The sequence below is a fragment of the Myzus persicae genome, unplaced genomic scaffold, assembly GCF_001856785.1.
Source record: "Myzus persicae strain clone G006 unplaced genomic scaffold, MPER_G0061.0, whole genome shotgun sequence".
NCBI classification, from domain to species: Eukaryota; Metazoa; Arthropoda; class Insecta; order Hemiptera; family Aphididae; genus Myzus; species Myzus persicae.
Genome location: NW_019104070.1, coordinates 1 through 60,761, shown reverse-complemented (window position 1 = coordinate 60,761; position 60,761 = coordinate 1). Strand labels below are relative to the sequence as shown.

The following is a 60,761-nucleotide window of genomic DNA, read 5'->3' as shown; positions in this document are numbered from 1 at the left end:
TTTCGTTCGGTGGTGAAACATTATTGGTTTTTCAATACAGATTTTTTTATTATTTGTAAACACTTTTTAGTGCTTTGAAAGTTTTATAAAGTATGTCTATTGATCCAAAATTTGACACAAATGGTACTTAATGGAATAAGAGTTAAACTTTTTTTTTAAGTGAAATTTGTCTACAAGGTTGTTAATTTTTTTAATTCAACACACCATGGTCTAAAAAAGATGGATGAAGGTATACAAATATTGTATAAAGTTTTTAGAAAATTGAATTTGAATTCCCAAATTTTCAGATTGATCATAAGATTCAAAACTATGTGATTTTTTTTTTTAAAAAAGCAGTTTATAACGTTGTAAATTTGTTTAAAAAGAGATAATTTAGATACTTTGATTATCCCAATTTAAAATGGTTATTATTTTCAACGTTTATACAGGTTTATTTTTTATCTATATAATTATTTTTATTTATAACTTATAAAACAATATTGTATACCTATTATCTACCATGATAACACTTTGTAATAAAACTGTAGAAATATAATATATATTCATGATAAAATAATTATGAAGTTAAATAACCTACTAATTATTAATTTCGATAACCTTCGGTGGTGAATATTATGCTGTACTTTAAAAAACGTATTTGTAAATCTGAAAATTTTAAAATTATGTCAAACTTATATTACCTATAAAAAAGGTACCTGTCAATGGTCGGAAAAACGGATTACAGCCGATACATCATATAAAGCGATACAGATGAATAATTTGTTCCCGTGTAAGGAGAATTTCAAATTACTCATTTTGACACGGATTATACCTAAACCTAATCTTAAAATGACAGCTCGGGTGCATTTTGATATCACAGCGTATAAAAAGGTTTATGACCCATAAACAGGATAACTCATAATATTTATGTAGCTGTAGACTTTATTGGACAAAATTCGCTTTCCAAAAATGCTCTAAAACAAATATAGTACAATTAATGAAAAAACTCAAGCAGTAATAAAAAAATAGTTTAAAAAATGAGGAAAACAAATACGATACAACGGTATAAATTGTATAATATTTACAACATTGTTAAATCACAATTTAAATTCAGCAATTTATCGTATACAGTTTACACGAGTTTTAAATAATAATACAATTCGAACAGTTTTATTAAAACAAACGCATTGTTATTTTCTAACAAATTGCAAATGAATGTTTTAAAAACAATAATAGAAATTGATTAAAATTTAATTTAATTTAGTGATAGCAGAATAACACAGTCTGTGGACGGCATCAAATAAATAAATTGAGATATTGACACATACTAATGTTTACCAATGTTCAGTAATAAATCATGTATTTAAGATAGCAAAAATGCATTTCAATCAAATTAATTGATTCACAAGCATACATTGAATACAATTTATTTATTTTTTTGTTTTTACTATATTTTAGGTTAATTTGTATATAGTACACACTATTTTATACTGAGCTTGTGTTTTTGTACGCCAAACTTGAGGTGAGTTTTGTCGTGAAATTCACATTTGTTTCAATCAAATTAATTTAAGTTTTCACTAAGAATTAAAATGCATTACCTCTGCTACGAAAACACTGAGTGAGATTTGGGTGCCTACTTGCAGAGGTTTTACACCTTGACACACTGTAATGCTTATATAATCTTCCACACTACCAAACTACCTTATAATTCAAATTCAACATTAAACAACAAATGTTCAAATGAAATTCGTAAAATTGGACTGAAATAGTAAATAGTACTTAATTTAATATTATCGAATAAAATGCCCCCGTAAATGTTAACTTATTACTTCATATTTTTATTTTTTATTTTACTATCTTCGACTACTAAATCATAATATGCAGTATATATTATGCGATAAAACATCGCGATATATTTGTTTATATTTATGTGTATATATATATTATATATATATACAAAAAAATCACCTAGGATGCTCATCCCCATTTATTTCTTCTATACAGAATTTGTAATTAATACAAATTTTTATTTTTGAGGTATGTTCATGGTCTATATTGAGAAGCAACATTTTTTGAAGTAAATTATTGAGCAGATTTTTTTATAAATGTTGATCCACCTAAATCAAAATTCAATCGAGTACCTATAGTTTCTAAATTATTAAAATGTATATTCACTATTCATACTAGGAAAATTCCCTTTAAAATGGTTTTATAAGAGTATAAAATAAATTTAATATTTAATAAAGTTGGTACATATTAGATACAGACAATGTTTACAATTTATAAAATCTTAATAGATTAGTATGAATCACTATAATTTTCAAATCTATTATCGTGGACTATTATTTTTAGTACAGAAGCTTAACTAGGTAGTTCAAAATATGATCCTTCAGTACCGCCTAACTATTCTTCATGATTCGAAAACACAGTATTTGAACTAATCAATTTTTAAGGGAAAATTAGGTGCACGCTAGATGAATTAGATGAATATCTCGGTATAAGGTTTTAATGTATTATAACAGAGATATAATTCACATAGATTGAATAATAATATTATTCTTAATTTTTACCCCATCAAGTATTTAAATTTCCTTGAGAATATTTTCCATCTTCAAGAAATTGATGATTGTATTACGGTTGGTCTTTTTAAGCCCCCAATCCCGATGCACTATCAGAAAAGAGCTTACTGATTTTGTTGTGCAATTTCTTACTTCATATATAAATAACATAATGTATAAATTAATATACATTGTAATATAGGTATACTAAATTCATATAGAAGGTTCATAAATCGTAATTTACTGTTAAATATGATATAAATAATATTATATATAATATGCTATCAAATCATGATTATGTTTTCTTTTATTTATGTGCAAATAATGAGTACAATGATTTATTATAATTTCAAAAAACCTAAAATAGCAACTATGTATTACCTGCGTTTTAATGCTTTTCTGACATATTATTAAACCTCTAACAATTGTTAGAATAATACTATTTTTGTTTCTATTATTTTTTATTTAAGAAAAACTTCGTTATCATTATCAAAATGTAATTTTGTTGTAACAAATAATAATGTTCAAGAATTTAGTTTAAAAATATTTAACAAAATGATTACACAGTAATCATAATATCCTCGTATGTTTGGTGTTTGATGTAATAAGTTTAATACGTGGAAATTTCGTTGCCCATTGGTGAAGTACAATTTTTGGTTACATTAAAACTCTAAGGAGAGTGTTTTTGAACAAACCTTACGAAATATTCTTATCTACTAAAAATGTACACAGTTTTTTGATAAAATATAATATGTTGGTTTTTCGAGTTGAATTTTTCCGTAATCATACTTTTTGAAGGTATAATATTTGTGAAAGACCATATTACAGTTATTTGTCATGTAAAAAATATTTGAAATATTACAGAACTTAATGAAGATTAGTTATCTTTGGTTTTCTTCCTGATTGTTTACAAACTAAAATGACAAAATACAATTTTCTTAAAAATAAATGGTTCTTATTTATCTGTATAAAAAATAAAATATTTGATCAGATAGATAGTATTCTAAAATATAGTTGCTTGAAACAATAATATAATGTAGTAAAAATATGGTATTATTAGGTTTCAAATATTGATCTTGTTCATCACCTATACAGTCAAAACATGGCGTATATTATATCGTGATATATTTATTTTATGCAGTTGTATATTACACTATATCATCGAATAATATTAATCATATTATAAATGTTACACAGTATTTAATCATAACATTTTTCTCTGTCAATTTCACACGCAAGAAACTTTATGTCGAGGGTGTGTGTTAAAAGCTTTTTGCTTTGAAAACGGATAACTAATTCGGCGTGTAATCGCATACAGAAGCATATCGTATATTAGCATTAGACAAGCTTGTATAAATTAACCCAAAAGTTTAAATTTATCTTGTTTGTTTGTGATGTAATATTTTATTACAAAACATTGTCGACAAAGTTTGCATTAAATTTGAAAAAATGTTCATTAATACTTTCAAGGATGAAATACATCATTCCCACTGGCGTATGAAATGTTAGATTTAAAGAAACCGAAATACCAAATTCTAAGTTATAGCCTTAGCATCCTCCTTACATTATAATATGTTATCATTATTTTTAATGAGCAATGTTAAGTTATTACTTATACATTTTTAATTCAGTACGAAGGACATCTCGATTGCAAACTTTTGATACATATTTTAAACATGCCATATTAAGTATTATTGACTGTTGGTCTTATGAAATAGCTGAAAAATAAACACACATCCGTTATGTACCTAAATTGCCTATTTATGGCGCCGTCCTAAAAAAATATTGTTATTGAAAAATGTACGTTGTATTATTATAAACAATTGGAAAATGAATCCAATGGTCCACACAAATTTCGCATTGAGTTTATTAAAAGAATTTGCTATAGAATTTAGTTATGTAGGTTATAGGTTCCCCTGCAAATTATTGTTGATCAACTACCCAACTCATCTACAATTTACATAATAATAACTAATTTGTTACTAACTCTATGTAAATTCGATTTTCATAATTTATATGAAAATTTCGTTAAAAATATTTCGCTTTGAAATATTAAATTAAGATAAATTTTCATTCAAAAAATCCTAACACTTAAAACGGTAAAAGAAGTAAATAAAAATATTTTTTTTTCAAACACGAGTATGGACACTTAAATAAATCCCCTTTGTATATTATATATAATATTATGTTTAAATTGCTAAATTAAAAATTATAATATTTACTAAGCTATTAATATTTAAAGAACAATAGTTTCATTAAACTTTTTACTTTTCAAAATAATACCACATTTAATACTTTTTAAAACTATTACATTTACATTTCACATACATTAAAATTATATAAAATACAATGATTTTATGATTTGTTTTTTATCTGCTTTACGTAAATTTATTTGACTAAAGTTGATTAATATTCAAAATAATTCAAACAGCATTATTTATAATTGTATAATGTTAAATTATAACCTCTGGAATACCGAATACTATTGATTCCTAAATTATAAATGAATAAAAAATTAGAATATATATTATAATAATTAATAGGTACTTAGTGCATAATATATTTTTACACATATTGGGTTTTTCAAAATAGCTCAGTAAACAATTATTTACTTTTTATATGATTAAATATCAAAATCAGAAACAGAAACATTAGTTTGACTTATCCAGTTTTTTTTATTTTTAGTTAATAAAATGAATCTCATTTTTGTATTAGGGAAAGATAAACACTAAAATTTAAAAATGTGTACAGGATAATGCTATAATGTATACTCATTAAAACTGTGTAGTAAATCGAAAAAATAATCATAACAAGTTGTTTGGTGGGTAGTAGGTTAGCATTGAAACTATTTATTTACATTTTCTAGATAGCCCTTTATATACAAGTTAGTACACTCATGAATTACGATAATTGGAAATTTCTTGTAGTTCGCCGTTTTATTACAGTTTTGTTCAGTATTTACCGCTTCAATTTCTCACTAACATAACGTTTCGACCAATAAAAGTACAATATTATATACCATGGTTGAAGAAATAAAATATTGTTGATTATGGTAGTTCTAACTTGGCTTACCATATACGAAACAACGGACAATCTTAGCTAGAGCTAAAACTCTAGAATTTGGACAAAAAAGTTGTGTTAAGTACACCAGTTTTTACAGTATGCAACTCGTACAACTGGCATAGTGTTTTCGGTTATCAGCAATATCACCGAACGGTTTTGTAAAAGAATCTTTCGGGGTGGCTTAAAAACAAACCATAAGTGAAGAATTGTTTTTGTTAGTTATTATAGCGAAATAAAGTTTTGAACTATTTCAGTATAAGGCAACTCTTTACTCTATAAAATAATTTTGCCTTTCATTTTTCTATAGGTACTATTGTTATTTTTTACAAATACTTATCAACTAGATCGATATTTGTACTTTGAATCAATTTATGTTTGAAATAAATCGTAATAAGATTTAGATATTGTCTATGCTTAATTGATTTTGAAAGTTTCGTTAAGTGGGGATTAAATGTTTATCCTTTCTTTGTTTTTGCACGGGATAAGAAAAGTTTTAAAACTTAATTAAATCGAATAATTATAAGTGTTCCCTAAAAACTATTAATTCGTTGAAAGTTTGACGTGACAAAAATCCCCGGAAAAGATAAAACGCACGCACTTACAAATATTTGGTTTAACACTGCTATCGAACAATAAACATGTTAAGAATTAATTTTGATTGCATTAATTTTGGTATTTCTTGTTAGCAATTTTAGCTCAGGTTAAAAGAGGAATCGTATAAAATATCGCACAATATCTTGATTGATTAAAACAGTATTTATTTTGATATAAAAGATAATATACTTAATAGGTAATACTATAGTATTTTTACACTTTATCAGAGATCATTATTACATTCTATAGGACAGTATAGATACATATATAAAATATATATTCAAGAAAACTCGTTTAATTTTATGTGTCTTGTTTTACATTTTTTTAATCTAGCAACTGGCAAAGCCATGAATGGCAAATTGTATTTTTTTACAAAGGCTAGAAACTTTTTATATTAATCAACGTTTCATTGATAAACTTTTTTTCATACATTAAATTGCATTAACTTTTGTATTTTTTATACGCGCGTATTGCACGTAGGTACCTCCTTTACATAATACAATCTTTTTACATAAATCTTATATAAGACGGGCATTAACACCGTATATTTTACCCTCGAATATTTCAATTATTTTAGAATTTTTATATTATTTTTACTCTCATAAGATCATTGGAAAAGTGTTCATTTCTCTATTGTATTACATTACAACATTTTGTAAACATATCGGGGGACTAAAAAACCTTCTCTCGAAACGTTTTTTCACCTAATCGCGTGTAAAAGACTTGGCACGTGAATATTATTCGAGTGATGTTGGACGCCAAGTAAACAAGTGTAGGTACACCAATATACTACGTATATTACACTTTTTTAAAGTATGGAAACAAATATTGCCAAAATAAAATAACAAAGTACAGTTTTACGTCATCTTATTTACATCATACAGACATATAATCCATCAAAATGATTTATGGATAATCATAAAAATCGTTGTTTTTTTGTAGTTTAAATAAAACGTACCTACCTAACAATTTTTATATCCCAAGCATATTAAATTAATATTTTTCAAAGAGTATGTAGGTAATTAATTTTATGTTATAATTAAATCATATAAAAAATGTATATTTAATATTAAAATGTCATCTAATTGGCTGATGCCATATTAGTGCAAAGCAGAACATTAAAATAAGTATTTATAATTACTAGGTAATATTTTATAACATCCAGAGATTTAATTAAACAATTTAAATTAATAATATATTTAAGAAATATAAAGAAACCTAGTCCAAACTTAAAGTACATGGCCATTAACTTTTGAATATTCTAGACACATAATGTAATGGTAAAATGTTCTTAAGACAAAAACATTATTTTTAGTAATATTTTAAAAATAAAAAACATTTCCGAGAAAAATTGTAAATCCATAATGTATGAAAATATACAATACCTACATAATAGTATTATTAACACTGCTGTAATACATGTCTGCATTTATAATGCTAAACATTTAAAAACATTGCAATTGCTACTGAATGAGCATTAGGTAATTTGATATACCTAATATTCTACCGTTTTCAGTTGTTATTTTTACACTTTTAGTTTTAATTTGAGTTAGAAAAAAAGTCAAACATTTTAATAATCATTTCATAAATTCTAGTATATACAAATGTGATGTTTAAATGATTTTTATCATTGCAAAACATTATTTTTCCTAGCCTATTACAAATCAACTTTAACATTTCATACAATTCATGTATTTGATGTATTTATTCATTTAACTATAATATTGCTGACAGAAGTATTATTCAATAGTACCTCAACCACCGTTGCTGTGGGTGGTGCAACCTCAAATCTATAAGCCTGCTAAGTCTCTGATTTTATATAATATAAATTTTTAATAAAATCTTATATAATACCAAATACATTACCTTTATGACACAAAACATAATAATATTTCATTATCTCTTTTTGGAGTGTAACATTATTACTAAACATTATCATTGAGTATACGTATTGTACGAGTATTCTGATAAAAATAAAATAATTTTTTACGAATTCTCAATAGTAAACTCAATGGCGTAGCCAGGATTTTGCTTTAGGGGGAGGCTAATAATTTATAATATAGGGGAGGCTTAACTAGAATCCCTCATTAGTTCTGTAATGCTGATGCTGTGAGTATATAGCATTTTAGACTTTTGAAGCAACCTATTCATACAAATTACAATTTTAATACATGGTTGCGTCTTACGTAAATACGTAATACGTTTACAGAACACTGAAAGCTTTTCGGTGTTCATTGTTCAGCTATTTTCTTGAAATTTCAGAGCACTTATATTTACGTCTTGCGTCTGACAAGACAGGGAAATATAAATGTATTTTTGAATACAAAATTATTCAAAACCTAAATAATTTCGACACAAGTTGAATACTCGAATGGCTATTGTTCAATATCTATAATTATCAATATAATTAGTATTAAATCGATCGGGTATGGCTGAAACGAAATACTGAATAGATAAGAAAGATTTTAAATATTTTGTTTGTAATAGTGATGGCATATAACAGAAAACTATAATGATATAAAATACACCAATATATACTCGTAGAAATAATATTTAAATAAACTATATATTTTGTTTTTGTATGGAATCTATATATACGAATAGGTAAACAACATTAAATTATTCAGACTGATTAAAATGAAATAAAAATAATTATTGTTATTCAAACATAGGCCTAATTTTCAAAACCAACATTTGAAATGAAAACTAACGACAGTTTATTATTAAGATTTTTAGTGAAGCAAAGATGTTATTTTCAGTAAATTGTTCGAACTATTGCGCAGTCACTAATGACATTTGTATGTAGATCGCTTAATTAATAAAGTATAAATTGAAGTTTAAAAATGAATTAAAATAATGTACAAAAAATGAGATTTACTCCGAGTGTGAACAGCTGACAATGCACAAAATGGACATTTTATTGACAATGAAAAAATAACAAAAGAGTTTTTCGATTGTTGAGTAGAAAATAAATTAATTTCACCCAAAACTAGAGACTGTAATCACATTCAAATTTCGCTTTACAAATTAATCCAATTTCAAGTATATGTACTTTCGTTAAAAATGTCATCCACAGCAAATAATGAAAAAATATGACAATATTAGTATACTATTATAAATTAAACCTTAATACCGTTACAACTATTATAACTGTCATCATTAACATAATAATTATTATAATATGATACTTAGTTATAAACAGCGTAAGACTTTGCAGGTACCTACTCATTTTAATAGGAAAACTTAATAAATTTAATCCACAGTTTAATCATAATTTATAGAATCTAAAATTGTTATTACTAATAAGATACTGTACTATTAATTTTGTAAAGTATTTTATTTTTTGTTTCCTCAATAAGTATTATAATTTTATTAAGATGCTCGAAGTTAAAACCATTATTTTATTCTTAGTATTATACAATAATACTATATTGATCGTCTCAATTTCGTAGCACTTTATATTTTTTTATGTTTTCCACTACTTGTATAAAAAAAAGTGTCTATAAAGGGTATTTTAAAAATAAAAAATCTTTTTTTGCATATTTTTATTTTATAAAAAAAAGTCTTCAAAGTTTTCTAGTGTGGAACAAATATAGATTCAGAGAAGTCACTGCAATTCTTATAGTGTGCTAAGTATACTAAATAAAATGAGACTAAAGTTTAAATTTTTAAACATAAATAACATCAACCAAGCTATAAACTATTATTATGGTAGTGAAACTAACTACTTTAAACTCAAATAGAACAATACTCCAAAAAGTATATATACCTACACCTACACCTAATAATCTAACAATAATTTTACTTGATAACACATCTTAGAGAATAAAAAAGAAACTCCAGTACTTGGTTGACAATATTTATTAAATCACTTACCATCGGCTGATTTACAAGTCTGAATCACCTATGTAATTTTAACAATTAAATTAAAAATTATATAATTTGTTTAACCATTGCGTCGTTGACAATAAATTAATCTCAGGGAACATCTCCCTAAAAATACTATTAAAAAATAACAAAACATATAATGTCGTAAACCAAAGAAATATAAACGGTTTCTTCCTATGTGTAATATATTATAGTTGAAAATAGTAATTTAAAAATTTGACTACCTAAACATTGTATTAATGCAATTTTAGATTTCTTTACTAAGTAAAATATAATATAGGTTATATCATTTTGTCAGTCTGTTGCAATTGTCACGGCCATAATAGATTAGATAAACCAATATCAATATCTATTGAACTATTGATTTTTATCCATTATAGAGTTTTTTGTTTTATGAACAATATATTTTGAATATTATACGAATAACAACATGAATCATTTTTGTTTTTATCTACCCGATATATGCATTAGTATACTTACATATGTGTAACGTAAGCAGGATGTAAAATCGTCTTTAATAAATTGTTTTATTGTCGCTATATCAAGTGAACATGTGTATTGCGAATATAAGCTATAGATGTATAAATATTCTATACAGGGTGCAGGGTCACGGGGTTTTTCCGTTTTCCCGTAACATCAACGCAATGAATCGTTAAAACACAGTGACCTACCCTGTATTCATAAATATTATAATATATTATGTTATAGAGAAGCTGACACAGTATTTTCTACCCTCACTTTGTATTTCGCTTATCCCACACATATTATCATCGTTAAAGCTATTAGTTTTCTAGGCGGGCCTAACTCATGCACGATGTCACAGTACGTAAGCTATACCATACGAACACTGTCATATTGTGCTTTTTAAAATTTACAAATGACTGTCACATATGCACACACTCGTTGTGTCAGTGTTTGTACTACGATATATTATTATTTAAGGTCTGACCATATTATATTGATCAGTAACTGGCGGTTTCCTTGAGGGGACACTTGCAAAATGATCAGTCTGTTATATATATTTTTTTTTTAATAAAAATTAATGTTGATTATGTAGACAGATAAAAATAAAAACCGATTTTACTTTTTAAATGTAATTATAATATTTTAAAACATTTAACATCTTTAAATATACGATTATTATGCAAGACAGCTGGACTTCACCTGTAATGTAATTTAAAATGAATAACGTATTTTATTTTTAGAATATTACTATAGATTATAATAAGTACATAATTTTATCAATTAATTAAATCTTCGCCTAAATGTTTAAAATAATTTAACTGACTGTTATGTTTCATACATAATAAACAGAGTGGTCTATATTTCATAAACCAGCACTTATTTAATTATTTTAAGCATAACTACTGCGTGTTATTACTTGAAAGAAGTCTTAAGTAATGACAGAAATGTAAAAATTCAATGAATTTACCTGAATTTTTTGAGGTAGTGTGGCATTATTACAAAATAATAAATAATAGCTGTATTAGCTTTATGGACAGTGTTCTATAAAATAAAAGTTATGTTTAAAATCGCAAAAGTGAGCATGCACTTACTTTTTTACAAAACTAGATACCCTGTTTAGTTGTATATTTTAATTTGTATACATTTTTTTAAACTTCAATAATATTTTAGACTAAAGCATGCCCAGCGTGGATATTTAAAAATAATATTTTCTACTTTAAACTACATATAATTTAAAACTTTAATTATTAATGTTGTACCTAGTTAGATATAAAAAACATGTTGCTTATTTTTACCTAATTCATTTTTTTCAGTAGATTAATTAGACTTTAATGGGAATTAATTTAATTAACCAATTAAAATTAAATTATTAATGTTAATATTGAATTTCCTTTTCGATTTTAGTTTATATTACAAATTAAAATTCATATCTGCTCAGTAATTTTTCTTTAATACTATACAAATATTATTGACCTTTCGACAGCCTCGAGGTTAAGTTACTTAACATATTTGAATGTATTTCAAAAGGTATTACTGCCCCTACTAAGTGTACAGTATACATAATATATGAATAATGAATATACTTAATACTTATATTATATTATACGGTTAAATTGGACATAATATAAAAAAAAACATCCCAAGAGTCAGTAATAAATAAATAAATGGAGAGTATATTTATTCAATTCATTTCAATTTTAAGCAAACTCCAGACAAGTAAGTATACGTATTCCTACGCAAATATTATCTACCATCTGCCGGTTATGATTAATCAAACTCAAAAATAAAATCATTTTCTAGGAAAATGTATGTTTAGGTATGGTTATGTATTATGTATTATATTTTTATGTATATGTACCTAAACCTACATAATATTAGTTGTTAGTTGGTAGTTTAGTAATATTATCAGTTACAAACATTTTCTTTTGATATAGCTTCCGGGATAAAAAAAAAATTGAAATGGATAATTACAATATAATAAAGTAAGTGTTAGCAAATGCCAGGTTTTTAATAAGTAATTACTAGGGCTCGGATTTATATGTAAATACATATTTTTACTGTGACTTGATAAATTAATTTAGGTAAGTGATAAATTCGTTTCAAGGGATTTCCAATAAAATGAACTATATTTTATTTTACATATTTTTACATATTTTGCCATAAGTACATGTTTTTACATATTTCTCAATAATTCCATTTTTCCTACATATTTCGACAATTTGTTCATTTACGATTTATTATTTATTAATACAGACTTGCCCATGTTTCCAAAAGTACAAAATAATACCAATTTTTAAACTTAATCTAATCTACTGTCGATATATGTTTGATATTTATGACCTCATAAAGATAATGACAAGTTTTGACAGTCCTATAACATCAGCCGAAGTTGAGAGATCTTTCAGTCGATATAAATCAATTTTACGACATAATCGGCGATCTTTCGAATTCGAAAATTTAAAAATGCATGTTATTATTAATTGTAACCATAATAATTAGATAGTTAGATAAATATTTTTTTTTATTACATTTCATTTTAATTAATAAAAATATTTTTTTTTTTTGACAATACATATTATAAATTTTTTAGCACATATATTTATGTACATAATTTTGTTTTTTGATAATATATATTATACATTTTTTAGCACATATTTATGTACATATTTTTGTTGTATAAATACATACTTTGGTTAAATAAATACATATAAATCCGAGCCCTAGTAATTACTTTATGTAGACACTATTTGTTTGAGTAACTGCATTGGAAATAAAACAATGATGTTATTTAGAGTTAAATTTGGAATCGTTCAGCAACTTCACTACTATTTCAATTAAAAAATTTAAAATTAATTTTATAAGATTGAAATTTCAATGTGGCTGTATATTTATTGTGAGTGTTTTAAAAAAAATTGGCCCATGTCGAATAATTTTTAAAATGAACAATTATTTGTTAGGAATTGGTTTCATCTTTCATCCTATAAAAGCTCTGATAGTATAGGTATATGTACCTACTTACATTTTTTCTCATAATAATACAGGCATGGTCCCATGTCAGTCCCCAACGTTTAATCATACTATAGGTAGATACGTGCCACTCCTGCGAATATGAAATTTTATAGCATCGCCTATATAGTTGTGTTTACCAAACTCGAGCAGTAAATATTTTGTATTATTATCCGAAAATATTAAGTAGCCGGTAGGTAATGATCGTTTTCGTTATTACTCTGAATAACCTATAGAGCATAACCACTAATGAATAATAACCAAACAAAAATTGGAAAATGCACAAAAATGTACTTCCGACATTCAATTACTTAAATGTATAAAATTAAATATTAAATAAACTCATTTTATTGTTATTCTTATTGTTCGGTACCAATGTACAGGCCTCACGGTTTTTATAAAAGACCACATAACTTGACGATTCTATTCTCATACATAAAATATATATAATATTATAATATTTTTTAATTCTTTCTAAATCCGTTAATCCATTGAGACTCTGGTCCAGTTTGAATTATGAGTGGAAAATTGGAATAAAGAGGTTCGCTAGTTCTGTTCGAACGAAAAATGTTCGCTCTTGTTGTCGGAGGAAAAAAAAATATTACAAACCTCTGTGCGTTCACAAGATAATATATTATATACGTGTATAAACTATGTATGTATATAAATATTAAATATATATATTATTATATATGTGTATACGCATATAACGCTCTTTTCGTTTTCGTCAGACTTTTATATAACATCTTACATTTAAGGATATATAAGACGGATAAATAAAAACATAAATCGCAGAAGAAGTTTCGTAAGGAGTTTTTAATCGTTAACATTTTTCATTCGTTACACAGATGCGTATAAATATCTGTAAGTTTGCGGACCTCGCATTTAATGGCTTTTGTACCTATACATCAAGTAATCGATTACGTCACACACGCATTATACATTTATGTATCGATGTGTGGGTATAGGTTAGTGTTATACATAAAAATAATGTGAAAAAACGTATTATGTATAGATCCTATTTCGAATCGAATTTTGTAATTGTATAAAAGTATATACAAAAAATTACACGGGTCTGATATTATTATTACGAAAAGTTAAAGACGGCAGAATTAATGGAAATTGTTTTTTATATTATTTAAAATGGATACCTATTATATTATCACATTGAATAATATATTTATTTAAAGCAGGTACCTACCTGCCCGGAGGTCAAGTTTTTCAAAACTACGTAAAGTTATATAGCAGCTACCTATGTGGCTATGTATACATATTTATGTAGACATAGACATGTTTGTTGTAATGTACGAAATATGTATTATAGTTAATATTTTAAATGCAGGAAAAATACAAGCCCCGGGGAGCGAAATATCTGAAACGAGCCTTGGTTATTAGCCGTTATAGGTAGGCACAAATTGTACACATAATTCACATTTATAATATATATGTAGATCACGTCATGACATCTGAACACAATAGTAGACGAAGTCCTATTTCCTTCATAAAATGTATTTGACTCTTCAATTATTGTTGACAGTTTTGTCGGCACGAGGATTTCTTGTACACGGGTAGGGGGCGTTGTTTCCGCCTAAAACCGCTGAGTTGTATCGAAGAAATCATATATATTACGTCCCTGATGTTTATAGGTATATTTGGTGCTAGGCATTATTATTATAGCCGACGTCGTGTCATATATGCATACTCTCAAATGACGCTGTAGGGTCTCTGGCAACAGTGACAATATCATAAACAATGTTAAATCAAGTATTATGCAGACAGATTTATATAGTGCCATATGGACCATATGGCGGTATATTCGCACCCCCACCCTCTTGAGACTAGAAGTGTTCTCAAAACCACCATCTATACTTTCAGTCTTCAGACCATAATATTACCTATGGTCCATACTGTATAGCAGCGTTTCTTAAACTTTTTTATCCGTGGAACCCTTTTTTATGTGCACTTTCACCGTGGACCCCCAACTTTTTTTAGCTTTTTTTTATTGAGCTCTTAACAATAAATTATTACAGCTCGACAATTAGAACTACTACATTGTTTCAATACTTTCAATTCGTCATTTTATGTAAGGGATATTTGCAATAAAAGTTATAATTATGTGTCAAAATTCAACATTTTGAATAAAAAACCACAAGTTTCAGGGAACCCTGAAGTGACCTCCACGGAACCCTGGGGTTCCACGGAACACAGTTTAAGAAACGCTGCTGTATAGTATTATTTTCTATGTGACAGGCGATACATGCGGTGGTGTTCGGCTATAGCATTAATAATAGTAAAATATTTTATTGCTGCAGGTACCAAGACCATTATAGGTAATACAATACAATTGTTATGTTGCAAAAAATACGGTTATCTACTCGGCGGTAAACAAAAAACAAAATTACTTATACATATTTTTCTTTAGTTGATAATACTGCAGTCGACATTACAGCAATACGAGTAAGTATACGGCATCGTTATACACAATAAAATATAACAATAAAATATTATAAGTCCACATTAATCTTTCCGAATTATCACCTCCTATGCCATAATATTACATCGTGTATACCTGAGACAAAAATAACATTGCACTATTATTATCGTCATTGAAGCAATTTGGGGGAGGTTCTCTAGCTTGCATAAATCCTCCAGCAGTTTATTGAAATCCGTGATATTTCTCATAGCTTATGCCATATTTTGTGGTTGGTTATTAATTCTTAATTTATAATTTAATATAATAATATTATGTGTAAATCAATAATGTGTTCAGTAGGCGCAGAGCCGTCTTTTTTAAAATATTAAATCATTAATTGTAAATCATATTGTACTTGCATTTTATTATCATGTAGGTAAGTGAATTGAGTAGTTTTTTTTTTTTTTTGGGGGGGGGGGGTGAAGTTGCACATTTAAATAATCCTCGATATTAATTGAACAAAATTGAGTCCTCCAGGGCTCCAGGAATCCTAGTTGCCAAGTAGGTAACCATTGAAATAGGGTAGTGGTATACAACTGGCATCCGGTATCGGTTGGCGCGGAAAACAGAAAACGTACACAGCAGCGTTGTCTATCGTCTTGATCGAGTTTATCGTGATCACGGGCGGTTTTTCAAACAGTACAAAACGTTACTGGAAGATGGCACTGTCGTTATCACCCGGGCCATGGATTGAAAACATTCTAGACCGGAAAAATGTTTATGAAAAAAAAACGATAAATCTGATAAGCTTAAATATTTGTTTACCCAGGGACAGTCGTCAGTCGTCAGTCGTCAGTGTATCGTTAAGTTATTGGGCGCTTCTGTATTTTGCCGACTAGTGAGTTGTGACTTAAAAAGTTTAAAGATTTCGTTTGGCAATAATTGGCATGCCACCAATATTATTGTTGCTATTAAAATTAATTTCTTTTGTTAGCGATCAATCAGCTTGAAAACAAACGGTTTACGTAGATTTATCTGTCGACAATCATACATTTTTCGTTGTTCAGTGTCCAACTGTAATTCAATACTAGGTACATTCAAAATACTACAACATCAGTCATGAGCGACGACGATATTTGGCGTACTTCAAGCTTTCGACACAATGTGGTCAATAAAATGTAAGTGCATAACTGAATTACTGTACATTCGTAATATCGATCAAAATATTTATATATTTATATTAATATCTATTTATATTTTTAGTGATGAAGCCATTGCTCAATCAGGAATGCCCACGTCAAAGAATAGTTTAGAAATGGAGAATCATGTGTTCTTGAAAGCCAAAAGTAAAGTAAGTACCCAATGCATTTTGTAATTTAATCATAATCCATGTTAGGAATTTTTGTGAACGATACATTTAAATAGTTGAAGAACATTGATAAACCAGTGTCTTAAACATTTTTATATTATTGATAATATTTTATGTCAACAAAATAGTTTTTCAACACTTTGCATTTTGTATTGATGGCTCTGTACACAAAAAAAAAAATTAAAACTAATTTTGTATCTATCTTCCATGGTTTCAAGATTTTAATATAACTAAAATACGGTCCTTATTTAATTACTCTATATAATTATATTATATTAATCATTATTTCCAATATAAACATTAAAACAACATACAAATTAATTTTAACTTATATATGACTTTTTATTTAAATGAATTGATTATAAAAGTTTGTAAATCTCATATGAATAGTAGAATATTTCCATCATTGTAATCAACGACTTTTTATATTTTTTTATGTTTACCAAGTGTTATTACACATTTTCTAGTATGTCAGATATATGGGAAAACATTGGCATACACTTTAAGAACCAATAACATATCCATAACATATTATGTTTTAATTTAAGTTATATTGTATTTTAAAAATCTACTTGTTGCGAAAGAATATTTTTCCTTTCTATTAATTGTAAAATGCTATTTTAATTTCATATTTAAGACTTAATTTTTGGTAAACCCAACTAATTAAAATACAACATAATAAAATAAACTATAGTTATAATTGTTATTTAAAATAATTTATATTGTTCTAATGTTTTAATATTATAACAGTGTAAATATGTATTTGTATTATCGGTCTATAATGCTCAACTTGATAGTACTATGTTGTGTACCAATAAAGTGGATAAGTGAATAGTTATAATTTTTTTTTTCTTTAAAGTAAAATTGTTACAATATCACAAAGCCCTTTTATTATTAATGGTAAAATATTTTGTATTCTGAAAAACCACAATTCCAAATACCTATTTGAATATACCTAACTTTAAAAATCATAATGCTAGTATATTTGTATGTGACTGTTTCCAGACAGAATACATTTAAATCGGTGCTCTAAATTATTACTGTAAACTCTTTCATGGTAAATTGACAACACCAGACATTTTGCTTAATAACCATGTTGTTTCTCAAAATGTATGTGTCTGGAGTATCCTGTAATCATTGGCACATTAATAACATTAATAGATTAATTTAATAATTATTTTATTATTTTATTTATAATTACCATTCAGCATTCAATGTTATAAATTAGTTAAGTTTAGTATTTTGCACATATTTCCGTATTCAATTAATATGATGTTGTTTTATGAATGTTGAAATATAATATTTTAGATAGTAGGTTCAGGCATTGATTTTATAATAAAATCAATGATATAGTCCTATTGAAGATTATTATCTCAATTATTATCTTTTTATATAATCATATTATATTCTAATGATTTTGTGCGTCCACGTGTTCATCAATAACTGATAATAAAATGTAGTATATTTTATTATTTAGTTTTAAATTTCAAAACATTTATGTATTAAGCCAATTGGTATTGATGTAGTCTGGTAATTTATAACTAATTTATTTAGTATTAATTTAGGCGCCTACTTAATTTTAGTTAGTAATTTATAACAACATATTCTGACCATTTTATTGGTAAATATTTACATTTATGATATCCCATTAGGTTCATTCAATTTTAGACTTGGTGATATTTAGTAATTTTAACATTGTCTATACTTATTTTCTTCTAAAAATTCTATGTCAAATAAACAGTTTTTAATTTTTCAAAATACTTAGGTATTTTTATGATATTATTAATATACTTGTATATTTTTAGTTTTATTTATTTACATAATATATTTTAGTATAAAATGTGTTTTTGGTCTCACATTATGACTAAAAAAATATTAGATAAATTAATTTTTAATCGTTATTCGTGTCTTTTATTTCTTATTATTATGGTTAATTATTATTATCATAATTATTAATCTTAGTTTTTACCATACATTCTTAAAAAAGTTTTGTAATCTATTTCACTAGAAATTTTTTTCAATACCATTCCATTTGATAACAAAAATTAAATTAATAATGAACTATAGCTTTATATTCTGTGTTTAAGTTTTGATATATACTTGTTCTTTTTAAATTATATGTATTTTTTTTATGTTATAGGATGAGTACTTAAGCTTTGTTGCACGTTTGTTATTACACGTTGGTGGAAGAGATATGAGTAAGTATTATAATAGTTATAAATATTATAATGTTAGGTTACTATTATTTCAAATTGAATAGCATATTATTTACAATTATGCTTTATTTTATAGGAGGGGGTAACCAAATGATGAATATGAACCAAAACCCTGGTCCTGTAAACGCAACAACATGTAAGAAGTTATAATTAAATATAATCAAATAACTATTGTATACATTTTATATTAATTTCAGTGTTGCAAACATTAAACAACCGACCACAAACTCAAAATAAATTACCTGGTCAAATGACAATGGGACCAGGTCCAATGAACCAAGGTCCACCATTAAGACCTGGTGGACCTATGGGTCAAGGACCAATGATGCAGAATCCTAATGCAGGTCCTATGGGCAATCAGATGGGTCAACAAGGGCCTCCTATGCCTATGTCTTCAGTCATGGGTGGTCCACCAATGCAGGGTATGCCTGTTCAAATGCCTGTACAGGGGATGCCTGTTCAGGGTATGCCTGTACAAGGTATGCCAGTACAGGGTATGCCTGGGGTTGTTCCGGGTAATATGCCATCAAATACTATGGGTCGAATGCAACCAAGAAAAGTAATGATGTATTTTAATTTAAATATACCATCATTCATAATGATCTATTAAAATACTAAAAATATATAAATTAATGCCTACCTAATTGCTATTATAAACATTTTATTTTTAAGTTTCAATAATAAATAACCGTCCAAATTTAAATTGTATTTTGTCAAGTGTACTATGTACCTATATACTGTTATTTTTTATTACCACTACCACTTCTACTAAATTTGTATTTTACTATAATTATATTTTTAAATATTTGTTACGATTCAATTTTTGAAATTTTGAAATAAAATTCTGAGTTCAAGTTTGAGTTTATGGACATTTAAGAAAATATGATAGGTCAACATTCCAAGCTCCCAAGTGCTGTGTTTATTTTTTTTAATGATAAGAGCAAGTACTTGTAGTCTATATTTAATTGATATTTTCTAGTGTTATTGGAATATGCTTGAAAGATTTGATTTGATGATTAATTAACTTCAAAAGATATGATGAATCACAATTTGTTATATTTTAATTACAACCCACTATTTTTTATACGCCAATCTAAATGAATAACATATTAATGACGTTATTAACACTTGTTAATGACTGATGTTATTATATTTTATTGTGTTTCAACTAGATGCCTGTTGGCCCAGAAAATGTGATGATGATCCCTAATCAACCAGTAGTTGGAGGTTATCCAGCAGGACCACCAAGGTCTGTAGCGAGTAATCAATTTCTTAGCCACAACAGTCCTTCTTCACCTCAACAATCGCCTGTTAATGTTCTTCCATCCGGGTAAATATTTACGTTTTAATAAAATGTATTGTTCTTAAATGGCTAACACTAATTGTCATAGGGCTACAGTCCTAATGTAAACATGTAGTAGTGAAGTGGCATAAATCTGGATTTTGGAAATCAGATTTCAGGCAACAGAATCTAAATTACAGACTTGGATTTTTAAATCTGGTTTTTATGTTTCATAATGCCGATTTCTGTATTTTAAATCAGAAAATCAAATTTTTTGGTAAAATCTTAAACTAACTAAACTTACTAACTAGTTAGAATTTTGTGTTTTAAGTATAGAGAAAATTCTAATAAAAAAAATTGTATTTAATAATAGTTAGCATCTGCATGTAAATACTGAGATATTTATTTGTTAACTAAAAATGTATTTGTATGAGTAGTATTTTAAGTATAAATGTCTTGATTCAATTTGAATAAGCCGGCAAGATAATGGTCGTATGAGTTTACCCATTTGATACTCGGACTAGATATAGAAGTATATAACATGTTATATAATAAATTTGAAACTAGTGAAAGAACATAGTGGCCAATACAAACAATTTTGAACACTCAGTGCCAGGATCACACAAGAAAACTGTGCTGTTATTCTATAAGACAGTTAGCAGGCCATTGGTATCTCGAAAAAACATTTTGAAATTGATTTGATTACACTGGCCTGTTTATTCTAATTATTTTATTTTATAATAATATTATTCAGTGCTGAGTAATAATCAGTTATATGGTTACATATTGTATCTAAGTTACGGAGTCGAGATTCATTGTAACTTGTAAATATGATTAAATCATAATTATTTTGCCAATAGTGTAAATCAATACAAATTTACTTGACACTTAACAGTTTTATACCCATAAAAACTTTCACCCCGATATCATATTATATTTATCTCGCAGAAAATTGTAATAACTAATTTGTGAAAAATCTAGAGAATAGGGTTAACTGTCGGATATTGTCCTGTTTTGCACCTACTATGAACCCGATGCTTGTGTAAATCCAGCTTAATAAGTACCTATATAGTTATACAAATTCTTTGTAATGAATATTGTTAAAGCTCCTAATTAACAGCTGTAATTCTAATAAAAATACTAAGGTACTAATACTATTGGCTATTGAGAATAATTTAATTATTTATAGTGCTACGGAAAATGGGTATTTTGGCTGGTTGTTAACTGACAATAATCGGCCAAAACCCTTCCAGTCCGTTCTTGAGGCTAGTACATATTATCCAATGTTCATAGTCAATTAATATTTATTGTGTTCTATATTTTCTACCATCAGATAAAAAAAGACCTGCTTATTACCAAATATAAACTTGAGTTTGCTTCCAACATTAATTATTGCAATAGCATAGAGATCAATGAGTATAGTAATCATAGTGCATGTTGCAGAATGCACAGTGCATACACAATGCAACAACTAGTACGCATGAGAAATATTTTGTAATAATAAAGTATATACAAAACGTGTATAATTAATTACATTTAATCATGGATCCCAGCAAAGTATGGCAGTATTTTAAATGTAACGAATCCAATGATTTTGTCAAATGCTTAATTTGTGATTATGAGTTGATGAATGATGGATCTACTTCACCGTTGTGGACACATTATAATACATGGCACCGAAAAGAAAAGAATACATCACAGTCAAATGACGAAAGGTAATTATAATTATATTTAAAATTAATTAAAAATTAAACCATTTTCCAATGTGTAGATTCAATTTAACAATAACAACTTATATTATATTTTATTGAATAAAAGATAAATACCATTTTAATATATACATGAAAATATAAATATAAATATTTTTTATTTATAAGAAATGTATACAAATAATTATTTCTATATTCCTGTATACATTTTGCTTAATGTAAAAGGTGTGTTACTTAACTATACGATTGCAAAAGCATAAATGACATGATGGTGTCAGCTAGCTCACTGATAGTGGGTTTTTTTGGAAAGCAATACGCCTGAATTTAATTCGTGTGGAATATTTTTTTCTTGTTAACTTTATTATGTCACATATTTAACATTTCACATACGTATAAAATTATTTCCCATATCATTCAATTGTTCACTAAAAAGTTGGTTTTTTCTTTAAAACATAATTCATTTTATCTTACAAAATAATTGAAATCAAAATATTTAATTATAATATACCTCACAAATAACGTATTTTAAGAAAATCATTTTTTATACAGTGATTATTATTATTACTTAAGACTTATTTTCTGTGATTTGTTTTTTCAATTCAATAAAACATTTGAAAATTTAACGCTGAGACTAGAATTTAAATTTGTTAATAATTATTAATATTTTTTTATTTAAATTGTATAGGTTACATGATGAAGTGGAACAAAGGGATAATGAACAGATAGCTACTTCAACTGATCAAATAGCTTTGACATCTACTTACCAAGTAACCTCAACATCTACTGACCAAACAACTTCAATATCTACTGATCAAATAGCTTTGACTTCAATAAAGTCTCCATTAAGTCTTCCATTTCAAAAACGTTTAAAACTCAAATAATACAGTACTTACTAAAGATAGACCATTAAATGGAGAACGTGAAGAACAAATAACACATAGTATTTGTAAAATGATTCTTATTGCCTTTTTCTTTCGTTGAAAATAAAGGATTTAAAAATCGTATGGACCTACTTGAGCCAATTTATCAAATACCGAATCAAAAAACAATAAGTACTCTCATAGAAAAATTACATGAGGACAAAGTAAACCATACAAAAAATCTTCTTGAAAGTATTAACGGTATTGCTCTAACTACGGATGGCTGGAGTTCACAATCTATAGACTTGTATTACATACACAGGTCACTATATCAATAAAAATTGGACATTGTGTAATGTAACAATGTCCGTCAAGGAAATGATAGAACCACGTACAGCTGACCATTTAAAAGAAAAAATTCTGGAGCTTATGGATGAATGGAATATAACTAATAAGATCACTAGTATAACTCATGATAATGCATCTAACATTATAAACGCAGTCAGAAATTTAGAAGATCAATTCAATTTGTATTCAAGTAAATATGCTGCGCATACAATATAGTTAGCGATTAAAAAAGATCTTGATGAAAATGTTTGTAGTAAGTTGTTAGAAACAATGTGCAAAATTGTAACTACATTTAGACCATCCATTAAACAATCCTATGCATTACAAATGTATCTACAGCAAACGGGACAAAAAGAGTTAGCTCTAGTACAAAGTTGTCCTACTAGATGGAATTCATACCCAGCTATGTTGGAGCGCTTGTTTTGAATGCGCAGGGCTGTTGTGGCAGTAATAATTGATGGGGAATACTTAAACAAAAGAATTGAGAACAACTTAGAAATGTTAGAAGAAGATTGGGACAAATGTGAAGTTCTCGTCAAATTATTGAAACCACTGCAACTGGCTATGACAATACTATGTTCTGAACAGCAAAGCACAATATCGATAGTAAATTTAACTTAAATACTAACTGGATAATAAATAATTGCATTTTTAAATACCTAGTAAGAACATATAAAACTTATTTTTTGTGTTTCAGGTTTGACCATTTATTGCTAATCTCATCAATAAACACTTAAGATTAAATCAATCAGACTGTGTACTTGCTACAGAATTTAAAAGCATAGTTTCTAAAGACTTGGCAAGACAATTTTCAATGGAAGATGAACCTTAGAATATCATACAAATGGTATACCGGTGAATGTAATGCAAATTGCAAGTTTGCTTGACCCTAGATTCAAAAATTTAAAATTTGAACCCTCAAAGCAAATAAAATCACATATTCAGTCAATTGTTCGTTCAAAACTATTATCTGTGAATAACATTTTGACAACTACAGGCGACAATACTCAAATAATAAAACCGACTATGTTAGACGAGCTTGTAGGGCAGTCGCCTAAAGATTATGAAGATGAATTTACTCGCTATTTGTCTGAACCTCAAATTAATCACAACGAGAATCCATGCTTGTGGTGGAAAGCACTTGAAAATGTTTATCCTACAATATCGGTCTTAGCAAAAAAATATTTTATGCATTCCTGCTTCATCAGCATCATTTGAACGTGTATTTTCCGCAACTGATAATATTATAACACCCAAATAAAACAGGAGAACACCTTATCATTTTTGAAAAACAACCTTTATCAATTATAAAATTATAAAATTAAAAAATGTATTATTATTAAATATTATCATAATTATTACTAACAATATTATTATACCCAAAATTTTTCAAATCGTATACTGTTTACTGTTAGTTTTACAAACTGATAATAACTAATAACTATTATATTTTATTTATTATTTCTGGATAATTATTCTGATATTTATGAATTGTGTTATTCATTTGACATTTCATGTATCATTTTTCATCCTTTAGTATTTAAATTGAATTTAAATCACACACATGCCGTCATTGATTTGATGTATTATTAATTGATGAATTTGATGCAAATAAATTTCTAGTTAGTTTTTAATTGTATAAATATTATTTATTTATTAATTTATTACAGAATAATGTTTAGTTATAGTGAATGTTTCATAAGTATTACACAAAAGTATATCATAAGTCAAAATTCCAAAATCCAGATTTTCCACATCATTTAAAACAATATGTAGTAGACATTTTTATGGAGTATGATTTTTTTTGTTATACTTTTAGCATTAAACATTATTTTTATACTTGAGACCTTTAATCTTTAAATCATCAGTCAGTTAATGTTAATTTGTATAATTTTGATAATATTTAAAATAATTTTTGATTCAAATCTATTTATGGTATTATATATTTTAGTAATCAAATGATCGGTTCACCAAGTGGTCCTCAACTAACTCCTGGTGGCCAAATGAGTGGGCCTATTAGATCAATTGGTATGTCTATTTAAATTAAAGCAGTAAATATGTAAATTTATTTGAACAAATAAAATGAACAAGGAATAACTTGTAAGTTACATTAATTTATTGCAAATCCTTTATAACCCATAATTCTACTACTGAACTACATTATAAATTAAATGTTAAAAACAGGTAAAATACCCCATAGCACAATACGATATTAATATAATCCATAGAAAGTGTACTCACTTAATAATCATGTTTAAAAAAAATCTAAATAAAATGTGTCAAGTAAATTTGTATATTGTATATTATATTTTTTAATTAAATTGAGTACACCCTAATGTTGATGATCGTAATTTAGTTTTTAAGCTTAATATCTAAAAAAAAGATGCTATCAGTACTTAGATTGATGTTCTCCCGAGAACTTATAAAGGAAGGGAAATGTTTTATCTCGGCTAACATCTATCATTTAGTGAGAAAAAATTAGGCTTCGAAGCTGTCAGTTGTGATTATTTCAAAAGTCAAACTGATTATTCTCTTGTAGAATAGTCTGTAGTTGAAGTATAGATAAATCTGATAAATTCAAACTACAGATTACTTAATTAGCATCCAAAAATATGACAATATTAAGTGCCTTTAGAGTTTTCCAATCGTATTTCATTTACTTAAACCCAATAATGACTTATTCTTATCATTAATTTATAAATAAATTAGCTTTACTTCAAACCATTGTTAGTACTTCCGGACTGCTGATCACCTAATTTATCTATGACAGATGTCATGGAAGATTTTTCAGATGGTGAGCCCAGGCGGGAGGGCTACTGAAGGGATTTGGCTGTATATCCTGAATTGTGCATATAAAGAACTTTAACTTTAAAGATAAATAAATATGATTCATGGAAAATGTTTACATTATTTTTATTATATGACAACTGCTATATTCAACAGTATTATAGCCATTTTTTTTGATTTTTTGGTTACTATATTAATGGTATTTTTAAGTAATTTACAACAAAAAAACTAAAATTTTCATTCTTCATTTAAATATTCAATTTTGCATTTCCGATATTTTTTAAAAATACTGAGAATTTTCAAATTTTACCTCTCAAAATATAAACTTTAATTGTTTCCAGAATCTACAACCAATTTTCTATCAGAAATAATCCTCAAAGTAAAAAATGTTATCTTAAACACAAACCAAAAAAAAACATCATTGTAAAATCTTAAATCAATAGATACATTCATTGATACGTTTAGAATCATAAATGTATTTAAATATTTATTCAGCTAAAACATAAAAATAAATAACTAAAAATTTTCATTATGTTGGTCTTTGATTGTAATGTAGTTGTTAAATTTAAAAAAGGGAAGGGAAGGATAGTGGGGGTCCCTTGATGTATGTCATAGTATATTTTAAACATTTCAGCGAGTTTGGAACCGTGGTTAGCAATATGAAATAATTTATTGTGTCCTAATTATTGGAGAATATTTGAATTTCCATAAGAATCACTTGGACGTGTTAATGTTCACTATAGTCAGATCATCTTAATTAATCTAAATAAATAATGTATAAAATAATAACAATAATTATTAAACAACTAAAATAGTTAATAGGTAATATTGTGTTGTTTTTTATTCCAACTGCATTTGTTTTACAATTATAAAATTAATTTGTTTATATCATGGATGCACCCATAGACCTTTAAACTAATGGAGAGTGCTTTGGGAATATACTTAAAAACTAATTGGACGAGAGAGAAAAAACCATGCGTTGAGACATTGCAGTGTTTTTTCTCTTGCTCTATCTCCCCCACCCACGAACGGTGGTATATTAAGTGCTATCCATTAGTTTATAGGTCTTCCGATGCAACCATAAATCAAAACAAATTATAACAAAATTCATAACTAATTGTTAAATTGTAACTTGTACTTAAAAAAAAATAGTTATTATAAATTAAATTATTAATTTTAAATATTCTTGTTAAAAATGTTCAATAATGATTTACATAACTTAAAGAGGATGTTATACCCTCATATGTTGTCTCCGTTTTACAAGAACATATAAAATTTTACGCTCAGTAGATCATGTTTAGCTCTGTTAGTTTAACAATTTTAGTGAATTGACCTCTTAAAAAATTTAAATCTGAAACTATTATCAAGCCATCTCATGGGCTTTTTATTATATTTTTATTTTAAAGCAAGTTATGAGTATTTTAAGATGTACAAGCAATTTTAAATTTTAAAATACTCATAACTCACTTTAAAATTAAAATACAATAAAAAGCCCATGTGATGCCCTAGATAATAATCTTAGGTTTAAATTTTATAAGAGATCAATTCTCTCTAATTTTTAAACTTAAGGAGCTAAACATGATCTGCTGAGCTTAAAATGTGTTATGTTACGCACTTGTAAGACTGAGATAACAAATGCAGTACAACGGTTTCTTAATACTTGTGCTATTTATAACCCTGTGTGTGATTTAATTTCTTAGGTAATGTGCCATCGCCAGGTAGTTCAGTTCCATCTTTAAACACTCCTATGAACCCTTCATCTAATGCTGGTCCAAGTCCTCTGGCTCAGGAAGACATAGCATATAGAGAAAAAGTAAGGCAACTAAGCAAATACATTGAACCTTTACGAAAAATGATTGCACATATGGGAAATGAAGGTAAAATAATGTTTTAATAATTGTATCCTTACATTAACTGCTGTCATTAATTTAAATATGTTTTTATCATAATAATTAATACCTATAGACGTTGAGAAATTAAGCAAGATGAAAAAGCTTCTAGAAATACTGTCAACTCCCACCCAACGGATGCCTCTGGAAACTTTGTTGAAATGTGAAATTGCTTTGGAAAGATTAGATTTAAGCAGAGTAATTACTTGTTGTTTGTTTCAAAAAGTTTTTTCCACATTTCGTTGTTATAATAATTATTCTTATCATTAATGTTAGGGAGAAGGTGGAAGTGTGCCTCCACCACAATCATCTACCATGAGAGAGGTACATCCGTTAATTGAAGTGATTGGATCGATGATACAGTCTCCAAACTTTAATCATACACTCCACAGGACATTTGCACCTTGTATAGAATTTATGGTGGGCCAAAGACGACCTTTGTAAGTTATATTTCTTAATTTTAACAAAGTTATTGGTTATTTGATTAATTACTGATTGCATTTTAAAGGTCACCACCACCGAATTCAGGAAATGAAAATTCCAATGAAGTTCAAAGCATCATACCAAAAGCGTTAGAAGGTGAAATTGCAAGACTCGATCAACGTTTTAAGGTGAAATAAAATATACATTTTTAGTACAATCTAAAAAATGTACACATTGTCGAAATAAGGCATGTTTATTTTCTAACCTGACATTTGATTTTAGGTATCTTTAGATCCTGTTCGTCCAAGTGGAGTTTCTTGTATCCGTCTGTTGTGTTGGTTGGATGATAAAAATCTGCCCTGTGTACCCCCGATTAACATAGTTGTTTATGAGAATTATCCCCCTGCAAATCCTGCTTGTATAATTTCGTCCAACGACTATGGTGGCACATCATTTCTCATGTGTGTTAAAGATGTGTTTGAATCAAGAATGATGTTGATGCCAGTTCGTTTTACAGTGTCTCATATACTCGACTCGTGGGAAATGAGTGTAAGGCAAGCAGTAGCTCTTCTACTCGATAACAAAGATTCAATTTCCAATAATTGAATTTGATTAAACTAATATTTCCTGAACTCCATAAAATTATGCTCATTTTATTTTGTTGTTATTATTATTATTGTAATTACTTTTATTAGTGTAAGCAGCAACCCTTTATATTATGTATTTTTAACAATTAATAATTTTGTTTAATTTATTTTTAATTGATATAGAAAATAAAGAACAAATATGGGTAAAAATATAATGCATTTATGATCAAAAAACTGTTTCAACATAATTATTAGTGAAGTGTTAAAATTCCACACATTTTTATAAAACCATCTGCAGGTACAGTAAACTTCAAATTTATTGTTGCCAAAGTTTTTTTTTTATGATTCATTTTCGATCACTTTTCTTCTACTTTTGTAGTTAAACATAGTTCAGGGTAAAATAAGAGAAATTATATGATTTAAGCAATATTTCAGTTAACATACTGAGTTATAGTGATATTGTTTATGTTTTGTATTATAACATAAGTTGTTAATATAAGCTATTTCATAATATTGATTTGCCCATATTTGGATCTCCTTTATAATTTATTTATTTTTCAAAAATATGTATTTTTAAATTGTTAATTTACTATAAGGAGTAAATTATTGTTTCAAAATAAAATATATATTAATTTTGATACTTAAATTTACTTACAATATGACCTTATTCTTCCAAAAAGTTTTATTGATAATCTCTAGTTTGTTGTTTATTTAGGAACTACATATCAAAATGTAACCCATAGGCCATAATTTTTTTTTCTATTCGGAAAATGTACAATTTGTATTTGTTCACACAACAAGTAAAAAGTAAAAAAGATGACTAAAATTGACATTTTCATAATAATATAAAACAACACAATAATGTCATGAAGCACTGCAAGATGAGGAAAAGTCATCCAGCGATGGAACCCTCCAAAGACCATAATTAAAGACTAGTATTCTATAGTTTTTTTAATAATAAAACACATCGATTATGATGATTCCACATATCACTCTGCTATCTCGACCAATACCACTATATGGTAAGGTGTCACACGGGGTTGCCCAAATGATTTTAAAAATGATCAGCTGCAGCAATGTTTTATATTTTGCAATCGTTGTCAAATGGAGTACCTTATCTAGTATTAAATAGAAGTCTTTGGTCGAAACACTTGAAACCTAACCACCTGGGAGACTTGTAACAGAATATTATGCACTTTACCGGAACCATGTTTTTGAATTTTTTTTTTTTTGCATCTCGTTTGGAGCATGATTAAAGATGTAGATACCTAATTAGATGACATCTTAAATCATTGTCTGGAGTGGCATATTTAGGATTACATCTTTGCGGGCCGTAGGGCTAATATTTATCCAGATGTCCTGAACTTGAGGGGGTAAAAAAACCTTGTTCTAAATCAAAATTGAATACGTCAAATATATTGCCATAGAAAATCCTTATAGTATTTATAAATGACCAGCAAATACGGCCGACTCGCTAAGTCTCTATAAATACTATAACTAAGTACTCTAATAAATTTTAATAAAAATGTATATTAAATTATAATTAGAGTACCGATTTGGAATTTGCTTTACCTTCTGTTGCTCTGAATTAAAAAAAAACCAAATTCAATGAGGTAGGTATACCTGATTTTTACCAGTATGTGCCAGCACAATATGTAGAAACTCTTAGATTTGGGTGTAAAATTATTTCTATGTTTAGTAGTACATATCAATTTGAGCAACTATTTTCATTAATGAACAACAATAAATCTCCTGTTATATCCAGATTAACTGATACTCATCTCAATTCCGTGTTAAAAGTGGCTTCATCTAATAAATTTTCTCCCGAAATAGAAAAATTAGTGGCAGAAAAGAGATGTCAAGTATCACAAACATCAAAAAGAAATTATTAATGTGATAGTTTTATTTTTTTTCTTCGTAATTTAAGTACAATTTAAAAGATTTTTAATACTACTTATAATTTGTTATAACAAAATTTTTAATGTATCTGTTGTGTCTGTGATGAATACAATTAAAAAAATTGTATAACATTTATTTTTATCACTACCTAATAAACTACTGCTTAGACCCATTTGAACATACGGCATAAAGCTTGGGGCTCACTGGCTCAGCCAAAATTTCTAACACTAACCACAATACCACATACGAAGATTTCAAACCAGTCTTTCGCGTTGTATCACAAGCTCCATTCTACGTTTCCAATAATACAATTCACTCTCATATCAAAATACTTACTGTCACTCAATTAGCAAAACACTTCTATTAGCGACTCAATAGCAAACTAATTCACCATCTCATCCCCTTATCGTTAATAACCCAACCACAGAATAACTGTGATCCAACTATAATCTGCAACAATTCCAGGAAATCCTCAAAAGTCTAAAAGAACGGTGGTGTGCTGACATGCTTACTTAATATATTATATAGATAAAAAAATTGTATATCACTATGACTATTGTTATTACCTACTTTATGATTACTATTTATTTATTGTACAATTATTATTAGTTATTCCTTATTAGTATCATTATTTTATTAATTAAAAACCATGTTGAAGTACCTTTGATGGGATGCCTCTTCTCTCTGTTTTTATATCATGATGAATAATATTTAAATAAATCATAAATAATATTTATCACTTCTAAGTGAAACTGATGACATATCTAACAAAGAATTTTAAGAAAAAAAATATTTGATTTAATTGATATAAATCAATCGATGAAAGTAGTAGGCACCTGTCAGTAATTTATTGTGATTTGCAGAGCTTTATTTCTTTATTTCAATTGTTTTTCTTTAATTTTTAATTGCTTCCACACCATACACTATTAAATTTAAAGTTATGCCTAAGTAAAAAATATGTTTAACTGAAAAAGTATAAAATATTAACTTACTTCATACCGTTTCTAAGATAAGACTAAATTAATTTTAAACTTGAAAAATACCATAAATAATAGTATCTTGGCTTATTTTTCTTACCAACTGCTAACATTTATAAAAACTGTGCCAGCCGCCAAGTCAGAAATTATCAAGAATCAAAACAAGTTCACATAATATTCTTATTTATCCTGTCAGAAGCCTTAGTGACTATGAATTATTACCAATTGCATTCCTTGATACTTAAAACATTGTTGTTGTCATAACCATACTACACATAACACTTTTTGAATAAAATGGGAAGCAATGATGCAATATACACACTTGCCCAATGCCAGTGATCAAACGTGATAGAAGGGTAAAGGGATACCATCATCAGATAAAGGAAATATTTTTATAAATAGAATAAGTATTACATTTTTAGTTAAAACATAAAACATATCAGAAAGTTTAAGCTATAATTTTATAGGTTTTACTGGTCTTTTATTGTTAAATTAAAATTTTTATAAATTGTGTAATTACATAATATCTTATGTTAGGGTCGTTTTAATGACCCCACAATAGCTGTTCATATCAAGTTATATTTCATTTTTGAAAGGTTAACAAAAGTACAAACTATAATTTTTCCAAATTATTTAATAAACACGTGAATAAAATAAAAAATGCATTAATGTAATACTAAATATGAACACATTCTTTAAAACCATAATTTTGAATTATGGCAATACAGTAAAAAATTGTCACTATTGTCTAATAAAAATAGAATACTAAAAACTTAGATCAAGCATATTATACATTTATGATAATATACTTGATAATGTCAATAACTGGTGAAAAAATAAAATTTATTACATTTTTCTTATTATATACAAAATAAAATACTTATAATAGTATGAAAAAATATGAGCACATAAAAAAATAATTTAAATTGAGTCTTTATGATTATTTGATGGCTAAAAAATGTACACAAAATCAGACATTTCTGAAAGTACACATTAATTCTTACAACAAAAATCATTATTACACGGACCATTTATACATAAACGTATAAATAAATAGATAATTAATATAATATGCGAACTTAAAATAAATGAAAATACATGTTTATGGGTTTTAAATTAAAATGATAACGGTTTGTTGTAGTATGTAGTTTAATTTAATTTGATGACAAATTCATTTTGTCTTTTAATCGCTTATGTGATAAATTATATAATGAGTAGTAAAAATAAAATTTATAATTATATATTTGAACTAGATGGGAGAGATCAATAAATCACAAAACAAAGTACTAGTTTAATTATAAAGCAAGTACAACATTATTCAGTTCCCAAGATCAAATTTATACGTATCTATTTATGTATAAATATAAAAAAAATTAGATTTACAATTTTCATTTTGGATAGTAAAATACTAAAATAGCATATCATCAGAGAAAATGCAACAATGGTACATGAGAAATAATTAATATAATGTCCATTGTCCTCCAAATAAAAAAATTATAATAACAAAAGGAAAAGAGAAAAATACTATAGGCAGTATAACATGTAACTAAAAATGAGAATTATAATAAACGTGCTAAACTCAAAAGCAACAAAATGCAAAAAATTGCATATTATATTATAGAAAAAAAAAAATTGTTACTAAATATTTCTTTTAAATATATACTAAATGCGACAATATCACTTTTCACTTATTTTATATATTGTAAAAAAAAAACATAATATTTAACATTTAATTTATGAAAGACGTACATAATGGGCAGTCTTAATGCCTGATTAACAGTAATAATTAAAAATGTCTAAAATACTTTAAACTTAAAAAAAAAATTGTAATTAATAAAATGAGCAAATAACTCTTGGTCTAAATAATAAGTAAATAATTTAAGTATGATTTTTGTTCGAATTTGCAACAAAGATAATTTTAAATAAAAGTTAATTATTTGTCGGTTAAAATTTGGAAATATTTCAATCAGAAATAAATAATACATAATAAAGAAAATCATAATGTAGATCAGATATAATTTTAAAATCAATTTAAATAAATTGCATGGATTTATAAATAGTTAAATTATTGATAGTATTAAAGCTAAATGAAGAATATGTTAATTATCATTGATGAACAACAGTTTAACAAACAAAACAATACCGGGAATTATGAAGATCAATATTTTTTTCTCAAAAATTAATTTTAAGTTAAAATTCATTCAGTCTTAAAAAGACATTTTTTATCACAAAATTTAGAATTCTTATAATTTTAATTTTGAACACGTATGTGGGCACAAACCTATTAAACTATAATTTCACACTGGTAAAATACATTACTGTGCACACTCATTAGTTGCTGTAGATTTTGTTTTTATGGTTAGTTTGCATTTTCTGGCTTCGTATATAATTTTAAGGCACTCTGCACTCAGATAATGACTGTAAAAAACAAATATACATAAGAATTTTATAAAATAATACATTTATTTAAATATAATATTTAATACTACGATCATTAAATCTTATAGCTTTAGTCAAGTGTGTAATATATATATATATTGACAATAATCAAACATCGGGCTTCGCGTAGTAAGTTAGGTTGCCAGGTTTGAGAAAAAACCAGACAATTTAAAATTAATTAATTGATTAATAAGCTTTAAAATGTTCAACATTCGACTTAAGTTGGGCCTATATGTGACTTATTTATTTCCAAGTTTACACCAGTCAGGGTATCCCAATATCATAAAATATTTGGAGAACAAAAGAAGTATTTATTTAGCAAAAATGTCAATCGTCTTTCAATTTGTATGTTTTAAAAAAAATATATAGTTTTAATATAGTAATCTAACTACACTACAAAAAAAATGTATCAATTGTTTTGAATGGAAACAAATGTAAAATATACCTACTAAAAGAATACAGTAAATAAGAATTTATATTTTAGATAATAATAAATATAAATAATTTGTATACAAATATACCTATTTATTTACTAAATGTATCTAAAGTGAAATAGACTTAACTCACATAATGGGGTAGTCTTTGGATAACAAAGAAATTTATATAGCAAAAAGTTTCTTGTACTTCAAACATGGTAAAAAAGAAGTACACAAATGTATTTTGCATACACAACCATGAAAAAAATTTAATTCATTAATTATTTTATTAATTTACTAAGTAGTGTATCTAAGGTGAAATAGACTTAACTCACATAATGGGTTAGTCTTTGGATAACAAAGAAATTTATTTAGCAAAAAGTTTCTTGTACTTAAAACATAGCGTGAAAAGTACACAAATGTATTTTGCATTTCATATACTATTTGTTAGATCATATGAAACATCAAAACTTACGATTTTTTAATACAACTGGTTCAGATGGAGGTTTGTTTTTAGGCTTAAAAAAAATATCTCTAATGAGCATCGAGTGAATGGTTGGTATCTGCTTTTGCTTGTGTAGCCATGGGTGATCTGGATTGTAAGATTCATGCTCTAACGCAACTCGTCTGGACACACGAGTCATAATTCCCAACAAGTCACTGTTGCTAAGATCATGTTTGTTCATTTCAATACAGAGACTCTGGATAAACCATGTGCCATTCTCAGGATGCCTGAACGAATAATAACCTTAAAAAAAATTCTCTTCAGTTATCGTTCAAACACAAAATAATGATACTCCAAATGTTGAAATTTACCATCGTAAGTGCTGAAAGTTATCAAGAAATCTGCATGTTTAGGAATTTTGTATGAGGCAGTAGAACAATCTACTTCAGTTTTTGTCGGTTCAATTCTCAGTGTAATACCAGGATCTAGCCTTTCTCCGCGACATGCCTGAAACAAAAAACAAGAACAAGCTTTGAATACACAAATGCCATCTGATTATAAAACCTACACATTACACAATTACCTGCACGAAAAATAGTTTTGGTTTTCCAGCTAGTGTAAGACATTTATCAGCAGTAAACGAATTCCACAAAAATTCAACTGGGTATGGATTGTCTCTGGCATAAATAAATGATGAACTGACCCCATGTGTCAACACAACGATAGCGAGACAATCATTTTGCGAATGATCATCATTAGCCACTGAAAAACGTAGTACAAAAATAGTAAGAATAAATATTTAAGTAAAATAGTCTAATACATACATTTGTGCAAATGATGAGTCAATTCTTCGTGATACAAGTTATTCCAAACCACAACACTAAAATCCAAACGATAGAACATTTTTTCCAACTCTTCAACATCTTTCCATGAACCTTTCCGTTCAGGTAAGGCCTGAGCATCAAAAACATCATTATTTATAATAACAGCGATACCTCGATATTCATGATCCATATTATAACATGTAGCGTCTTTAGTAACAGGCATTACAATAGTTTCACTTCGAAATTCACCTGATTTTTTAAAGCCAGGACTTAATTTGCTATAAAATATTATCAAAATAAAACCAAATTCACAAATAGATTAGTTTTGATTACAATTTTTACTTGTTACCTGTTCGGATTGGATGTTGGATTTGGATTTTGTTGTTCATCAGATTTTTGAGTTGGTCGGGCATCAACAGAATCAGGGTCATTACTGTTACTAAACCTGAACCACGTTCCTTTAAAAGACCTACCTGAAGAAGACTGTGCACCAGGGCTACTATAGCCTTGATCAAGTGATTCTATGGTAAGCTCAGCACGTCTAGATCTATTTAATTCTGTGATGTTTGTAGCCTGAGATGTAGCAGAATATAAGAATTCTCCAGATGCTGATGGGAAACTATGACGTTTAATATGTGCAGGAGACATAGTTCCACCAACACAGTCGATAACATCTGAAGTTCTACGAACACGTGATGGAATTTCTGATGATGATTCCATATCAATACTTTGTGAATCATCCAAAAACACTTCGTCGTCGTCGTCAAATTCTTCTTCATAAAAACCAGTTGATACAGACAAAAGATACTCTTCTTCCTTGGTTGTTGAACCAAAGTCTAATGATACATTCTCTTCTTGTGGAGATTCCATAATGACCTAAATAAATCAAAATAATTTGGCATAAGTTATTATTGACTTCTTTAAGTCAATAATATTTTTTTAATAATAACATAGATTAATTTGTAATTTATGTTAATAATTAAATGTGCACACCTGGAAGCCTACAATTAAATTATTTTAAATAAATTCACTTCGAGAAACTAATAACTGTGTAAGATGCTTGCCATAAAAAAAAAAATATAATCACTATTATGACAACATACAACATTTTTTCTATAAATAACTTAAAGAGAAATATAAATTCTACAATTTATAAAATAAAATTGTGTATCAATTTATTTCTTTATTTAGTCATTACTATACAACATAATCTAGATATTATACACCAATGAAGGACAATTTACTAAATTTATAATAACAAGAGCTTTAACATGTAAAAAATGACATAACATTATGTCATTATTATATACATGCCAATTACCTACTTTAAAATATATTATATAGGTACCTACTAAATAGGTGAACATATTATATTTTACATTTGCATAGTTACTTTTAAGTTATCAAAGAATAATCATTACATTAAATAGCGAGACACTAAGACACCAGTCAGCAATTTATTATCAATGATAATTGATAAGTATTACTACATTGGTAATGATTTTAATATTGGTCTAAATATTAACACTTAAACCACACACAACTAGATGTAATGACTAATAAATGTATTTAGTCAATTAGAAATAAGTAATAAACACACAACTGACCCAAATATTACAAATTCAAACGGGAAGTTAATTGTTTCTCATTAAAATTGAAAAACTTTAAAATATTATGTATCGTGTATTAAGATTATACTCTTGTTGACGGTAACTAAAGAAAAAAACAGCAACGACGTCATTGTTGAACTACAGAGGGATAAAATAACGCGACCCAACAAGTCACAACCAACCACAACCAAACACTGAAGACTAAACATTTAAACCAGTAGTTGTCCATTGGAGTGTAAAAGGACACGATAAAAATATTAAAAACGATGATCAGTGGTGGGAGAGGAGGGTTAAAAACAGTAACGTCGCGGGCAGAGGTGCGGTGTTTGTCCGGAGCCAACGCGCGAGTTGCAGGACGCATCACAAGTGGTTCCCAGACGCACCAAGAGCCAAGAGGACAAATCCGTCGTCACCGGCGGCAAGATTCTATTTGTGCCCACAACGCCATCATTATTATATTTTGTTTTACCAAGACGCAAATGCGGATTTCGATGTTCGACAAAAATCGTCGCCTCCTTACACTCTCATAAAGGGATTAGGAGAACCTTAAGTCCCCAGCTATATTATGTTGAATAGTAATGACTAATGACAAAGTAACGTGTGCACGCACATACAAAAATAATTATACGAACTTGGGAGCGGACATGTGCGACAGTTGATGGATGCTATCTGCCTCGAAATAACGATTTTAGTTATCAAATATATATCTGTACATTATAATTTATAACGACACGTATTTGACGACTGTTACGCATACTTAATAATATGGGTTATTTTATTTAACAAGCCAGTGGCAGAGAACATTTTTTTCATTTTCCAAATCGATAATGATATTAATACTATTAAAGCACCAAGGACAGGAAGGCAGTTAAAACACACGTTTACTACTGCAAGGATTGGAGTCGGCGGCACACGACCACATGTGATCCCCAAGTGATGACGAAATATCGTATTCGTTTTACGCAACTACTACTATACTACTACTTTTAATACGACGAACGACAACAACAAACACTATATATAATAATAATATTATCGTGCGTGCGTGTGCCCGTGAGCAAGTGAACGAGCGAGCCAGCCAGACACAGGTGCACGGCGTCGTCGTGAAGTAGCTGGAGCGGGTGTGGCGGGGAACCCCAGAGGCTGTTGTCGGAGATAAAAACCCATTAAATTAAAACGCACATAATATAATATACAAGGAGAAAAAATATCGAACACACGGGTCACACTATATACATGTAATAATAATATAAACAACACAATGGTGCGGCAGAGCTCTGCCCCATTGCCGCAGTTGCTGCTGTACCATTATGCGCGTATTAAATAATAGTAGTGGTATATTAAATTATTATTTATCTCTAATCTGAATTTATTATATTGTTCTAAAACGAAAAAAAAAACGTTTTCCAGATAAACAAACGCGACGAAACGCACGTGACCTCAGATTACTAAAGAAATAATCACCGGGCGAAACCATTCCGGTGGAAGGCAATTGGATGAAAAAAAAAATGAGCGTGAAAAACGTCAAACGCGATAATGTGCTGTCGTGCGCTGCGTCACACACGTGGGACTACTACGCGTAACTCGGTCGCTGCCGACGCCGTAGTAACACACACACGCACACACACACACACACATCGAAAAAGACGACTACGAAGGTTTTAAAGCGAGTACGATCGATTTTGTCCACCCAAATCGTGCGAATCTACCTGACGGCGAACGACGATAAAGATAAATAAAATAAATCGTACCCGCCACCACCGACCTAACGTCAAGAGACAAAAAGTGTGTGCGAGTTGCGAATGATTACTGCGACACGGCGGAGAGTTCCACGCAGTGCCCTCCCCGAGTACACCGCGTACACGACACACGCACACACGTCGTCCATCGTTTTTCACTATGTCCCTCCGGCCTTACAACTCGTGCTTAAATCTTTTAAACACGTGTCAAGATTACAAAGGGCTGCACAACCACCGGATGTGCAAGGTTTCTACTAAAGTTTTTTTAGTTCTCATCGAAAGTTTTCATCATCGGTCAACAGAGCGTAAAAATAAATTACCACAATATTGAATATTATAATTTATAAGTATTAAACATCAAAGACGAACACCGTCATGATTGCAATAAGTTGTAATTATTATTGTCATCTAACCTGAAAGCAATTGTTCGACATAGCGTCATAGCGATTATATTTACCTAGGTATCATAACTGACTACTGTACCTACCTAGAACGATTAGCAACGGTTAGTAATGCGTCGGTCGAATTACGCGTCATAAAAATATTACGAAATCAATTTTCTTTGTTGAGGATATACCTGCCAAACGAGGATTAATCATATTCGTAAACCTACCAGTTGTTAGAAATACACAAAAACCAATAGAACGCGGAAAATAATTTGAGCTCAGGTGGCTATAAAAACACATGTTGAAATATTTTATTCAATGCATATTTAATAAAAGAAAACTAAAATTAATTCCTCTAAATATTTATTTATTTGTTACAAATTATTAAGGTTGGTACACTGTTAAAGTTTTAACTGTTTTGAGTATAAATTGGCTATCAAATAAACCCATCAACCATTCAAAATTTAAAAGAAAAAAAGTAAAATGTATAGAAGACAATACAATATTATTATATTACTCAATGAAATATTTAAATGTAAAAAATTAACAAAAAATATTATGAATCAATAATGATAATTAAATATTATTATTCCATTGAATCATTGAACATTGTTTTCTTTTCATTCCCAATAATTCGAATCCTCTTCTGTTTAATATGCTTGGTGAGTTTTCCTTGAGATTTCAAATCTTCATACTGTCCAACCAATTGCAATATTTTTGATTCACGTTTCCTTAAAAATTGAGGTTTTTTACCATCTTTAATGGCATCTAATCTCTTTTGTTTCTGTTCCAATTTTAATTTTTCTTGAGCTTCCATCTTTTGTTTTTCTCTATCTTGATTTTCTATTCTTTGTAATAATAATTTAACCTGCTCATTCTTTTCATCATAACTCTTCTGTTTCAACTTCTTCTGTAGCTTTTTTTTTTCTTTTTCTTTGACATCATTTAAAAATTTGTAATTTCGTTCAAAAACACGTTTATCAAATTCACCATATAATGAATCAAATCTAGGATCAATACTTTTAGTTTCTTCAACTTTGGTTTTAATTTTAGGTTTCAACTTCTTGACAAAATTCAAAGAAGGGTCCACTTTAGATGATATTTCAGATGGTCTGTTTTTGTTTTCTCGTTTAACCCGTTTATTAGGAAAATCGAATTTTGGTTTTTTAGTAGTTGAATTTTGGTAAACTTCATTTCCAATTTTTTCTTTTAATTTACGAAGTTCTTCTAATGATAGTTTCTTAAGATCTGGTTTTAACTTAATTTCAGATTCAACAGTTAAATTATTCATTTTATGATTTTTTTTAACACTGAATACATCCACTGAAATAAAAAAAAATTCTTTTTTACTTCATTTCAATCAAAATGTTAAATGAACACTGAGAATTATAAAAATACATTAATTTAGTCTTTTGGAATATAATACGTATATATTAATTGGATTTCACTTCAAATTAAAATTTCAACATCAACAATAAAATCAAACAACAGGTAGGTACTCAAAATATACTTTAATACCATATGATAGATACTGTGTTATAAGTACATAAAATACATCTAGTGAAAGTAAAGACTGAGTTCTGTATATAAATGTAGAACATGTATTCAAAATCATTTATTAAATCTCATTTAATCACAACTCATCCTGGCTAAAAAAAATAACATTATTATTAACATTGTTTTCATTCTATTAAGTTTTATTATTACATTATATTTATAGAATTATTGAATCATTGAGAAATCCTATCAGTTTGCTACAATACTGAATCCTGATTACAGATTTCTTTAACATTCTTTATCATACATTCATACCAGTGCAAGAAAGAAGCTACTATATAATCTGAATGTTTACTGTCAAGATTTTCAAAATTATAATTATTGAAACTAAAGTACACATTTGAATAATGCACAATAGGTAGGTATGTCTTCTATGAAACAGTATTTACAGTAATATGAAAATTTAGGCTTTGGTTTAACCTGCAAAAATTTCTCATTTTTCGAATAAAAAAAATCATCAAAATCAAATTAATTTTAACGAAGTGTGAGAGTTTATCCTGTGAAGTCATTTAATATAGAATAAGACAGCATATTTATCTCCCCCCCAAAATGTATATGCACATAATGATGGTTATACTCTTTATAGTTATGGCCATCTCTCTAACATGAAATACAACACATAAAATAGTTTTAATTTTAGATTAATTTCCTAATTTCCTATTTTAAAATAAAATATAAGACAAATACACCTATATTATTTACCATTTGAGATAAAAACATATAAGAGTTTAAAATAATATATAGATAAGTTCATCGACATCCGATTATTATCAGAGGTAACATAAATTCCAAAAATTAAAAATTATTGTTATACATTTTGTTATTAGAAAAACCATACAATTATATTTTAAATTTAATTATTAATTAATTACTGTTTAAGTCTTTAATTAATACTATATTTAATGATTAAATTTCTTTATAGGTAATCATCAAAACAGTTGGCATTTATAATTCAATATTCCTGGTATTTAATTATTTGTTTCAATTATTGTTCTATCAATTTATTATTAAGAATATTAGGTAGATACATTTTTACACCTTAAATCATATTTTTTATTTGTAAAAATTGGATTTAGTTAAGTATAAGGACACATGTAAAATGGTAGGAAGAACAAATATTTTCTTGGTGATATCTATTATAAATGTTCACATAAAATGCCAATATATTCTATATAATTAAATACCTACTTATGGAAATACTATCATAGAATTTTGTTTAGTGGAAGGAAGGAAGAGGTTATTGACTCATTAGTTCATTACTGTTTAATGTTAATCATGCATATTCTACCATTTAGAATGATAGTATAGAATCCATTGATATTATATTTTGTAGTAAGAATAGTATAGACATAGTGAGAGACATGTAGAGAGTGGGGGGATAAAGATTGAATTATTTATCACTGCCATGTGTGTCTAATGACTACATGGTTATAAACTATAAATAATTGATACCATATATATTAGTAATTAATTACAAAACCAGAGATTAAATTTGACATTAATTACTTATTTAAATACAGTTATGAGGAAATATAAAATATTCTATCAGTAAAAGTATGATATTATTATATAGGTATTATTACAAATATACAATAAAAATAGGACAGTATGATTACCATACTATAAAAACCATAATATAAGTTTAAATTGACATAAACAGTTAACACATGGCTATTCAAGAGAATCCAGGAGTGTAAATAAATACCACACAGAACCAAAGATTAGACTAAAATACATACCTAGCAATAATTATCTGTTTAACTGGCATGCTACATTGTTACTACGCTGCTTAAACAGTGTTTTAGGAAATGGAATCAGTTTAGTTCAAATCGATCCTAATAAAAAATAGGATGATGAACAAAATCGATGTTTTATGTCTTGATTTGAAAAACTTGATAGACAGGCACGATACCTATTTGCCATCACTGACAATTATTACTAATCAAAAAAATAGATAATACTATTTACAAATGAACAGGTTGCTATTAAAATTTAAATGTGCATCCCAAGGATTCTGGACAAAAAATCAAATGTCGAGCAACACACAGAACCAACAACCACCGTCGGAAAACAGTCAATGGATAAGAATCTAACAAAAAGTAAAAACTTCCACAAAAACTTACGATCTGAAAACGGCCATGGCGTGAATACGTCGAACATTCAGCAGGGCAAGGGTGTTGGGGGGTCGCGGAAACAACAAGAAAATTGGCGGAAACACACGAAACTCGACTACCGGACGGATGTAACTGTACTGATGAGTGGTGAAATGGTGATGGACACTGCAGCAGGACACCGGTATCGGTGATTCACCCGACGAGGCACAGGTAGCGGGCACGCGATCGCCGTATGCGTGAGTCATCCCATCGCTCTTTTGCCGGGAAAAACGTAATGACGACAAAGGGCCAGTCACCTTCAGTGGGAAGCGCTCTCATTAACCAATACAACGATACGTATTTTATTTGCCTATGTGCACTGAGAAACGGTTTCGACAGTATTATTTCCATCTCCCAGCCCCAAAAATGAGACTACGGACGTGGGTCGAATTTTGTTTATACTTCCGTCTCCGAGCCTTGACGACGCGGTCATAGACAAGTACACATTGCGCGTAGGACGCGCTTAGTTTAAGACTAGATGTGTACGCGGTATTATTACTATTATCATATTACGACAAAGTCATGACATAAGTTACGCTTTATTATTACACATAGATACTAGGTAGGTATATAGGTATTATTTATTATGACCATGGATATTTACCTTCTTCGTCGAATACGGCTAACGGGTCTTGACCGCATTTGTTCGTCGGACGAAATGTGTGGAACGACGGCGCACAAACAGTACTCGGCTTTTACTATTAATTAACACTCAATAATGCCAGTTGTCGCAAAAATAAAACATCAGCCAATGAGATTATTAAATAATACGCATTTACGCGGTTTCACACGCCGTCTCTCCCGTGTGGATGTCTCGTGGTGTATGCATGTGTGAGTGTGTTGTTTGTGTTGTGCGCCTGTGCTGAGCGTCATCCACCCGTCCCCCGTCCACACTCCAGGAATACACTGACTACGACTGATTGTGCGACGGTAAACAGTAAATAGTGGTAGGAGAAACCAGACCACGGTATAAAACCGCACAAATAATCTCCTTGGAAACATCAGTTATCAACGATAACGTGATACCCACAATGCACTATAAAAAAAATAGATACCAAATTAGTAATTAGTAATTAAATATCCAGCTTTTCCAATTTCCAGTGTTTCAGCGCGATCAGCTTCGCCCTTCAGATCCAAAACATGTACTAGGAGACTAGGACAGTAAACTATGAACTAAGATATATCAATGTAGTATTGTTGACCGTAATAGAGGTATTAAAGGTGTGTTCAATTATTGAAATTGAAAATATCGAAACCATTTTGATATTTTTTGATGAATAATTATTTTTGACAATAATAATTGATCGTGTTAATGCCTCTTAGGCTTTAACCCTTAAAAGCCCTCACACGTCTAAGACCGTGTTTTCCACAAACGACGACACCGCCGTACCATAATCAATAATTCATAAACGGGACGAGTCCCATTATAAATTACATGTTGGCGTGACGCGTCGCGTGTAATGTATTATATACATCAAAAACCAAAAATTGAAACAAAATGTTTTTAATTCCATGGACATTATAGTAATGATTGTATGAAAATAAGTCTCTGTACAGCGTACAGCCTTACGTAGGTTGATTCAGAAATTTAAATAATACTGAGTGAGTAACTTGAGTAGTGAGTACTTGAGATGAATTTACCAAAATAGTCGAATATAAAATACAAATTATACAGAAACAAAAAATCAATCTGACTGCGCCATCTAGCTGCCGCCGTCGCAAAATCGTTTACAACGGTTTAAAGTTTTATACTGATTGTTTTTTAAAATTATTTTATTTGTATTTGTTTATTTTGTTGCAATACATTAATAAGTAATAACCCACTCCTTATAATTTACTGTCAATATACCAATATTGCGCTTGTATTCAAATTTCAAATTTCCTAACCGGCTACCTTTCGATATGAAAATATTGTTGTTCTATCTAATCCCATCAACATCAATGTACACAGTCTACACACTAAAATGATTGAAAATTAAAAACGTATATATTGATCAATTGGTTACTGATTAATTGGTGGTTATAAATGTTATAATATATTTTCATATCAAATATGATTGAATTATTACCATCCAAATATTTTTGTCTTTTTAAAAGCAATAATCGAAACACTGACTAGCTAGCACGTATATTGCAATTAATATTACATAACAAGATAAATATACCTCAACTGGAGCATATTTAACAATAAAAGGCAAATGCATTTTAATTTTTAAGAATCAAAAAAAAAAAATTTTGTATAAATTGTATAATTTTTATAACATATACCTATATATTATATAACCTACTAAAATTATCGGTATAAAATATAAATATAATTCAATATCAACTACCTACTAGTGCAACTACCAAATAATTATTAGTTTAATAATTAGTAGTATTATAGACTATATTATATAGTATTAAAAGAATCAATATTTAAGGTTTTTATCAATACAATATAATACATAATACTAGTTTAATAATTAAGTTATTACTTATTGCCTACATAGTTTATGACTATCTAATAAATGATTATGTACATGAATAATTAATTATGTTGTAGAATATTATTATTAAGTTATTGAATATGTGGTCTATAGGTATTAACTAATTTATGTATACAGTACCTATACCTTATTGTGTATAAATAAAAATTTTAAGAAAACCTGTGACTAATTTAATTTCGAGCGGGTATCTACTATCTAAGATTTCGATACTCTAAATTCAAGGATCTAGTATCCCGATACTGATTTTTGATTATCTTGCCCTGGTTATAACACTATTGTCGATGCAAAATTCTAAATACTAAACAATATACAAATAATTAAATGTACTGTTTAGGAGATTTTTCATTCAATAATTATACAAATTGTTAGATTAATGTATAAATATTAAATACGATTCAATAATATTTTTACATAACTTTGGTTTATCAATCCTTACCCATAAAATTGGGTAATAAATCTATGACGTGAATGATTGATAGTCGATAGAAGATCATATTCCTATTTCGGGTAAAAACAAAGAAAATATTTCCTAATCTATTATGATGTTTATAAAAATATATATTGATTCAGGGGGGAAACGTTTTATGCCTCTAAAATCCTCAGGGAGGGGGGATGTCCAAATATACCACAATATTAATATGTGAATTCGTGGTAGTCAGTAATCTAGTGACTAGTACCTATTTACAGGTTGTCGCCTATCGGTTTGTAAAATTACGTAGAACGCTATCGTCTTTTTTTCACAGAAAAATATATTTTAACCGACACAAAATAAACGGTACCTGTAGTAATGAGAATAATCTATAAATGACCTACATTATTTTAAAATACCTATTTTAAAATTTAAAAGCAATCTAACATTTTCATATGCCTGTAACTTACTTTAAAATAAAAATAAAAATAAACCTTTGAGATTCACTACTCCTATATTAATAGATCTAAGAGGATGTCAGCTCACTATTTGTTTTCTCTCTCTGACCCACGCGACCACGCTCGACGTAATTAAGAGTAATTAAAAGTACTATATTATAAAATCGATTTTAGTTGTGGCCGGTAGATAATATATCATTTTATTGTCATCAACAATACCTAGCCATATCTAGGGAAAAAAAGCCGAAAACGATGAACATGAGAATCAAATATTATGTCAACCATGGCACTCAACGTTAAATTCATTAATATTTGTATTAAAAAAATGTTTCTCTTTTGGGAGACATGATTACTGACTAGGGTCCAGGTTTTATTGTAAATACTTCTATTTTTAACATCAATAAGTTTTAGGCTGGATAGGTCCAACTTTTTTTCAAATCATTTGTTGCCATAGAAACGCAAATCAACAATAAAAACCAAAAAACTTAACTAAATTCCTAACAAAATAGAGCATGCTACTAGATATTTTTCCACTGCACTAAACCCTGAAACATATCTATGATTCCTCAATTCTCCTTGCAGATGAAACTAGTGGCAATATAGAGACTGTAGCAATTGTAACATAGGTACTTATAAAATATAGTTTTCTATTTGTGATGGACACATAATTTTTACACGTGTACATGAAACATTTATGCTACAAATTTATTCGTTTGATAGGTATAATTTTGATTCTAATTAAATCACAATAATTCTGCAAATAATTGATGATTTCTTTAATCCATAGAACGTTATGTTCTATGATTTAAATGTTAAACTAGCGTAAATATATTATAAGTAGGTACTAAAGTCTATATTAGTTAGGTACCTATTGAATATAAATAAATATTCCATAATCCATGTACAGCATAATAATATAATATATTATAGTATTAGTATTTATTAATGTAGCTATACTCGAGTATATTTGTTTTAAAATGTGAAACATTTAACATACTATTTTAAATTCTAATTGGTATTTAGAAGTGAGGAATAAGAATAATAATTAGAAAGTATACTATATTTTTATTTATAAATTTGAAAATCATATTATACTTTAAATTATCATTCATAAATGAATAGTATACTTGGCTCGTCGTCTAGGGCTTTTAGGTCTGTATTTTAGCACTCTAGAGAGTAGGTAGCATTGGAGCAGTTAATAAATAATTAATTACTAATTAGCTGGGTTGTATAATATTATATACAAAAATGATAATTAGTACGCGAGAAACAACGCGGGACAATCGGAACTTCCTGCAACCGCGGTAACGTAATACAACAGAGACTCCTTGGGGTGGTTACTTTTTTTAAGGCTATGTGAATTTTATGTTTCCAGACTTGATTATTGAAACACGAATCACAGTACATGTTACTATCATCATGTTCTACGAAGTATATCATCAATAACATTTAGTCGGTCGGGGATCGAGATAAAAAATTAAATATTAAATAATCTGAACGTTAGTAAAAATATTGACGACTGATGTTCTGAATTCCGAACGGCAGAGTGGTTTTTCGTTATTTGTTGGTCGATGTAAAAAGTTTAACAATATTAGTTTTTGTAATAAAATATATTTTTCGCCCAACATTATGAACTCATTAATTTAAAGTGTCATAAAGATGATCCACTGAGATGAACACCAAACGGTTTGCGATGGATTATCTCAAAGTTTTCGTCACATTTTTGGTCATACACTTGACGTGTCTCGTTAATGGTGATGAACACAATCATTTGGTACGAATAATTTTATTATTTATGATAGCCTCTTGTTACTTCTATGATTCATTGTTAGGTTACTTTTGTTTTTTTTGTGTGTTTTGTGTTGAAGTGGTGGCTGGATACACCTAATGATTTGGTGATGTGGCTGAATATGAGTCAATTTTTATAAATGTGCAATGATGTTTGAATTAATTGATGATGTTTAATTACGTATTCTAGAATATTTTCTCATTGTTTGGAACTATAAAATCTAAAATACAATGAACTGATCTTTAAAATAGGTCAATTAATAATTGATAGTTGATACCTAAGTTAAAGATTGTCAAGCTTAATGTTGGTAGTTAATTTTAAAATATTATATTTCAGTATAAAGGTAATGAGGAGGTGGTATTGTGGATGAACACTGTCGGTCCATATCATAATCGACAAGAAACATATACTTACTTTAGTTTGCCATTTTGTGCGGGTCCTAAAGATTCAATTAGTCATTATCATGAAACACTTGGTGAAGCTTTACAAGGAGTTGAGCTTATTCACAGTGGATTGGAAATGCATTTCAAAGGTACTAATAGTTTTAAAATCCAATAGTTCTCTCATAATTTATTCGTTTTTGTCATTTAATTTAGAGGATATATCTAAAGTTCCATTCTGTCAAGTAAACTTGGATGATGACAAATTAAAAGCATTTATATATGCAGTACGAAATCACTATTGGTATCAAATGTATATTGACGATCTTCCAATTTGGGGTAAATTATATTTATATTAACTTCTACTGTTATTTTGATTTTATTAAACTTATATGTTTGGAACTTAGGAATTGTTGGAGAAGTGGATGAAACTAATAACAAATATTATATTTGGACACACAAAAAATTTGATATTGGCTATAATGATCAACATATTGTTGATGTAAATTTGACATCTGAGGCTAAGGTTGAACTTAAAGCCAATACTAACATTGAATTTACATATGAAATGAATTGGAAATCGTCTCCTATCATTTATAAAGATCGTTTCAATAAATATTTGGATCCTAAATTCTTCCAACATAGAGTAAGTTGATAATTATAACAGTTATGTACAAATTATTTGTTGTAAATAAAATCTATTTATTAATTTTATGCTTACTTTATTTCAGATTCATTGGTTTAGTATTTTCAACAGTTTTATGATGGTTATATTTTTAGTTGGATTAGTATCTATGATTTTATTGCGAACTGTGCGAAAAGATTATGCTCGTTACAGTCAAGACGAAGAAGTTGATGCTATGGTATTTAATAATATTTTTTTAATTTAGTTTTACATATTTTAACATTTTAAATAATAGGACAAGGATTTGGGTGACGAATATGGATGGAAGCAAGTTCATGGTGATGTTTTCCGTCCAGCATCTTATCCTATGCTTTTCTCTGCCATTATTGGATGTGGTCATCACATCACTCTAGTCACCCTCGTAGTTATAACATTTACAATAATTGGAGATTTATATACAGAGTAAAAACTTAACATTATTTTATACATTTTGTTTTTAATTTTTAAATTATTAATTTTTGTTGGTTAGACGAGGATCATTATTAGGAACATCAATATTTGTGTATGCTGTAACCTCCCCTGTTAATGGTTATTTTGGTGGAGCCTTATATGCTAAAATGGGTGGACGTATTTGGATCAGACAGATGTTGTTATCTGCATTTTTACTACCTTCACTTGTTTGTGGCATGGCATTCCTTATTAATTTTATTGCAATCTATTATCATGCATCTCGGGCCATTCCATTTGGTTCCATGGTACGTAATGATTTGTACACATTTTGAATTATTTTACTAGTAGCAATGATTTTTAGGTTGCAGTAGCTTGTATATGCGTTTTTGTGATATTACCTCTTACATTGGTTGGAACTTTGCTGGGCCGAAATTTGTCTGGGCAACCAGACTATCCTTGCAGAGTAAATGCTGTACCAAGACCTATACCAGAAAAAAAATGGTTTATGGAACCTTTAATAATCACAATGCTTGGTGGAATACTGCCTTTTGGATCGATATTTATTGAAATGTATGTTCATATAAATAATGATAGAATTCATATTGAACTATGATATTAAATTATATTTTGGAATATCTAATTTTAGGTATTTCATATTTACTTCATTTTGGGCATACAAAATATATTATGTTTATGGATTTATGCTGTTAGTTGTCTTAATACTTATGGTGGTAACTGTTTGTGTCACAATTGTATGTACTTATTTTCTACTTAATGCTGAAGATTATAGATGGTAAGTTTGTAATACTAATTATTATTTTGATCATAATTACAACTTGTTTATTCTCATTGCAGGCAATGGACAAGTTTTGCAGCAGCAGCATCAACTGCATTTTACGTTTATCTTTACTCATTTTATTACTTCATGTTTAAAACAAAGTAAGTTATAAGCACATAATTGATTAAAACCTTATAATATATATTCAAGATAGGCCACAGTGTTTTAAATTTTACCATAAATCTAGTAAAGACTAAAGTTAAATCTGAAGGCTAACGTTTTATAGAATGTAGGTATATATTAATTTCTGTAACGAAAACTTGGCATTTTGCTATAAAAATAATCATTGATTTCAGTAAGTGTAAGACATAAAATATACCACTACACTGTTTATTTTTAAAATTGAGAGGTTAAAATATGATTACATTATTATCCACTTAAGTTAACTTTGGAATAATTATATCAACACTTGAGGTTATTTTTTGTACTTCTAAAAAGAATATAAACTATAATAATTAATGTTCTTAAAATCAAAATACAAAAATTAAGTTTTTGGTATTACCTTGTTCATAATGATGTTTAAAATAAGTTATGTTGTATTAATTTGAATCATGAACTAAGATATTCAGTATTTGTTGGTCTGTGTTTTGAACCATATTATCATAATCAGTGATATACCAAAAGTGGTATTGTGTGTATTTTTTTTAATTTAATACTCAATATCTTTCCTGAGACCGGCCACAGCCAGTGTGGCTGCTTCACTTCAGATATAAAGAACTAATTTCCTTACAGTGGTTTTATCTTAATACTAATTTAACTATACAAACATTATAATTAAACGTGTGTATTGTAAAACGTCTTAACACTTTTGTTTAATATTTTAGAATGTATGGACTTTTTCAAACTGCATTCTATTTTGGTTACATGGCATTATTCAGCATTGCTTTAGGAATCATGTGTGGTACTGTGGGTTACATTGGTGCTCACGCTTTTGTGCGCAAAATTTACACTACTGTCAAGATTGATTGATCATCGACCTAATAATTATCACCTGTTTAATCACAACTGTAACAATGTTTTTACATTATGTAAGTTTAAAAATTAAATAATTGTAGAGAACTCATATTCTATTATTATTTTTATTTTTGAATTGTATTATTTTTTCTTTTATAATATTGTTATTCAGTATGGAATAAAATTAGTATACATGGTGTATATAGTATGTGTATTGTAATTTTCAGCATAATATAAACATAGTCAATCCTTATTCATTTGTTAACAAATAATCAAATATTAATATATAATTGTATGTTATGTATACATAATTTTGTATGTCTCTATTGAACATCCACCTGTACATATAAATTTAATAGATGAACACTTATCAGTTTTTTTTTTATGTGAATATTATTGTGTACATTTAATTTTTTATGACTACTATGGCCTATACGTTAACTATAGTCTATACTCTTACAACTGGCTAATAAATTTAACTTAGCAATTCAAACATAACAAATATAAAAAATTATAAAATGATTTGTTTTAAATGTATATTTGTTGTGCTTAATTAAGAGGACAATACTACCTGCCATTTGAAGTGTGAGAACATGGAGATTATTATCTATGCTAACTGTGGCTTAATTTTGTTTCATCAAATGATTGTTCTCTGTACATTTATGAAGTTAAGGTTTTTTTTTTGTATTTTCCAATAAATTATTATAAATTAATGGATTGATTTATTGAAAATTTAAAAATACAACAGATGCAATCCTCCTTTATAAATGTACTATGATTAAGATACTTTGCTTTTAAATTTTTGATTTGGGCTAAACTATTTTTGTAAAAAAAATATTTAGAACTACATAAACACCACACATAGTGCAGCACATTTTGTTGAACATTTACAAAGTTTTGTTTGTCCGATAAGCGTAATAGAACATTAAATTATTACATTATAAAATATTTTGACTATCCTTATACTGTTATAAATTAGCAATTAATGTTATGCTACTTGGTATAGAAGGATTTAGTTTAAATATTACAACAGAACCTAGGTTCCATTTCTTTGATTATAATTTAAATACTAATTCTATTATTTCTTTTATTTAAATTTAGGCCATACCCATCTTCATTAATTTACTTTATTTTACTTAAATATTAACTGTTGTCTATTTGGTATTCTTTTATCTCACTAGTCAATGATTGGTATATTATTATTACCTATTTGGGTATTACTTTAACCATGGCAATCTAAGCTTATACATTGTTATTTATGTTACCTACTTTCCAGCCATTGATATTGGATGTAATTACAATTTAAAATTGAATGATATTTTAAACGCATTCATTATAATATATTTTCTGTACAATTGACATCAATAATAGGTCCATGAAAAAAATCTAGCTTTTAAACAAACCGTAAATACTTAAATTTGAATTAGAAATGTTAATGTTATGACTGAGTTTAGTTAAGCAAATGTCATGATCTGCAAGATGAAGTATTTAAAATCGGATTTTAAATTAAAATATATTTCATTGTTATGACTGATTTGGTTTATCAGTAGGTATGACTATGGGGGTGTAGCTTAATATGTATCAAAGTATTGAAGCGTAATTTTATATTTTCGTTAAAGCAGTAATTTTAAATAAGATGAAATGTAACAGTTGCGACATTCCAAACTATTATATTAAATTAATTCGATAAAATAAAATATAAAAACAATTTAAAAATACATGTTCAAACATTATTATTGTTGGGATTTTTTTTAAGCACGCAGTTGTTTCAATTCAATATCTTAACAATTATTGATTTAGGTAGGTTGAGTTTATTCTCTGGTCTTCTATTTTATTGTAAATAAATACTATAGTAGTTCTAGCCAACTGCAATTATCTTAAGATCTAATGTGGCTACAGCTAGTTTTAATCGAAATACCTAATTTTTGGGAATGTACCTATTTATTATACTAAAGCTTAATAATTTTGTTTTACACTATATTTTAATATAATTGTCAGTTTCATATTTTTCTATAAACTTAAAACGGAGATACTCAAATTAGTATTTAGGTAGTTGTTAAATATTATTTCAGCTAAAACTACTGAATTTCATAAACTTCAGAAAATTCTATAGTATAAAGAAATAAGTTAAAATTGATTATTCCTATTTTAGAAAAATAAAAGCTCCTATAGCAATTACTGATAAAGTTATTTTTTTTGTAACGTTATTAAATATTTATGATATGGTATTTTATGATTATTATAAGGTGGATTGACATCAACAATCATTCACTTTAATGGCGTGATAATTAATATTTATCATCATTATTCGGTCTTGAAAAATTGTTTTGATTATTAAAATTGTTCTATTATACTACTTAGCTGTTATTCTATGCCGTAATTGTATCTTCTTACGTCCTTTAAATTTACCACCGAGTAAAAAAAATTATTATATCTTATTATTCAATATTTTATGATCTACGTGCACTTTGTTAATTTCAAAAATCACCGAATAATAGACTAAATCGGGGTTTGCCGCTTAGAATTAGGTACAAATCATTTTCAAAACATGGACCATCACCGATTATCAATTATAGGTACTATAAGAACCTTCTATTAATACTTCTATTATATTTATATTTGATAATCACTATTAGGTAATTTAAATTTTTAACACTGCAGTAGTTTGCATAGTGCTATATTGCCTATAATTATATCTGTATAGTGTATAGTGTAATTATTGTGTATAGTCTACGAAATAAAAGTACATAACGGTAACGTAATATTTTATTTTTTTAATCAGTATGACGTGTCTTTATGCTCGTTTATCGAATGTGTCGTGCCTCGTGCGTATATTGTGTATTGTTATGTGTTCCGAGTTAGTGAATGATTTGTAATGAAGTAATTACTGACTGTACAAAAAAAATGTTACCTATGTGGCTACGTGTCATACCTACATTTTATGAACATTTTTTTTGTATAATTGGTGTAGATTCTAAAAAATAAACCACACAGAAACGTGTTTAAATTATTAATTAAATAACTGCTTATAACAAAATCAAAATGTTTGTACTTGGTACAGTTATTAATTTACGAAAGCTCAATCTGTGAGAGTGAGAGTGGTGCTACACTTCCGGTTTCAAAAACGTATTTTAATTTTTAATAAAGCGCAATAAATTATAATTTAATTACAATTTTCTATGTATACAGTAACTACGAACAATAAATAAATACTTTAATATCAATAAACGTAACTACGTATTAGTAACCAACGCCTAAACTGATCAACACAACAGGAATATACATTGTTCCAAACATACTATAAATTTAAAAAAAAAACAACCAGTTCGAGTTTTTTTAATAGAAATATTATACATTACCTATTGAATAGCTAGAATAACACAATAAAGACTAAGCAATTGCTTAAAAATAAATACACACATAACATATTTTGTTATTCACAATAAGGCTGTCACGACTTAATTTTATTATTAATTGTTGATAGTTTTAAAATTATAATTAACATTGAAATTTAATTTAATTAATTAAAATGTTTTATTGAGTATTAAGGAGTATAAATATTTCTAGGCGTATGGATTTTATTTTGGAAAAAAACCGCATATGAATAAAAGTGTCCACTTATAAATATTATTATTTATTAACTACGACATTCATCATATTATAATGCAAACTTAAAACTATACTTACCTACTCTGAAGATGTCAGTTTTCAGTAAAAACAGTTTAAATTGTAAATTATTATAAATTATAAACACTGACATTTATGATTCACAGAAAACCGAATAGATAGTAATATTACTAATATTCCGCCCGTGGCCTTCAAATATATTAATTAGGTGGTAGTAAAATTAAAGCCATATGGCAGCGTCAACTGACGACGAAAATGCGCGGCGGTTCTTGCCAAACTTTGTGTTGAAAAGTTGAAAACGACGACGACGATAATGACAGATGCCGCTTTGTTACCGTCTGAAACTCTGAAACCACTGGCAGAATTGAATGTGCTAAAAAAATAGTAGGCGCTTAAGGAATGAGTAAAAAAAAATATCGCTTGGATCACAAAATATATAAAATAAACACACAATATAAAGAAAATTAGAAATTGTTGATAATAAAAAAAAATAAAAACAATCTAACATTCATTTTCGAAAGATTTTTTGATATGTGATGTGTGATAAATGTATAAATAAATATAATGCACAAGCTTAACAAATAAATGGTACTGAGCTGTTATGATAAATGTATACTAAACGAACTGTATATTAAACAAAAATCAACGGAAGAGAGCTGAGAGGTACACCTAAAGATCAAAATCCTCCAGGCAACGCTACTGTTATGATAAGAATAAAGAAAATTTTTCAGGCGCAGATGGCACCACGTTTCAAAAAAAATCTTTAGAATAGAATAGGTTTTGAATATTTGAACTCTTCTATATTTTATATGTGTTATACATATTATTTGCTATGGGCATTAACATTTAACAGTTATTAGTCAACCGGTATATGTTATTATATTTCTGATGTTGTTAATAGGATAAAACCGGTGATGATTTGCTGTCTCTGTCACAAAAGTAACATACGAATTTGTAATACCTTTTTTCAACCTACCGATTGATGAGCTGGATTTATTTATTTTAATAAGGTTTTTTCAATTTTTATTTTGTATACTGGATCACTTTCAAGTTTCAAACTAGCCCAAATACTGGACACGACCAAACGAATATATATGAGCCTGAACCTTTTTTATGGTGTTGGAGAATTTTTAAATGCCCACATAAATTTCTAACAGTTATGGACCAACTACATTGTATATGTGAACTAGTGTATATCAACGTATTACTTTTAAAAATATTTTTCCAATAGCTTTTTATTGTTATCTATACTTTTTACTCGAGTTTGTGAACTTTAGTAATAACTGCCCCTAATCTTACACGTAGGACTACTATTTTTACATTATAGTCATCTCATATTTCCACGAGAGCATTCCATTTGACTTCCAATCGGGAAGATTGAAAGGAAAATTATAGAGAATACATTTAACCAGCAGTTATACAAACATTCGTAGATAAATGTTTTTTTTTTTTTTATTTACTACTTATCTAAATCCTAACCCATAGAGTATGAAATATAGATTATAGTACATAATATAGAATAAAGATAACTAGCCATTTTTTTTACCGTGTACCTAAATATATGTAATGATATGCTCACACATCATTGTAACAATTATTTAAGATATAACAAATAAATAAATAACGGCCAGACTGTCACACGTAGAAATCGGAAATTTCTAGACCCCAATAAATTATTGTCACAGACAAAATTGTCTAATTATATTATACGATCAGGGATTAAGAAATCGACACGTACCTATGTTTGCAACTGTAGAGCGTAGGACGTGTGGCTTTCTTACATGCCGCCGGAGAAAAGGTATGGTAAAAAAGGTCCTTGTCACAGAAGAGAAATCGGATGTACAAAACAACCTTTTGATGAAGCCGCCTATCACTCTCTGGCCGGCACAACCGGATCGTCCCTTCGGCAGTGCATGAGCACCTTCCTCGAGTGAAACAGCCTCTCGCGAGTGCAGGCGCACCGCGAAAACAGATTAACAACCTCTCTATACCGAATTCTACGAGCGACAACTGGACTCCTTTTGACGAGCAATAATCAGTGTGTTTCTTTATTTTTATTCGAGTATTTTAAATAATTAATTTGTGTCACCTAAAACTCCTACTGCATAACCCAGAGACAGCTGCGAGTCAGGTAAGACATAATACATATTAAAATATAAAATATAGTATTGTTGACTGCATTATATTAAAATTAAATTATATGTGCATGCATTTACATTTACATCATAGAAGTGTATTTGATCAAATTCTCGAACACACGATCTCGAGAACCCTCCGACGATCAGGAGGAAGGTAGTAACGTAAATTTAGATCATCTTGAATATTAGTGTCGGCAGGCGTCGTACTAAAATTTACGGTGATTTTTAATAATTTTATTTTATTCTTTTAATTTATTTTATTCTTTTTATTTTTGCGTTATTACATATATATCAAGTCTGGGAGAACTCGTGCTGTATATAATAATATTAATAATAATAATAATAATTATTATTATTATTATTATACATTATAGTTCGTTATATAATATGTATAGCTGAACTTAGTTTTGGTATTCATTGAGTTAATTATTTCCTTACTTCCTTGTAAAGTTAATGATCACTTACAGTAATTTAGTGTACCTATCTACGCTGCAGTGTAGGTATTGCACAATACCTAGAGTGCTAAAGTACCTATATAACTTATAACTTATAAATTTTCAAAATATAAACCACCCTAAGTACCTACTACCTATGTATCTGGTATGATTATAGGTGTAGAGGGGTGAAAATCTAGCGAAACGAATTTTGTGCGTATAAACGTATTACATTATTATTGATATTACCTATAGCGATATGTTGTATTTGTAATGACTTATGAACAAGAAGGTATTACATTTGTTATTTGCGAGCCATAGCAATCGATAGCATATCCAGTCCGACGAAAAGCGTTACTGCCACGGGCCATGGGTTTTGAACTGCGAGCGGCGCATCAAGGTAAGACACCCATCACGATGTGGCGTTAATTTTTTACAGATTTCTTGTAGTGACCCGCAGTTATTTGTTGGCCGCTACGACCGTTAAAAGTTTAAATTGTGGTGTTTTTTTAGAATTTATTTTACTCATATTAACGTGCATGTATAGTTTGTAAGTACCTAGATATACATTTGTAATAGTTGAGTTAAACCTTTGATAAAATAGTCGTATAATGTGGTTTGTATAGCGTTTTTAAAATTATAATTTCAAAAAAATGTATAGAATATATTATTGTTGATGACTATTGCATTGTTTGTTGTATTTATTTATTATTATAACACGCACCCCGTACAAATATTGGCTAGTAAAATCCATGTTAAGACTTCATGAAATAGTATGAGCGAGTTTATAAAAAGTATTACTATTGCCTTATTGGAATTTTGTAGACAGAATAATATCTACATTTATGAGGAGACGATGTTGCAATAATTTTTATCGTAAATATAAATTGTATACAATGTTTTCAGTAATCAAATAGGGAAAATGAATCCAATAAAGGAAACTATTGTGTACTATATTTCAATAAACTGAAATATCTACTGAAATATCTACCAATGCACTAATTTAAAAGTAAAGAGACAATTAAATGAAAATTATGCTATCGGACAAATGACAATATACTCGTAGTAGGTTGTTCAAAAATTGTATCCCGGCGTGTTGAATCGGCAATATAGCTACATCAGTACATCTCATCTTTTTGGTAGGTATTATTCTTCTATATTATTAATATGAAGACTTAATCTGCATTTGAGTAATAAAGTTTAGAATTTCTTAAAGTGTATTATATTATGTAAATAGATTGTTTATAAAATCATGACATTATAAACTATTCTTGGATGTAACATTTGGAACAAGTTTTCAAGCTTTTTTGGTGTATACAATATGTCGTTTCTACGATTATACTGATTACCAAATAAAATAGGCAATAATTTACCATCATATATTGTATGATTACAATAATTGTAGTGGTTAATGTCCGTATTGCAAAAACTAAATTCATTACAAAGCTATTAAACGTCTGAAAAATGTATATTTATTTATTAAGAAATGAACGTTTTACTGACTTTCTTTACGTTTAGAGGATTAAAGATTAGAATTTTACACCATACAAATATTTATAACACTTTTAAACAAAGTATATAGTACAATTAATTACACATTGGTTGAACAGATAATACTTTACAAACTTGTAAAAATTAAAATTCTCAATTTTTGTTTTTGTACCACTATTGTGTATAATGTTTGAACTCGTCTAATGGTTTTCAGAATTCGTACATTATATAATTCTATCATGTGAAAAATCCTTTGTGCAATTTGTCCTAAAATTTGTGGGAGATCTATAAACAGCTCGTTAGAGATGTTTTTCACAATAGAGGTGACAATATTTATTTGATGCATTTACATAAGTTTAAAAACATTCAATAATAACGTATATTTTGGACGCGGTAATCTCCAAATTACCATATCATTATTCCACCCCAATAATAAAAAGTTTTAATAAATAAATACGTAAAACAAAAAGTTACTTTCAAACAGAAAAATGTATTTCTTAGGGTTTTAACTCTGGACTGAACGTGCAGGGTGATATGTATTCATATATTGCACAACGAATATGCAACTATCACTTATGTAAAATATTTAATATTTGCAAAGCTGTAAAAGTCAATATATGTACATTTATAAATTATAAAAATTCGTGAATTTATACATTTAAGAGAAATCCATTTTATGTATAAATCAAAAATTACAACGTATGAGTGAAAACTGAAAACATAGTTGTCGAAATATTTTTGAAGAAAAACAATATCTATTTATACCTGCTCAATACCAATAATATTTTATATGCATTA

General features: G+C 27.9%; 5 protein-coding genes across 9 annotated transcripts; 3 read left to right on the top strand and 2 right to left on the bottom strand.

Moving 5' to 3' along the window:
* Window positions 1-16,758: 16,758 nt before the first annotated feature.
* On the top strand, window positions 16,759-29,552 carry LOC111038325 (mediator of RNA polymerase II transcription subunit 15). Of its 2 annotated transcripts, XM_022321368.1 has the most exons (13): window positions 16,759-16,864; window positions 16,961-17,144; window positions 17,230-17,317; window positions 19,476-19,533; window positions 19,628-19,687; window positions 19,749-20,110; window positions 20,724-20,881; window positions 25,702-25,778; window positions 28,238-28,414; window positions 28,503-28,624; window positions 28,703-28,866; window positions 28,935-29,037; window positions 29,132-29,455. In XM_022321368.1, exons 2-13 carry the CDS (start codon window positions 17,086-17,088, stop codon window positions 29,453-29,455), a joined length of 1,752 nt encoding a protein of 583 aa, XP_022177060.1. In that variant the 5' UTR covers window positions 16,759-16,864; window positions 16,961-17,085. The 2 variants fall into 2 exon arrangements, with proteins under 2 accessions (XP_022177060.1, XP_022177062.1); XM_022321370.1 differs by having other exon boundaries at window positions 16,783-17,144; window positions 29,132-29,552.
* LOC111038326 lies at window positions 20,957-25,016 on the top strand. The gene is made up of 3 exons (XM_022321371.1): window positions 20,957-22,548; window positions 23,228-24,356; window positions 24,448-25,016. Exons 1-2 carry the CDS (start codon window positions 22,376-22,378, stop codon window positions 23,421-23,423), a joined length of 369 nt encoding a protein of 122 aa, XP_022177063.1. The 5' UTR covers window positions 20,957-22,375; the 3' UTR covers window positions 23,424-24,356; window positions 24,448-25,016.
* A 4,294-nt stretch (window positions 29,553-33,846) lies between the features above and the next one.
* LOC111038323 (caspase-1-like) lies at window positions 33,847-44,740 on the bottom strand. 4 transcript variants are annotated; one of them, XM_022321364.1, is made up of 7 exons: window positions 44,486-44,740; window positions 36,786-37,312; window positions 36,437-36,714; window positions 36,196-36,374; window positions 35,984-36,119; window positions 35,643-35,915; window positions 33,847-34,730 (listed from the first exon to the last, which is right to left on the bottom strand). In XM_022321364.1, the coding sequence occupies exons 2-7, from the start codon at window positions 37,304-37,306 to the stop codon at window positions 34,720-34,722; spliced, it is 1,398 nt and encodes a 465-aa protein (XP_022177056.1). In that variant the 5' UTR covers window positions 37,307-37,312; window positions 44,486-44,740; the 3' UTR covers window positions 33,847-34,719. The 4 variants fall into 4 exon arrangements, with proteins under 4 accessions (XP_022177056.1, XP_022177058.1, XP_022177059.1 ...); XM_022321366.1 differs by lacking the exon at window positions 44,486-44,740 and adding an exon at window positions 43,852-44,081; XM_022321367.1 differs by lacking the exon at window positions 44,486-44,740 and adding an exon at window positions 38,679-38,791.
* Window positions 40,518-42,324, bottom strand: LOC111038328 (ribosomal RNA processing protein 36 homolog). The gene is made up of 2 exons (XM_022321373.1): window positions 42,306-42,324; window positions 40,518-41,494 (listed from the first exon to the last, which is right to left on the bottom strand). Exons 1-2 carry the CDS (start codon window positions 42,322-42,324, stop codon window positions 40,758-40,760), a joined length of 756 nt encoding a protein of 251 aa, XP_022177065.1. The 3' UTR covers window positions 40,518-40,757.
* A 3,946-nt stretch (window positions 44,741-48,686) lies between the features above and the next one.
* LOC111038327 (transmembrane 9 superfamily member 3) lies at window positions 48,687-52,581 on the top strand. The gene is made up of 11 exons (XM_022321372.1): window positions 48,687-49,011; window positions 49,363-49,558; window positions 49,623-49,745; window positions 49,814-50,052; window positions 50,138-50,269; window positions 50,327-50,493; window positions 50,561-50,786; window positions 50,843-51,051; window positions 51,128-51,274; window positions 51,337-51,420; window positions 52,144-52,581. The coding sequence occupies exons 1-11, from the start codon at window positions 48,910-48,912 to the stop codon at window positions 52,286-52,288; spliced, it is 1,770 nt and encodes a 589-aa protein (XP_022177064.1). The 5' UTR covers window positions 48,687-48,909; the 3' UTR covers window positions 52,289-52,581.
* Window positions 52,582-60,761: the final 8,180 nt, after the last annotated feature.

Excerpts from the sequence above, each read along its gene's own strand:
- LOC111038325 (XM_022321370.1), top strand. The coding sequence starts at position 17,086 with ATGAGCGACGACGATATTTGGCGTACTTCAAGCTTTCGACACAATGTG. Across the intron at positions 19,534-19,627 it reads CGTTGGTGGAAGAGATATGA|GAGGGGGTAACCAAATGATG; the intron begins GTAAGTATTATA and ends TTTATTTTATAG. Across the intron at positions 20,882-25,701 it reads GTTAATGTTCTTCCATCCGG|TAATCAAATGATCGGTTCAC; the intron begins GTAAATATTTAC and ends TATATATTTTAG.
- LOC111038326 (XM_022321371.1), top strand. The coding sequence starts at position 22,376 with ATGGATCCCAGCAAAGTATGGCAGTATTTTAAATGTAACGAATCCAAT. Across the intron at positions 22,549-23,227 it reads TCACAGTCAAATGACGAAAG|GTTACATGATGAAGTGGAAC; the intron begins GTAATTATAATT and ends TAAATTGTATAG.
- LOC111038323 (XM_022321364.1), bottom strand. The coding sequence starts at position 37,306 with ATGGAATCTCCACAAGAAGAGAATGTATCATTAGACTTTGGTTCAACA. Across the intron at positions 36,375-36,436 it reads GACTCATCATTTGCACAAAT|TGGCTAATGATGATCATTCG; the intron begins GTATGTATTAGA and ends TACGTTTTTCAG. Across the intron at positions 36,120-36,195 it reads CAAAACTATTTTTCGTGCAG|GCATGTCGCGGAGAAAGGCT; the intron begins GTAATTGTGTAA and ends TTTTTGTTTCAG.
- LOC111038327 (XM_022321372.1), top strand. The coding sequence starts at position 48,910 with ATGAACACCAAACGGTTTGCGATGGATTATCTCAAAGTTTTCGTCACA. Across the intron at positions 50,053-50,137 it reads CTAAATTCTTCCAACATAGA|ATTCATTGGTTTAGTATTTT; the intron begins GTAAGTTGATAA and ends ACTTTATTTCAG. Across the intron at positions 51,421-52,143 it reads TACTTCATGTTTAAAACAAA|AATGTATGGACTTTTTCAAA; the intron begins GTAAGTTATAAG and ends TTAATATTTTAG.